The sequence below is a fragment of the Lathyrus oleraceus genome, chromosome 2 (genome assembly GCF_024323335.1).
Source record: "Lathyrus oleraceus cultivar Zhongwan6 chromosome 2, CAAS_Psat_ZW6_1.0, whole genome shotgun sequence".
Taxonomy (NCBI): domain Eukaryota; kingdom Viridiplantae; phylum Streptophyta; class Magnoliopsida; order Fabales; family Fabaceae; genus Lathyrus; species Lathyrus oleraceus.
This window is the reverse complement of record NC_066580.1, coordinates 60,878,954-60,951,042: the sequence shown is the minus strand read 5'-3', so window position 1 is coordinate 60,951,042 and position 72,089 is coordinate 60,878,954.

Below are 72,089 nucleotides of genomic sequence, written 5' to 3'. Positions count from 1 at the left end.
GGGTTTACTCATGGAAATGGGGTGTCAAAGGAAAAAAATATGGGCTTAAAACCCAAAAATCATAAAATAAAAACAAATCTGATATGAATTAAATAAGAAAATAAGTAATATAAAAATATAATAAAAAAAAATAAAAAAGCTGAAATGTGAGGTGGAACGGTACATTACTTTCAACCACCACCACACCCTCCACACGATCCCTAACCTTATCCTTCTGATACTCCACCAGCTCCTTATTCGAATCAACTTCCTCCAACTCCATTCTTTTTCGCTTGATTCTCACTTTAAACTGCATAAAAACAGTAGCAATCCAATCGAAGCATGCCTTGCTAACTCGAAATCTTACAAATCGAAGTTAAAGCGAGTGGCTTTGTTGTTGTTCGTTATCGTATTGCGCCACCGAGTTCGTCGGTTATGGTTGTTTCCGATTTTCATGGCGAGTGGCGGAGGCTGAAGGATATTTGAAAATAGATAAGCGGTTTGCAAAAGGGTTCACGGTGCTTGTCTGGAGGCGGTTTCCATTTCGACATTCTGTTTTGCGGCTGGTGTTTTTGGGTTCCGTTCCCGGTATTCACTGTTGACCTGGCTGGTGGCTTGCGGTTCCGAAAGATCCGTGCGTGATGCTGGCTCTGTGTTCTTGTTCTTAACAGTGGCACATTTTGTTTTTGTTGTGTTCGTGTGGAACTCAAAAGCAAAGTCTCTGCGGCTCATAGAGTAAGAAAAGTGGCAAGTGACCACAGTGTCACACCCCAAGCCAGGACCACTTTGCCACCATACTTATCCACCAATATTCCTGAGAGAATCAGATATCCCCACAGACGCGAAGACTGAATGATTCCAGAGAAAAGCACGCTCCAACCGTTGACAAGCGATAAAGGAACCATGGCTACGGACATGACTACACGATCGGTGTTGCAGAGAGCTGGAGCAAGAGCGAACATCACCATCACTTTGACCCACTCAGAAGTGATGAACCCAGTGAAACTCGGTTGTTTTTGGTTGTTGTTCTCGTGAGCTGAGTTGAACTGTGTGTCGTGGGAAGAAACGCGGTGGCGGAGAAGGAACGCAAAGAGGTTGAGCCATTGGGATATTGGATTCTCTTCTGAAATACTGAACGTGTGAGGTTGAGTTTGGGTGAGAGACGGTGTTTAGGAGAAGACAGCGAGCAGAGTGGGTTTGTGACGATGTTTTTTGGAGGAGTTCGAAGGTTATGGAGGCTTGTAAGGGTTGTTTCGGTGAAAGTTATCTTGAGCGGGGGAGGGAGTATGACGGTGGATGGTTCATGAGTTGGTTTACTGATATTGTGTTTTGTTTGTTAAAAAAAATGCAAGGAAGTGTTGATTTTGGTTAGAAAATCAAAAATTCGAAGAGATGAAGAAGTGTATTAATGATGTCCATTTTGTTTATGTGAGCCAAAGTATTTTTACTGAGTCCATATGTGAGTTTTTTTTTAAGTATATATGGTGTAATGTTTTCTGTAAAAGGAAAATGACATGCCTCTGAGTTTCTCTTTGAGAACAGTACTTGTATTTTTCTGAGACATGAGAGTTTTTAGTAGGCGCATGCTTTTTGGGATCCATGGTCTGAATGTGGTTTTCTCTTTTTTATGAACAAAGTGGCCTCTTGTTTAAGTGTGTAAGAAGATACCTCTAATTAGTGAAAAGGTCAAAGTTATTTTTTCATTGCCAATTCTTGTCTATTCCCTTTTTATGCTTCGTTGTATTCCATTGGTCGACAGAGAGATTCTCTGTGCTGCTGCAAAGTTTTCTTGTGGGTTGGCCTTTCCCAAAATCCATGCATGGCTTGTATGTGAGGTGCTTAGGGTTTATTAAGTTGGTATCTAAAGACCATAATGCCCTTAGTACTATATTTTGAAAAATAAAATGAATTTTGAGACTAAATTGAAAAATTAAAATAAAACATAAACAAAATCAAGTTGAATATATCATACATTCTAATTATTTTTATGAACTAAAAATAAAAATAAAAGACTCAAAAAGAATAAAAGTTGGACGCAAAAATGCTCAACAAACTAAAATGAATGCACCAAAATGATCCGTGCGAAATAAACTTCTCGGAAACATACAACGTTTGAGCCAATTTTGAAATAAAATCTGACCAGTTAAAAGGCTCAGATGGATCAAAATGTGATTGAATAATTAGTTGAAAAAATAAATCGAGCATACCAGATTAAACTATGCGAAACATAGATTAATAAAATTGATGTCTAGAAGCTTGATTTTAAAATTTTCGTCCACTGATTTGACGCTCATCCATTGATTAATTCAATCGGTTTGTCTGTAGATCCGAAAAAATTTATTTTGACTGATATTCTAGGCATTATGCGGTATGGAATGCATGGTATGCTATGTAGACATGCAATAGCTATGATGAATGTGATGAATCAGCGATTCAGGGTCAAAATTAAATAATAAAAAATGCAATGTACCGTAGTATTCTTTCTCCGTTCCATTCCACCTATTTTTCAGCTTAAAATCAATGGTACTCAAGAATTCAAGAGTAATGCCCGCAAAAGTTGGCGCTTCTAATTGCATGAATTCCAACATTCCTAAGGTGTTGAACATACGGTGAACCTCAGCTTGCAATCCCAATTCCTGCAAAGTGTCATTACACATGTACCTGGTGGGGGTTAATTTTCTTTTAAGATGAATCGCATACCTCTTTTGGTGCTCGAAGTTTTCGAACACAATGTCGTGCTCATTCGGGGTTCTTCTAGTTTGCAATGAGGTCAAAGTTTAGAAAACAGACACAAGCAAAGAAGATTTTAAAAGGAGGGAGAGATTTTGAAATTAAAGAAATGGGGAGAAGATGAAGAGACTCATCCTAAGCATAAATTTAAAAGTTGAGAGTTGAAAAGATCTGACCAATGGGCTGTAATCCAATAGACAAGAATGTCATATAGAAACCCGAATTTCCCTTGGACTTTAGAATCACACAACAATCAATACACAAACAACAAGTTAAAGAGCAAGGCATCAAATAAAGATATCCACATCTAAGCTTAACAACTCCATGATCTTCTTCAAGTTTTGCCCATGTAGCAGATGACTTCCCAAGATGGCATAAGTCACAGGTTCAAAATAACATCTTCGCAATGATCATGTTGCAGATGAACTTAAATGGGTCTTCAATGATGTATCAGATGACGTTTCAATTCACAAGCATTTGGTCTCATGAAAGTTGGCATTGGCCAAGTCCTTTGCATAGGGAATGTTACCTAAATTCTAAGTCCAATTGTCTCAGATTACACCAATAGTCCACATAACATATTTTTTAGGGTTTTTGTTCTTATTATGTACATTAAGGTCAAAAGACCACACAAACAATCACAATATACACAATCACACAATATGGTCCAAGTGGACAAAGTAAAAATGACATTAACATAAAAAATTTGAATGGTATGAATAATGGAAAAAGAATAAGGCTTAAAAATTAAAGTGCATTAAAAGTAAATGACTTGAAATTAAATGTTAGTTGTTAATGAGTTATAAGTTAGTATTGCTTTTGCTTTTGTTTTATTTAAGTCATTCTTTGGAGAACACTCAACCAACTTATCACAAGCATGGATCCTTGAACCAAGACATCTTCCAAAGGAAGGAAAAAAGGCCAAGTTTCCACACAATACCATGAAAGAGGGGAGACTTACAATATCACTAACTAGAATGTCATGCCTTTTTCTGTCACAAATTTAGCGCTATGTTAAGCAATCGTAATTGGACTTATGTAGAAGTCACAACTATTTGAGGCCGGGCAATGGAATTTTAGTGTTAATGCATGTTAGAGACATAGTATGATGAACTATGCTCATGAAACATACCACACAAAAAAAGAATATGCAAAGTGGGGGACCTAATCTCATCCATACTTATGTTAATTTTGCAATCAACTAGCCTTAGGATATAGAGACATCATAGGTCCATGATATGAATGCATGGGCATGAGATGAAGAGGGAGGGGGAACGGATCAAACACAAATTGGACAAAGGAAGACTTTTACCAAGTTAAGACCATTCATTCATTTTGGGAGATGGAATGTACATTCCATCACTCCCCTAAATCCCATAATCATAACCTAACAAAGTCAAATCAACCTTGACCAAGGCCTAACAACACAAGTCAAACTCACAAAGTCAATTAAAATGGCTCTACACAATTTATTTGGCATTTAATCAATTAAAAATATGAAAAATAATGCATTAAATTAAATATGGTTTGTCAAATTCCAAAAACCTCATCAAAATACCAAAGAAATGACCATGAGATTTATCATAGGTCAAACAAGGTCAAAGGACCTTGGAGAAATTTTTTCATAATTTTTGGAAACTTAAAAGCATTTTTAAACAATTAAAAATATTTCACAAAATCAATTAAATCATGAAAACTATTAATAATGACCCAAAAAATAATTTTAATTCAGAAAATGAAAGAGGATTTTAGTTAAATTTTTTTTATGAAACTCTCATATTTTTTGGATCAATATTAAATTTAATATGAATTAATTAAAATAAAAGGAATAAAATGAAAATCAATTAAATCAGAAAAACATGGACCACTTGATCTCCCTCATTAATTGAGAAGGCAGATCAAGTGGTGGAAAGTGTGCGTTCCATGATACGCTTGAGTCAGCGTGCCACACGTCTGGTATTCAAAATGAGCGTTCAAGATTAAAATGATTTGAATTGATCAGATGGCTCTGAACCACGCCGCCTCATTGCCGGAGCAAAGCGTCGGTCGTCTTCTTAGGCGACATTGGTCGGACTGGTCCACTCATCACCATCACATAAATGAAAAAATAGGACATGATCTTAAAGAAAAAATGGCGTAGATCACGAATATCACCTAAATTTAACATAACTCCAAGTATATTAAGAGATACATGAAGTTGAATTTTGAGGTGTATGAACTGAGTTGCTTCGATTTAACCTCAAAGTAACTCAATCTTCTTGCCTACATTGGTAGGACTTCAGACAACCAAGGATCCAAGAGAATTGATGAGAATTGAGTGAGAATCGAAGAAAAGAAAAATCTGGAAAAATAACTTCAATGTTGTGCAGAACTGGGTCTCTTTTGCTTCAGTTCGTACTTGATCTTGCTTATGGAGCTTGCAGAAGTAGATTAGGAATGGTACAAGGCTTTGGATCCTGGAGTTCTTGAATCTCCAAACAGTGAGATTCAAACTCAAATTTCAAGTGAAATTTATCAGGTTTTCCTTTGAATTGTTAGGGTTTTAATGGTTGGAGGCAAACCTGGCGCGCAAGGTCCTTCAAATTAATGCAAGGGACCTCTATTTATAGCAAAATGCAAGTGATATTTGCACACTTGAAAATGCTTCCAAAATTGGCAATGTGAAGTGCACGCTTGCATGGGCATGTACAAGCCCATGAAGCAACTCAATTAGGTCCAAATGCAAGTGAAATGAAGTATGAATGAGAATTGTGATGCAAGGAAAAGATGTATCGATGTTTGAAACGTGATTCTTGCCAACTGATATAGCCCTATTCAAGCCATGCGCATACCCCTCAAACTTTGTCCAAAATGAATGAATTTGGACTCTTTGGAAAGGTTAAATCAAGAGGAACAACACTTATGTTGAACACTTTTCCATTTGGAACTTGTATCATGGTGAATTTTGAGGTGGAAGTTTGGAAATTTCAACATGTCAAAATATTTTCTAAGTGTTAAGCCATATGTTCAATTATTCCAGCTTGGCTAACTCTTTATGTGAGCTCCAAATGAGAAAAGTGTATTCATAAAATTTGTAGCCCTTTAAAAAAACTTAAAATAGTCACCAATTTGACATTATTTTGATTTGGGATGAATGAGTTATGCATTTTTGAAGTTGAGGAAAATCACTTGTTCAATGGTATTGGTCCAAAATGACCTATAATGTATCCTCATATCACATGCTCATAAATGTTGATTTAGCTAATCCTCCAAACATCAAAGTTGAATTAGACACCTTGAATTTGATTGTGAAACTTGTAAATCTTTCATATCATAAAAATTGAGCAAGTTATGGCCTTGGGAAGTTGACTTTCAAATTAGGGTTTAGACAAAATGACCTATAATCTTTCAATATAACAAATGACTTTACAAGAAACTAGATCTAGAACTCAACATGAAAGTTGTTTGGAATTTAGAGTAACTTTGATCTTGGAATCATTTTCATATGATGAAAATTGTAGGAGATAAGGTCTAGGGAGACCCAGTTTTGATTAGATGAATTCATCTGGCCAACCACCATCAACCAACTTGCTAACTTGCAATTCTCTTTACTTTTTAGGCTCATGCGAGATCATATATGCATAAGATGATGTAATTTTAAGTGTCCCTTGATATATTTGATCAATGGGTGAAGAAGCTTGTTGAAGAAGTTACTCAAGATACCCAGATGAACTAGAGTTTTTAAGGCAAACCAACTCCAAACTCTTGAAGAATTATTGATCAAAATAACATGTAGAGATAATTGGGACTCATATATGATGCCTAGAACCATTGTGGCTCATTTCTTGGTTGATATTTTAGCAATGAGGGTCTTAAACCCTATATGTGAACTTGATAAATCAATGGTGATCATGCCCTACCTACAAAAGAGCTAGACAAATACAAAGACATATTTTTGGTATTTTGGTTAGTAAAGGATAAAATAAAAAGTATGATACAATCACTTGGTGCTTGGTTATCTCCCCCAAAACAAACCTAATGCATATGATGAGATAGCATGAGGGATCATAGGGTCAAAATTGGGGTCTTACACCAGTAATTGGTAATATTTTTTATTGGTATTGAGTACTTTACCTATGTTAATTTACCCAGTAATCGGTAAAAGGTAGTGTATTTTTTTTCTCCAGCGGATTAGTTTTTTATGTTTCCCTAGAGAGTTTATCCTTGATATGGTCATCTTAATCGATGACGGATATTCTTCCTGTTTGGTATTCTCTCCAGTAAAAAGGTAGTTGTGATTCCTTCTTTCCTCAGAGAGTCTATCTGTAGCGTTAAATTCATGACCATTAAGCTATGGATAAATGAAATTCTAGTTAACAGATTTTCAATGTCACACGGGATGTTACGACATCCAATTCTGCGCAGACAAGAATTATGCAGACTTTAAACAGTAAGTGCAGTAAATAACACAAGGAATTGTTGACCCAGTTCGGTGTCACACACACCTACGTCTGGGGGCTACCAAGCCACGGAGGAAATCCACTATTAGTAGTATTAATTCAGACCTTAAACAAATTGTTTAACCCTATCACTTAATACCTACCCAATGCAATTTCAATCTTACACTAAGATCAGAGTTCCTACTCACTCCCCCTCAATCACCTCAGTGATTACAACCTTTAATTAGATTAAAGTTAATGATGAAGTCACACTTCAAACAACTCTTGATTGTGCTTAACAATTTTAATCAAGATACACAACACTCACGCTTAAAAGCTTAGAGTGACACAACACTTACAACTCAATGAACACCCTAGTCCAATGTAATCATCTAGGTGATAATTGCTTGGCTCACAAGATACACCTAATACAAGACACACAAAAAATACAACAGTGAAGTATGATGGAACACTTGAATCATCACGCCTATAAAAATCCCCGAGTTCTGAATGAAGGATTACCATCCTTTTATATTGCAGCACTTGGGCCTTGTACTTGTATTTCCTGAAATTAAGGTCAAGCAAGTTAACCTAATTTCCACATATTAGGGTACTAACAAATAGGCTATTTGTTAGGTTCATTAATTGTAGCTTAGTTGTTAGTTTCCTGGATTTTAGCTCAGCTGTTGGATTCCTGAAGAATAGCCTAAGAAAAATGCTGAAACAAAAAAACTAACCAACCTACAATTTAGCATATGCTTTCAGGAATGAATGTCATAACATTCAGTTTGACGTCCAAAGCATAGACCATATGCTAATTCTGTTATTTTCCTTAAAAAGACTGTACAAAATTGTTGTACTATAGAGGACCAACCCGTTCATACTTCAGTATCAGCTTACATTAATAAATGTAAAAACTTCCAATTTGACATTTACACATAGAGCCTTATGCCATGGCCTGTTGTTCTCCTGAAGAGCAGACTGAGATACATACTGAAATGTAGCAGAAAACCAACCTGCCTATTATTCAGTATATGCTGTCAATGATGAATGTCATAACATCGAGTTTCACATTCAGACAGTAGGCCTTGTGCCAGGTCTGCTATTTCCTTGATAAACAGACTGAAAATAAATACTGAGTTATAACAGAACACCAACTGTTCTATTCCTCAGTATCTGCTGTCAGGGATGAATATCATAACATCTAGTTTGACATTCAGTAGATCCTGTATTAGCTAAACCTGCAGCATACTACTCAAGTATGTCATGACATCAGTCAAGACATCAGAGTACAGTTAGATGATCTAACACAAAATACAGCTAATTAAACATCTCCAAAGCAGGTCATGACATCAGTCAAGACATTAGAATCCAGCTAGTGTTTTAACATAAAATGCAGCCAATTAAACATCTACAATAAACTTAACGTCAATAAAACTAGAGTCACCACCGCGCTTTTATTGTTTCCAAAGGAAAAGGGAAAAGTACGAACAAAACCCAAAGATAATAAGTTTTCAAATCAAAACTAATAAAATGTCAGAGATTACATGTAACGGGGTTGGTTACACAAAGGGAAAGTGTTAGCACCCAAAGTGTCCTAGGTACTCCTAGGGAGCCCTTTTTTATGTGTGTATATGTTTTGGTATAAAATGATGTTTGCAATAAATAGAGTGGGGGGATGAGAAAAGAATTCATTAATTATATTTTTGTGTTTGACAAGACCTTCGGAATTGTGCCTACGTACCAACATAAAATAAAGGATCAAAACCTCGTAATTTGTGGTATCAATTTCAAAGTGAGGGAATTGCTTGTAATCAAAAAATTAAGTTTAAGAGAGGCACAAAAGGCCTAAAAGAGTTTGAATGAGTGTTAGTTCTTTTTGTTTTTTTGAAATTTTAAGTCAAGTATGGTTAAGTTCATTTACAAGTTTGAGTAAGAAAAAGAAGTTAAAAAAGTGCAATGGCATAAGGCCAAAGTTTCTAATTTGCAATAAAGTCTAAATTTAAAAATCACAAGCAAAGAAGATTTTGAAAGAGGGGAGAGATTTGGAATTTAAGAAGTGTGAAGAGATACACAAGTAGCAAGATGAAGAGCAAGGCATCAAATAAAGATAGCCACATCCAAGCTAGCAACTCCATAATCTTCTCCCCATGTATCAGATGACATACTCCTTGAATGGCTAAGAATAAGGCATTAGACACAGGTTCAAAGTCAAATTTGCATCAAGACCATGTAGCAGATGAACTCAAATGGGATCTCAATACTTGCATCAGAAAAATTGGCATTGGCCAAGTTCTTTTGCATAGGGAGTGTTGCCTAATTCTAAGTCCAAGTCTCAGGTTAAATCCAATAGTCCACACAAACATTTTTTAGGGTTTTTGTTGTTTATTATGTACTTTAAGGTCCTAAGACCACAAACACAAACAAAATACACAAACAAGTATATATAATCATAATATATTCACAATACATGGCTCAAGTGAGCAAAGTAAAAATGGCATTAAAATAAACAAGTTAAATGATATGAATAATGGAAAATGAAAAAGGGATTGAATTTAAAGTGTATAAGGTAAATGACTTGAAATTAAAAGTTAGTCAAATGTTAGTTGATTAGTGTAGCGGGGTATTCGTTACCATTAGAGATATTGACTAAATCTAACGTAAACCATACAAGTCGAGTCGCCACTGCACTTCTATTTATCCAAATGAATGGTTAGAAAGCGAACAAAAACCTAAAAGTTTTATCGAATTAAAAACTAGTAAAAATGTCAGAGATCAGGGTAAGGGGGTTGGTTATGCAATGGGAAGGTTTTAAGCACCCAAAACATCCTAGGTACTCCTAGGGAGACCTTTTCATACTTGTTGTAAGGTTGGTATTTTGTGAAAATTTGTTTGTGAACATGATTGAAGAGATGAGAAGAGAATATACAAGTTTATTTACATTTTGTGTTTGGATGGATAAACCCATTGCCTACGTACCATCTTAAAAAAGATTAGGATCAAAACCTCGTAGTTCGGGGTAAAAATCTCAAAACAAGTTGGTGAATTGATTGGTCCAAAATCCTTAAGGTCTTTTGTCATCAAAGGGAGAAAACTCAACCTAAAACCACAAATCCACCATGTGAGGATAGCTTCAACATGCTAGTGAGGGGTTAACCTTATAATAAGCATGGAAGACTCACTGTCCATCACTAAGGATATAGGTGAGTATTACATCTACCTCAAGGATAACTCAAACCTAATAGCTAAAGGTTATGAAAAAGTTTTGATAAGGAAGTGGCCATTGAAACCACAAAAGTATTTGAATGAGTTATATTTACCAATGGAAAGTATGTACAAAATATGGTCAAAGTTGATTTAAAAGTTCAATTCAAAATAAGTGTTATGAAAAGAAAGTTTGAAAATCAAAAGCATAAGGCTTAGGTTTCTAATGTTTGAAAATAAGTGTTAAATGTTTGCACAAAAGTTTTGGCTTGGGTTGGATTGGAGGGAAGAAGAAGAATGGCTAAGGTCCTAATCATACAAGAGGTGAGGAATAAGAAACAAGACCACAAATGGAGTTCCTCTCTTGAGATCATATTGATGATCCAAGTAGCTCCCATCCTTTGGAATTTGTAAGCAAAATAAGTGTAAGCTCAAGCAATCAACATAATCAAACAAGCTCTTAGAAGATCCCCAATGTCTCTTGTATCTTTCACTTTGGATAAACATGGAAATGGTTCTTCAATTTGAGCTCTCACAAGATCCCCTAGCACAAAAGCACACACATCAAACAGTTATATGAAGTAAATCAATAATGGACAAAAGTGAGTTTAGAGGTTTGGTCCTTCTAATCCATCTGCAACATTAAGGTCCTTTTACTCCAATTTTGCATAGGGAATGTCCTAGAAACTAAGTCCATTTGTCCATTTCTTTGCATTTGGTCCACAACAATCAAAACACAAGCACAATAATATATACACAATTATGTGCTCAAGTGAGCAAAAGGAAAATTGCATTAACATAAACATGTGCTCAAATGAGCAAAGGAAAAAGCAAATGAATAATATGTACAAGAATAGTAAATTGCATAAATGTAAAGTGCAAGAAGTAAATGTTAATGGTTAATGGTTAGTGTTAAAGTTAGTGTGCCATAAGGAAAATTTAGCGCTATGTTAAGCAATCGTAATTGGACTTATGTAGAAGTCACAACTATCTGAGGCCAGTCAATAATAATGTAGGCAACAACACAAGTTAGAGGTCTTGATTAGTGAATCAAACTCCAACAACTTGCCATGCCAAAAAGAAGATGAGAAATGATCTTGTATTGATTTAGGTTCTTTGCATGATTTAGGAAGCAATCTATCCTTAATGCAAAGCCATTCACTTGATCCATGATCAAGATGAATTAGATTTGAATCAAGGAAGATTAAACCTCCATGTATCAATGCTAACCACCAATCAACAAGCATTGACCAAAGAAAAAGAAGAAGATGAAGAATTAAAGTGCATTAATGGAAATGGTATGTATCAATCAACAAGCATTGACCCAAGATAGAGAAGATCAAGGTCAAACCATAGAAAACAGGAGCAAAATGAGAATGAGAAGTCAAGAAACAAATAAAATATTTTTGGCATTTTTTTAATATGAAAATAAAACTTGAATTAAAATCATAAAGAAAGGTCAAACTTCAAACTCACTTCAAATCAACTTTGAAAAGTCCAAGTGAATTATCCCAAGTTCAACAAGGTCAAACAAAGTTTGACAAAAAATTTCAGCATTTTTAAAATTCAGAAACTATTTTAAATCAATTAAAAATGCATAAAAATAACCTAATTGAACCAAAATCTCAAATCAATTAATAAATTGATGAGAATATTTTTCATAGATCTATCATCATTCAAAGAGGTTGGAGAAATATTTTGGCATTTTTTGAATATCAAAAACTATTTTAAATGAATTAAAAAGAACCAGAAAAGAGAAAATTACTAAAAAATATCAAATGATAAAATAAAAAATATTAAAAATCATTTTTCGAAAGTAGAAATTAAAAGGAGAAGAATGAAATTGGTCCCATAATTTTTGGACCAATAATGAGAGAGATATGAAATTTTGAAATGAAATGGAATTAAATTAATATAAGGAAAATAAAATAAAAAAAATGGAAAATATGAAAAAACGTGATACGTTGGATCCAGGCTCATTAATTGAGTTGGCACATCAGACTGTCCACATGCGCGCGTCCACCAAACACCAAGGTCAATGAGATACACACATCCTTTAAAAAAGTCATAACATTGGGTGGATGAGATTGAATCTAGAAACGTAAATGGACGCTCCTGATTGCATCTGGAGACCAGACGGTGGCCAGTGCCACCATCTTCTCCGACCAACTTCCGGCCACATCAAAAATTGCAGAAATTAAAATGGCAACCAAAATGCACGATGCATGCATCAATCGAGAGCTAGGGTGATGTACATCACCCCTGTACCACTCAATTTCATTCTAGATCTCTAAATTGAGAGAAATCAGAAGTGGAAATTATGTGGTGTTCATATGAACTTCATGATTTTCAAAAATTAAAAGCATAGCAATGTTGCCTCTATGCAGAGGACTTCAGATCACACAACAATAATGAAAATAGAGCATTATACAAGCTGATTCGCAGCAATTAACAGTTGAAGTAAACCTTTGAATTGCAAGGCTTTGAGTCACAATCTTTGGATGCTTTTGCTTACAGTAGACACTATGGATCAAGAAGAGAAGGTTTAGGAACTTTGAGATCTGAAGATTGATCAATGAAATCGAAATTCAGATATGAAAAATTTGAAGAGAAATGAATTAGTTCCTTTAGTGATGGCTAGGATTTGAGTTCAGCAGCAATTAGGGCGCCTTAAGGTTGAGAAATTATGAAGCCAAGGCATTGTATTTATAGCTGAGCAAGGCTGAGTTGCATGAACAAATCATGTGCATGGATGGAAAGGGCCTCCATGCATGGGCCTGTACAGGCGCATGGAGGGCACCAATCCCACTTGGACATTGAAAGCCAATGCATGATGTAAGTAGAATGGACGTGCAGATTGGACTATTTTAGCTCATGCATGGCAATTGAAATGATTTTCAAAAAATGCACTATTACATTCAAGTCTTTGAAAATGCCATGTTCAAACTTGAAATGCAACCTTACGAGTAATGGTTGGAAATCTTATTGCATAAGGAACAAATGTTATGTTGATCAAAACTCCATTTGGGCCTTGGAAATTAATGAAAATTGGACTTGAAGTGTAGGGTGCAAAACATGCATATGTGAGATTTTCAAAATTGGCCAAAGTTCAAGCCCTTCTGCCTCAATGATGCAAGCTTCAAATGACAAAATCTTAAACATGAAAGTTGTACATATTTTCAAGGAACTCAATTTGGACCTAAATTTTGCATCATTTCGATTTTTGATGAAGACATTATGGGCACTTGAAGTTGGACTTTTTCACATTTCAATGGCTTTGGTCCAAAGTGACCTATAATGTTTTGTATTATCACATGTGTTTATTTTAGGATTATGAAAATTTGTTCAACATAACAATTGAATTAGACATCTTAAGATTTCCAATGAATTTGGTTTCACTTCAAAATCATAAAAAATGAAGGAGTTATGTCCTTGGGAAGTTGACCCAAAATTAGGGTTTCAGTCAAAATGACCTATAATGTCTTGGAATGGATGATGACCTTCCAAGCTTCAAATCATTTTTTTTATGAACATGAAAGTTGTTCATATGGTTCTTAAGAACATTTTTTATCTTGGGGTCATATCCATTTGACAAACACATAAAATGTTAGGTCTCAGTGTACTTAAAAATAGTCAGATGAATTGACTGATCAACTTCTCAAGTCCAAACTTCATATCTTGATGAATTGATGATTGAGGACACTCAAATAAGTTCAAATATGCATGAAATGATGAATTAAAGAACTTCTCTTGATTGTATTTGAACATGGGTTGAGGTTGCTTCATGAGCAAGGCACAGTTGATACACAGATGAATTAGGGTTTCCTTGGTAAACAAACCTCAAACCCTTTGATTTGCTTTGATCAAAATGATGAATTGAGATACTTGGAAGGCATATTTGATGGATGAGAGCTTTGAGAACCATTGCCATGCTTGCTTTCATCTTCTCTTGTCCATATCAATGCACATAGGATCTCCAAAAGGCTTTAGACCTTGTGACTGCTCAGGCTACAAACAAAAGATGTTAGTGACATATTTTTGTGCTTTTGGTTAGTAAATCAAATGAGAAAAGCAATAATACAATTCAAGTATGCTTGGTGGTCTCAAACCACTCACAAGAGAGATCCCACCCTAAAGGTAAGGAGCTAAGATGCTTATGATCCTTGAGGCAATGCAAATGCAAATGTTATGATGCCATGAGGGATCTTAGGGTCAAAATTGGGGTCTTACAGATGCCCCTATTTAAGATCATTCTAGCCGGAGAAGTGAAGATTAAAATCTTCGTCTCAACGAGGTATAATGGGCTTAAATAATAACAAAGAGATGAATTTTGGTCCCTAAGAGACCTCATGATGCAAATGCATGTATGCAAAAGGTAATACTCTGTGGAGGTATGTGTCCACAAAGAGAAAAGAAATCAGGAGAAACTGATCATCCATATGAGTAATACACTAAATGGGACAGAGACTCTGGGGACTCTAATGGGGGTAAGAGAGGGAATAAAAATGTGTGAGCAGGTCACGACTTAGAACTTGTTGAGAGACAGGAGAAAACTTCCATGAAAATAAATCAATGGAAAGACTCGAGCTGACTCAAGGGTGCATGTATTAGGGAATATGCCAATACAGTAAAACTATCCATAAAGGAACTTCAGATGAAAAAATGGACACAGACGGGGAAAATCCACTAAGGGACTTCGCTGGGGAGTGTCCAAACAGGACTCATCTGAGGAAACAACGGGGTGAGGTATTACCGGTTACTGGGTAATAAGCTCAAGGAGACATGTGATTGAAACACCTGTATAAGGGTGAGAGAACAACACGCTCAGGGAGAACGAATATCTAAGACCGGTATAAGGGTGAGAGATATCAATCATCCAAAACATTTGAGGAAGACCTAAAAAGGTGTACTTCGACTCAAGAAATCTGACTCCATAGGGGACGAAAAGTCATAATAGGGAGCAGAAAAGGAAGGAACACCAGGGATACCGGTTACTGGGCATATAATAGGTGACCGACCAAAGCGTGAATTGGGGAATATTTCCAAGACACTCATCATCCAAAAGAGGGCTGAAAAGCAAACTCGATTACAGGATGGGCATTTGACTCCACAGAAAGGGGGTACGAATCTTACTCGACTGGGGAAGAACAAAAGACTTCGACCAAAGAGCGTATGAGATATATTATCTATTACCGTCAGAACATAGATAACATACTTGCATAGAAGATTATCCACAACCGGTTACTGGGTTAATAAAGGATAAATCGACCGAAAGAAAAGAGCATCGGGATACGAAATACTAGGTATAAAATGATGACCAATCAAAGGGAGAAATGATCATTGCCGACAAAAGGCAAATGAAAGATGACTCACTGGGGATACATTGACAAAGACAATGATCCTGGGAGATATATCACCGGTTACTGGGAGATATACTCAAAAAGGTGAAGGAATATCAATACCGAATATTGGATAAAGATAACCATCAAGGAGAGGATTACATCTACTGGGTACTGGGTAGAAAACCACGGAAGAGTAACCGTCATCGATTAAGATGAACAAAATAAGGTTAACTCTGCAAAAGGGGTAAAAACGGGGTTTAAAACTACCGATATGAGGATAGAAAACCATAGAAATAGGACTTATAACTACCGGTTATGAGGGTAAGAGCCGCAAACTCCGCGCGGGGAAAAAATGGACAATCACTCGTTACCGAGCAATCATTTATTTAAACCATGGGGAAGCGCAGGGAAAATCTCAAGAAGCCAATCTAGGAACAAACTAGATAGGCACGATGAAACAAAATTCATCCCTATGAGGATATAACTCAGGGGGAACTCCATCCTGATATATGTGTTGGGAGGAAACAGAAACAACAATCATCCACGAGGACATAACTCAGTGGGGAATATGGAAGGAAGGATAGACGCTTTCTGCTTATGGGGCTGACTCTACATGGGGAGATCAGACACAAACATCTGCTTGGTGAAATATGTACCACCGAATGGCAGGGGACAACAAACAAAGGTATTTGTGACAAATAATGCGACATGAATATTTGAATGTTAAAATCATGCATATATGCAATATGCGTGGTTTAAGTATGATGAATGCCGACAAAAGAGACATATTTAACACAAATAGGTCCAATCAAAACCATGGACAAACATCTGGTACTAGATCTCGAGAGAGAAAGCCAGGCCCACTGGAGAACATCCAATCTGATAGGGGCGAGAGATACCAGGAGCCAAAGATCTTGGGGAAATTATCAGAGTGGAAGGTGGACTTTATGCGGAACAAACACCAAACAGAAGTTTCCTAGGGTCACCATCATATGATGCACTACCAAAGAGGTCACATCTGCCGAGGAGGAAGTGACACCACTTCACTGAGGAAGGAAGGATAAACATATTCATCAACCACTCTGCTCGGGAGGGAACAACAAACAGGCTCTGAAGGAAGAGGATACAATCATGTCGGGAATATGAACAAATGTCTTACCCTGCTGGGCTCATACCATCATTGGGGGAGCACTGAAGACATCCCAAGTATCCTTTTGTCATTATGAATGTTCACTTTGTTTAAAAACAAGATATGAAAAAAATTATTTATTTAAAACAACGACATTTCTCAGTTAAAACATGCAAAACATTTGTTGAATAGGAACAAATAAGAGTGCAAAGAATTGGATAAAGGCTCAAATTTATTTGATGGGATGGTAGTCTGCAAATGGCGAGACTCCATAGATCTTTACAAATTTGAAATTGGTCATATATATTGGAAAAGGGCTACATTGAACATAATGACCATTTCTCCACCAACTCTGAATCCGATGTATTTGAAGCTTCAGTTGACGATGACTGAGCGAGAATCTTTGACAGATGACAGTTTGTAGAACAAAGTCTTGCCAAGATACAGTTACTTGCCAAATCCCGAATTTTTGCCTAGATTGCCCGAGGATGAGGTGCTCAATCTGGCGGGATACATATTCATTTTTTCATGTCTCTAACTTTTGCCTGGATCGCCCTTTCGGGTTTTCAATCCACCGAGACGCTCATTTTTGCCTAAGCCGCTCTCTCGGGTTTTAAACTTAGCGAGCTATTCTGTTTTTATTTTAGGCGAAGTATTTTGTTGACTGCATCTGAATTCACAGGACGAGTGAAATCCTCCCCATCCATAGTTGTGAGTATCAAAGCACCGCCTGAAAAGGCTCTCTTAACAACATATGGACCTTCATAGTTTGGAGTCCACTTGCCCCTGGAATCGGGCGCGAAAGACAAGACTTTCTTGAGCACGAGGTCATCTTCTCGGAACACACGAGGCTTGACCTTCTTATCAAAGGCTTTCTTCATCCTTTGTTGATATAATTGACCATGGCACATGGCAGTCAATCTCTTCTCTTCAATCAAATTTAGTTGGTCATAACGACTCTGAACCCATTCAGCATCAGCCAACTTGGCTTCCATCAAGACTCTCATTGATGGGATCTCCACCTCTACTGGGAGCACAACCTCCATGCTAGACAGAAGAGAGAAAGGGGTTGCCCCTGTTGAAGTGCGGACAGATGTACAATATCCATGCAAAGCAAATGGCAGCATCTCATGCCAATCTTTATACGTAACAACCATATTCTGGATAATATTCTTGATATTCTTATTAGCAGCTTCAACAACCCCATTCATCTTGGGTCTATAAGGGGAAGAATTATGATGTTATCTGGCACACCATAATGGCATATGAGTTGATTCTTGATAAACTTCACGACCACCTGCCTGGTCACGTTTGCATATGACGCCGCATCAACCCACTTGGTGAAGTAATCAATTGCTACGAGAATAAATTTGTGACCGTTCGACGCTTTCGGCTCTATCATGCCAATCATGTCAATTCCCCACATGGAAAAAGGCCATGGTGATGAAATCACATTCAGAAGTGTCAGGGGAATATGAATCTTATCCGCATAAATCTGACACTTATGGCATTTCTTCACATATTTGCAACAGTCAGACTACATTGTCAGTCAATAGTAGCCTGCTCTTAACATCTTTCTAGCCATGGCATGTCCATTGGAATGAGTACCAAACGAACCCTCATGTACCTCAGTCATTAACAGGTCTGCTTCGTGTCTATCCACGCATCTGAGCAAAACCATGTCAAAATTCCTCTTGTAAAGCACATCGCCATTGAGGTAGAAACTGCCTGATAATCTTCTCAAAGTCTTCCTATCTTTCACAGATGCCCCAGGTGGGTAAATCTGGCTATGCAGAAAGCACTTGATATCATAATACCATGGCTTGTCATCTTGCACCTCCTCTACTGCAAATACATGAGCTGGTCTGTCCAAGCGCATCACAGTGATATTGGGAACCTCATTCCAGAGTCTCACCATGATCATCGACGCAAGCGTAGCAAGAGCATCTGCCATCCGATTCTCATCTCAGAGAATATGATGGAAGTCAACTTCAGTAAAGAACGTTGCAATCCTCCTCGCATAATCTCTATATGGGATGAAGCCAAGATGATTCGTCTCTAATTCACCCTTAATCTGATTAACAACAAGGGCCGAATCACCATAAACATCAAGATGCTTGATCCTAAGATCAATACACTCTTCCAAACCCATAATACAGGCCTCACACTCCGCCATATTATTCGTGCATCTGAAAGTTAGCCTTGCTTTAAAAGGAAAATGTGTACCCTGAGGAGTACTAATCATTGCCCCAATACCATTTCCATATTGATTCACAACGCCATCAAACACCATGCTCCATCGGGAACCAGACTCTGGCCCTTCATCGAGCGTAGGCTCATCGCAATCTTTCATTTTCAAATACAGAATCTCTTCATCCAGGAAGTCATATTGAACTGACTGATAATCCTCAATCGGTTGATGTGCCAAGTGGTCAGTCAAGACACTACCCTTAATAGCTTTCTGAGCTCGATACTCAATATCATACTCAGACAACAGCATATGCCAACGGGTGATTCTCCTAGTTAAAGCAGGCTTCTCGAAGATATACTTGATTGGATCCATTTTGGATATCAACCAAGTCGTATGATTCAACATATACTGGCGTAAGCGCTTAGCAGCCCAAGCCAAAGCCACACATGTTTTCTCAAGCATCGAGTATCGAGACTCACAATCAGTGAACTTCTTACTCTGGTAGTATATAGCATATTCTTTCTTCCCTGATTCATCTTGATGACCAAGGACACAACCCATTGAGTCTTCAAGAACGGTTAGGTACATAATCAACGGTCTCCCTTCCACAGGTGGAGACAGAATCGGAGGCTCAAACAAATACTCTTTAATGTTGTCAAAGGCTTTTTGGCAATCCTTGGTCCAATCATGAGACTGATCTTTCCGGAGGAGCTTGAATATCGGCGCACATGTGGCAGTCTTGTGGGATATAAATCTGGAGATATAATTCAAGAGGCCAAGAAAACCTCGGACTTGCTTCTCAGTTTTGGGTGCAAGTATTTCTTGTATTGCTTTGACCTTTGCAGGATCAACTTGAATACCTCTTTCGCTGACAATAAAGCCCAATAACTTGCCGGAACGGACTCCAAATGTACACTTGTTAGGATTCAGACGAAGCTTAAACTTCCTCAAACGTTGAAAAAGCTTCAACAAGTGCTCTACATGTTCAGTCTTCGTTCTTGACTTCGCAATCATATCATCAACATACACCTCGATTTCCTTGTGCATCATATCTTGAAACAAGGTAGTCATAGCTCGTTGATACGTGGCTCCGGCGTTCTTCAAACCGAAGGGCATCACTCGATAACAGAATGTTCCCCAAGGTGTGATGAATGTTGTCTTCTCCATATCCTCGAGTGCCATCTTAATCTGATTATATCCGGAAAATCCGTCCATAAACGAGAAGACATTGAATTTAGTTGTATTATCCACCAACATATCAATATGTGGTAGAGGGAAATCATCTTTTGGACTAGCTTTATTCAAGTCTCTATAATCCACACACATTCGGACTTTTCCATCTTTCTTAGGCACAAGCACAATATTGGCCACCCATTGAGGATATGTAGAAGTCACTAGAAACCCCGCATCAATTTGCTTATGAACTTCCTCTTTGATCTTCACTGCCATATCAGGATGAGTTCTTCTGAGCTTCTACTTCACAGGCACCCACTCAGGCTTCAAAGGCAAGAAATGTTGCACGATATCACTATCCAGACCAGGCATGTATTCATACGACCAGGCAAAGACGTAGACGTATTCTCGTAGCAACTCAATCAACCCCTTCTTAACAGATTCTTCCAGAAGTGCCCCAATCTTCACTTCTCGCACACAGTCTTCAAACCCCAAGTTGACTGTTTCCAAATTCTCAAGATGCGGCTGAATGATCTTCTCTTCATGCTCAAGTAGACGGGTGATCTCGTCAGGGATCTCTTCAACATCATCTTCTTCTGCCTCAAATACAGGGAACTCAAAGTTGGGAGATGGTGTTGGATCATTATGTTCAATGGGTTTGATCAACCTGCATAATGATTTTGGATACAGCGAGATTTTAGAATTCAAACAAGGAAAATCATTATGCATATGAAAAGATTGATTTTATTCTTACTTTTAGGGTTTTATGTGATCACCAATTTCATGCAAAAGCGAAAAGGGAAAATAATTGGAAAAACAAACATTTAACATGAATTTATTGAATGAAAATATCATTGTATTTATGAGCCAACAATGTCATCACTCCTCATTTTGGCATGGGAGGAGGGTTTTTAAACACAATGAACATTACTTTGACTTATGGATAACTGTTGGAACATCAACAGCGACCCAATTATTGCAGACCCCTCCAGGGATGACAAAGTTGCCAGAATCTTCCTCCGCATCCTCGTCCACAATAGCAGCAGCTTCGTCATCTTGACCAGTGTGGATGAATCCACCACTCTTGAACAGCCCATGCTTATTGAAACCGCCGGAAGAAAACCCTATGCCAACCCGGGATTTGTTATCTTCCAAGTTTATCATTTGCTCCAATCCAGTAGTTGCGCCATGCTCAATGGCCAACTTAGCATCTTTATAGGACGCAAATGAAGAAGTTCCTTTCTTAGTAGGCTCAGCAATAGATAAAGCTTGGAACGGAGTTCCAACTTCATCCTCTGCATCTATATAAGAAAAGGAAGACAAATGGCTAACCAGGAGAGCCTTTTCTCCCCCTACCACCACCAGCTTCTTGTTTTTAACAAACTTCAATTTCTGGTGTAGGGTGGATGTCACAGCGCCTGCCTCGTGAATCCATGGTCTGCCTAATAGACAACTATACGATAAGTGAATATCCATGACCTGGAAGGTGATCAGGAAATCACTTGGTCCAATCTTGACTGGGAGCTCAACCTCTCCAATCACAGTTTTACGGGACCCATCAAAAGCTTTCACCACCACTCCACTCTACCTCATGGGAGGCCCCTTATATGAAAATTTTGCAAGAGTGGACTTTGGCAATACATTCAATGATGACCCAGTGTCCACCAGCACATTGGACATGGCATCATCTTTGCAGCTCATAGATATGTGTAATGCCAAGTTGTGGTCTCTTCCCTCCTCGGGGAGATCAGCATCACAAAAACTCAAGTTGTTACAAGTGGTGTTGTTTGCAACAATACTGTCAAATTGCTCTATTGTGATGTCATGATCCAGATACGCCACATCCAACACCTTCTGCAGAGCTTCTCGGTGTGGTTCTGAATTCATCAACAAAGACAATGCAGAGATCTTGGATGGCGTCTGTAGAAGCTGATCTACCATGTTGTACTCACTTCTTTTGATGAGCCTCAACATCTCATCGCAGTCTTCCTTCGCATTGCCATTCTGGCCAACAGAGACATAAGTTTTTACCACAGAGGCAGGTTTGGCAACAAGTGCCAGATTCGGAGCATTCACAGCAGTCCCAACCGGGTGTTCAGCATAGTTAGCAATATCGGCCCTTCGAACATCAGCTTGATGTTTCGGTGGAGCCGAGAAAACACGATCGCTACGGGTCAGGCCGCTGACATCGGCAATATTAACAATAGAAGTAGAGGGCAGGGGCACCTCCTTCCCATCCTCCAAATGCCACAGCATTATAGCGATAGGGAACCACTTTCTCGGAAGAGTATGGCACAGGGCCAGCCGGTTTAATGATCAAAGAAGGAGAAGCCTTTTGCTTGCTACCATCGTACTTTATGACAACAGGCTCAGGGATCCGAAATACTAGAGATATTACATTGACTTCATCAGCATCCTCATCAACATTTCGATTCTGAAGTATCTCAATGACTCCTTCATCCAGCATTTCTTGAATGTCTTTGAGGACTTGGCGACATCCTCTTTGATTGACAGTGCAAGCTCGACATTTGTCGTGGTCGTGGTCGTAATGACTGTACTCACACAACAGTCTATGCATCTCGACCAAAGATTGTCGAATATGGCTGACATATTTGACTTTGTATTTACCAGGGCAGCCCGGACCATGTTGACAGAGGATTTCCCATGCTCGGGCAATGGGTTTTTCTTCACATTAGGACCTACGTCCTCGAAACACAGAATACCACATCTCACAAGGTCTTGAACCTTGGTCTTCAATGGGTAGCAGTTTTCCACGTCATGTCCGGGAGCACCGGAATGATAAACACAGTGTAATTCAGGCTTATACCACCACTGAGGGTTGGTAGGTATAGCCGGCGGGTCTAGTGGAGTAATCAATTTCCTCTCTATCAAAGAGGGATAAAATTCAGTGTAGGTCATGGGAATAGGATCGAAGGTGACCCTCTTCCTCTCATAGCTTGTACTGGCTTGATTATTGTTTCGAGGCTCGTAGGCCTGCTGTTGAGGACGGTGTTGTTGTTGTTGATATTGCAGATGTTGTTGTTGTTGATTATTATTGTGATGCTGATACTGCTGATTATCTCTGAAAACAGGTGCCATGTGAGCCACCTGATGCTGGCAACCGGTAGGCAGCACGGTCTTCCTCCTCACTGAGGGTCTTCTTGGTTTAACATGGGAGGTCACAGCATATGCCTCGCCATCTTTCTTCTTTCCAAACGTCCCATACCGTTTGGTAGAAGAGCCTTCTTCTCTGGTCAGGCGCCCCTCCATGACTCCTTCTTCCAGACGCATCCCCATGTTCACCATCTCGGTGAAGTCAGAAGGAGTGCTGGCAATCATCCGCTCGTAATAAAAAGAACTCAAGGTCTTCAAAAAGATCTTGGTCATTTCTTTCTCCTCTAGCGGGGGCACAATCTGTGCTGCTAACTCTCGCCACCTCTGGGCGTACTCTTTAAAAGTTTCCTTGTCCTTCTGGGATATGGCCCTCAATTGATCCCTATCGGGAGCCATATCCACGTTATATTTGTATTGCTTGACGAAGGCCTCGGCAAGGTCATTGAAGGATCGGATTTTCGCACTGCCCAAGCCCATATACCATCTTAGGGCATCACCGAATAAACTATCCTGGAAGTAGTGGATGAGCAGTTGATCGTTGTCGGTCTGAGTCGACATCTTCCTGGCATACATGACTAGGTGGCTGAGAGGGCAAGTATTTCCCTTGTACTTTTCAAAGTCATCTACCTTAAACTTTACAGGGATTTTGACATTAGGGACCAAACAGAGTTCAACAGCAGACTTGCCGAAAAGGTCTTTTCCTCGGAGAGTTTTCAATTCCTTGCGGAGCTCAAGAAACTGATCATTCATAGCATCCATCTTTTCATAGACATTTGGGCCCTCAGACGGCTCAGAATGATAGATGGTGTCGTCTACTCTAGGCATAGTATGCACGACAGGAGGAGGAGCGACTAGGATCGGGCTAGATGCTGGCAGAGAAGCAAAGGTGGGTGTAGGACCCTCATGAATGAAGTTGGGAGGCATCCCCCATGGAAACCCGACTGGCATGATTGTTGGTGCGAAGTGGGCACTGGCCGCAGGCACGGTTGATGAGACAATTTCGGAGATGACTGTCCTCTAGGGAGGAGTTGAAGGTGTCGGAGACGATTGGCTTTGGACAGCCATGAATGACTCCACCAGGGCAGTCAATCGGGTTACTTCCTCCTTAAGCTCACAGTTCTCTTGCTCCAAATGATCCATTAGTCTTGATGCGTTGGCTCGGGTGTAGTACCGGTGAGTCAGCTTGTCTTCAAAATAAATGAAGAACACAGAAGTAGACCATAGAACAAGAAGCCTGGAGCAAAACCTACTTATGCACATGATGCATGCAATGCTTGTGCATATGATTTATTATTTTTTAATCAGAGGAACTTTAGAGTCCTATTTGCAAATATTGAAAATATTAATTATTTAGACATTTATGGAAACATTATATCAATAATATCTGGAAAATATTTTTACACCAAAGAAGTACAATTTTGGTAACCAAATACAATACAAGAGAGAAGGAAAATAAACATCCTATGGAACCCTAGAAGCAATCATCTAAAGCTCTGGAGACTGGAAGATAAGATGCACGAAGCCTCTTCACCTCCCTCTCATAGGCTGCCTCCACATCTGCCTTCTCTTTGGCGAGTCGATCATACTTCCTTTTCCAAAACTTGGAAGACTGAGGAAGTAGAGAAGTCAATGCGTCATCAGGCTCATCAATAACCTGGTGCTAGAGGAACTCTATCAAAGCATCCTTCTCCTTGATCTGCTGAAGCAACTCCTCTCGTTCATAGATCCAAGCACGCGAACGGTCTTCGTCTCTCAACTCCTCTACTCCTTGGTTAGGGAGGGTTGAAGGCCCAACCACAACCAAAGGTGTAGGTCTTGGATACTCTTAAGGCATGAGGTACTCGGAAGCTCTCCTCATAACACAAGAAGTATAAGACTCCAAAGCGATACAGTTCTTCGGTCCTAGCTCCTTTCTTCCCTTCCTATGGATCTTGCGCCAAGCGCTGACCATCCTACTCTTCAGGCCTTGGGGATCTTTACCCTCCTGAAAGAACACACCTTCTAACAGAATGTTTTTAGGTTTATCCTTTAAGGGGAACCCAAGCTGACGACGTGCCAAAATAGGGTTGTAGTTAATCCCACAACATGTACCAAGAAGAGGCACATTGGAGAATTCACCACAAGAGTCGATAATCTGCACACTATCATACACACGGTTGTACCAAAAGATATCATCATTAGTGAGAGACATAAGTCTCGTGGACCACCGTAGACATCCTTTGTTCTCCTTGAAGGCGACCGTCTATGGCAAGTGTGAAATAAACCACTTGTACAATAGAGGCATACAGCACACAATGGTACCACCACCCTTTGCATTCCTCGTATGCAAAGAAAAGTAAGTGTCACCCAACAGAGTCGGAACATGATTAAGAGTAGAGAAAATCCTAATAGCGTTCACATCCACAAACTTGTCGATGTTGGGGAATAACACTAGCCCATAGATGAGAAGTACAAATATGGCCTCAAATGTGTCCTCACTCATGGCCTTCCCATACATAGTAGCTTGAGCAATGAGGAACTCAGAATGGAGACCTTGAATTCCACCTTTGGTAGTCATATGAGCACCAACCGGATATTCATCTATATGCAACATATCAGCTATCTCTTGAGAAGTAGGAACACTCTCTAAGCCACTGAACGGAAACTGGTCTAGGATAGGTGTACCCACAAGGTGGGCATATTCCTCAAGCGTGGGCAAAAGCTGGAAATCCATAAATGTGAAACAACGGTACAAGGGATCATAGAACTGCACCAATACACTCATCAAACCTTCGTCCACCTGAGTAGCCAGAATAGATAGAAGCTTCCCATGACGAGCCTTGAAATCCAAGGGATCTAATACATAGGATGTCAAATTCCTTAGCTCTTTCAAGTCGGGTTGTCTGAAACTGTACTTCTTTGTATTCCTTCTTTGTCTTTCCATGTCTGAAATTTGCAAATAGACCTCTTAAGTTCCTTGAAAATTTTCTTATTTTCGATGATATGGATGCAAATGGGTGCATGAATGCATGAATGCAACAATCACACTCAAGGATCAAGCAAAGCACACCAAACAAAGGTTATGGGATGGATCATGTCATCCTTAATATCAATCATCCATTTTGGTGGATTACGGTTTACACCTTATCAACACCCAAGTTCCATTGATATTAAGGATACAAGAACGGATCAACCATGAATCAAGGGTTTGTTGCAAGTCACGAGCATGGAGTCTCGGTTAAGAACCACCCAAAGGGAGTGTACTAGGGTTTTAACCTGCCAAACATGTTCTACAAGAGGTTCCCATAGTCATCATCCCATCTTTCGAATATTACCGGATAAACGGCTACTCGTATTCCAAAAATATTCTCAAGAGAGACTCTCATGAGTGTAGTATCCCGTAACAATCGTATCAAGTCTTACACCTGAACGACTTTCGCACTATATCCTAAGAATAGGCCAAGGTGGGCTTGGTAAACTAAGGTCCTTGGCTTCTAAGGTCTATATTGGAAAGAGTTATGTCTAACCACAACTACTAGTGTGACATTATTGATCCCAACATGACCTTCACCAAGTGAATGGGCTTTCAAGCCAACTTGCTAAGGAATAACTCCACACAAATCAACAAGACTATGCCATTCTCCTATCCTAAGTGCTCTCGAGTTCTGGTATAGAACTCATCTCACAAAGATCACCAAGCATACAAGGAGTTAATATTCAAGAAACTCAATCATTATATACAATACAGTAATCCCAAATTGCACAAAAATATGTCACCAAAATATTATGCACAAAAATACAACAAAGTATGAAAAGTAGGCAAAACCCACTAGGCAAATCTGGTCCCCAGCAGAGTCGCCACTTTTCTGTAGCGGGGTATTCATTACCATTAGAGATATTGACTAAATCTAAGGTAAACCATACAAGTCGAGTCGCCACTGCACTTCTATTTATCCAAAGGAATGGTTAGAAAGCGAATAAAAACCTCAAAGTTTTATCGAATCAAAAACTTTTAAAAATGTCAGAGATCGGGGTAAGGGGGTTGGTTATGCAATAAGGTTTAAGCACCCAAAATATCCTAGGTACTCCTAGGGAGCCCTTTTCATACTTGTTGTAAGGTTGGTATTTTGTGAAAATTTGTTTGTGCAAACATGATTGAAGAGATGAGAAGAGAATATACAAGTTTATTTACATTTTGTGTTTGGATGGATAAACCCATTGCCTACGTACCATCTTAAAAAATATTAGGATCAAAACCTCGTAGTTCGGGGTAAAAATCTTAAAACAAGTTGGTGAATTGATTGGTCCAAAAGCCTTAAGGTCTTTTGTTATCAAAGGGAGAAAACTCAACCTAAAACCACAAATCCACCATGTGAGGATAACTTCAACATGCTAGTGAGGGGTTAACCCTATAATAAGCATGGAAGACTCATTGTCCATCACTAAGGATATAAGTGAGTATTACATCTACCTCAAGGATAACACAAACCTAATAGCTAAAGGTTATGAAAAAGTTTTGATAAGGAAGTGGCCATTGAAACCACAAAAGTATTTGAATGAGTTATATTTACCAATGGAAAGTATGTACAAAATATGGTCAAAGTTGATTTAAAAGTTCAATTCAAAATAAGTGTTATGAAAAGAAAGTTTGAAAATCAAAAGCATAAGGCTTAGGTTTCTAATGTTTGAAAAAAAGTGTTAAATGTTTGCACAAAAGTTTTGGCTTGGGTTAGATTGGAGGGAAGAAGAAGAATGGCTAAGGTCCTAATCATACAAGAGGTGAGGGATAAGAAACAAGACCACAAATGGAGTTCCTCTCTTGAGATCATATTTATGATCCAAGTAGCTCCCATCCTTTGGAATATGCAAGCAAAATAAGTGTAAGCTCAACCAATTAACATAATCACACAAGCTCTTAGATGATCCCCAATGTCTCTTGTATCTTTCACTTTGGATGAACATGGCAATGGTTCTTCAATTTGAGCTCTCATAAGATCCCCTAGCACAAAAACACACACATCAAAAAGTTCTATGAAGTAAATCAAGAATGGACAAGAGTGAGTTTAGAGGTTTGGTCCTTCTAATCTATCTTCAACATTAAGGTCCTTTTACTCCAATTTTGCATAGGGAATGTCCTAGAAACTAAGTCCATTTGTCCATTTCTTTGCATTTGGTCCACAACAACCAAAACACAAGCACAATAATATATACACAATTATTTGCTCAAGTGAGCAAAAGGCAAATTGCATTAACATAAACATGTGCTCAAATGAGCAAAGGAAAAAGCAAATGAATAATATGTACAAGAATAGTAAATTGCATAAATGTAAAGTGCAAGAAGTAAATGTTAATGGTTAATGGTTAGTGTTAAAGTTAGTGTGCCATAAGGCAAATTTAGCGCTACGTTAAGCAATCGTAATTGGACTTATGTAGAAGTCACAACTATCTGAGGCCGGTCAATAAGAATATAGGCAACAACACAAGTTAGAGGTCTTGATTAGTGAATCAAACTCCAACAACTTGCCATGCCAAAAAGAAGATGAGAAATGATCTTGTATTGATTTAGGTTCTTTGCATGATTTAGGAAGCAACCTATCCTTAATGCAAAGCCATTCACTTGATCCTTGATCAAGATGAATTAGATTTGAATCAAGGAAGATTAAACCTCCATGTATCAATGCTAACCACCATTAATAAATCTCAAATCCATCTCAAATAAATCTCAAATCAATTAATAAATTGATGAGAATATTTTTCATAAATCTATCATCATTCAAAGAGGTTGGAGAAATATTTTTGAATTTTTTGAATATCAAAAATTATTTTAAATGAATTAAAAATAACCAGAAAAGAGAAAATTACTAAAAAATATCAAATGATAAAATAAAAAATATTAAAAATCATTTTTAGAAAGTAGAAATTAAAAGGAGAAGAATGAAATTGGTCTCATGATTTTTGGACCAATAATGAGAGAGATATGAATTTTTGAAATGAAATGGAATTAAATTCACAAAAGGAAAATAAAATCAAAAAATGGAAAATATGAAAAAACGTGGTACGTTGGATCTAGGCTCATTAATTGAGCTGGCACATCAGCCTATCCACATGCGCGCGTCCACCAAACACCAAGGTTAATGAGATACACACATACTTTAAATAAGTCATAACATTGGGTGGATGAGATTGAATTTGGAACCGTAAATGGACGCTCCTGATTGAATCTGGAGACCAGACGGTGGCCAACGTCACCGCCTTCTCCGGCCAAGTTCCGACCACATCAAAAATTGCAGAAATTAAAATGGAAACCAAAATGCACGATCCAGGCATCAATCGAGAGCTGCGGTGATGTACATCACCCCTTGTCGCAACCTGAAAAATACAGTGCGCGAAAAAACAACCGGCGAAAGAAAATGACAGAAGAGTCGCCACCGTGCGTTATTCATCCCAAAGGAGGGAAAGGAAACGCTCGAAGTAAACCTGAAAAAGGAAAGGACAAGACGGGGTCTCGCAACCAAATCTTGGGTTCGGGAGTCGGTTATGCGAAGGGAAGGTATTAGCACCCCTACGCATCCGTAGTACTCTACGGGATCCACTTTTGTAGTTCTTGTCTAAAGGGTGTGGGTTTATCTTGTGCTGTTTGCCAAAAAAAAAGGGTTAAATGAAAATGACTCGCGCGGATGTCGTATCCACTGCATACGTATCTCATCTGAATATGAGAATCAGAGTCTTCGTAGCTCGGCTACCTATGGGTTGGGGGGATGTGTGCTCGCTAAGACATCGCGTCTTATGCCTACGTATCTCATCTGGCCTGAGAATCAGAGCAAAACGTAGTTCGGCTAACTATGGGGTTATGGATTGGGTTTTGGACGAACGACGTCACTACGCAATCTACCGGATGCTCGACCTTTGGATACTTACTCGCCTGTAGTAGAAGGAGTTAACGTGTTGCTTTGGGTTTTAGGGTTTGGGATGCTCAAGGGCAAAAAGGCAGCCCTTGATGATGGAACCGGGCTACCTGCAGGGATACGAACACATACAAAACAAACATGTATAAAGTAAATGTGCCAACAAGGGGCTCAGAAGTAAATAAACAAAAGAAAACAAATGCCTCCTATCGAGGTCTTCCAGCTAAGAAAGCGATAAAATGCGGAAAAGAGGTAAAAGTACCACACGGATAAAGATCCGAAGTAACAGCAATTAAAGGAGTAAGAAATCCAGGGATCTCCCATGCTAATGCCATCAAAGAAAGGTGAGTCAGTACAGGTAATCGGAATGAACCTCCAGGGGGTATCCCACAAATAAAGTGGGAAAACCACGTAAACCATCTCTGCAAGAGTCTGTGAGCCCTCACAAAAACTCAACAAAAGGGTTAGTGAAACACCATAAGCATTTTTTTCATGGATAACAGTATGGTTTCAGAAACGTCAAACCCTGTGGCATACACTTCAGAAATTAAACGATTAAGCATTCAAGGAATTGTTTATACATTCATATATAATTATGAACCCGTGGGCAAAAACCTAATGAAATTCATCCATCATACCTCAAACATTCAGAGTATTCAACTTCAAAGCAAAAGGTAATGGGAATAAAGGCAAACCTGATTGGAGAGCTTGATTGAAATTGAGTTGCACCCGTGAGGTTTACAAAACAATCTTTAGGGTTTATGTGAGGCAGAGGTGGTTCTGTGCAGTTGAGTTCCCTTCAGGGTTTGGAGGCTGCTCTGAACTCTGTTAGCTCTTCTCTCACTATCTTTTTCCTCAGGGTTTTGTTTCAAGGAAACCTCAGAGTATTTTGCTTCTCTTCCTTTTTCTCAAGTGAAGCCTTGGTATTTATAGACTGAATTTCATGGTTTTGTGGGCTCAAATGAGAGAGACCCAAGTCCAAAAAATTTTATTATATTTTATTTATTTTTTATTATTATTTTTATTTATTTACTTTTTTTTGTAAAAAAATATTTATTTATTTTTTTTTCGTTTTTTTTTTTTCATTTTTTTTTTCATTTTTTTTCGGATCTAATTCTGATTGACATGATGAAATGCAATATGAAATGAATGCATGAATGAGGAGGGCAAATTTTGGGGTGTTACAGCTGCCCTTATTCAATCATCAGCTAAACCGAGTAGGATGAAAGCGAATAACTTATCAGACAAACGGGGTGAGCTGTGATTGAATACCAAAGATAGACCGAAAATTTGCGCTCCGAGAACACCACAAAAACACGGAAATACACCGTGCTGTTTATTTTTCTTCCGATCCTCTGGCTTAATCTGGAGTTTCGATCCTCTGGCTGGATATTAATTTTGATCCTCGGGCTGGATACGATTTTGATCTTCTGGCTAGATCTTCTTCGATCTTCTGGCTAGATCTCCTTCGTTTCGATTCTCTGGCTGAATCTATTTCCTTTGATTCTCTGGCTGAATCTACTTCGATCTTCGGGCTAGATCTGAATTGTTTCGATTCTCTGGCTGAATCTATTTCCGGTCTTCGGGCTAGACCTGACTTCGATCTTCTGGCTAGATCTTCTTCGATCTTCTGGCTAGATCTCCTTTGTTTCGATTCTCTGGCTGAATCTATTTCCTTTGATTCTCTGGCTGAATCTACTTCGATCTTCTGGCTAGATCTGAATTGTTTCGATTCTCTGGCTGAATCTATTTCGATCTTCTGGCTAGATCTGGATTATTTTGATGATAAATTCACATCATTAGGATCCCGCATCTGAGGCATGCGCTGGTTGACCCTCTTTCGAAATCTACACCCAACCTTCATATTAGATATGCAGCTTCGAGCATATTCCACTTTTGGGCTTCGTACATATTCTTCGGGCTAGAACATGTTGTAACGACTCCTCAATTAGACTTGCTGGGGAAATAGAGCTTGTAGGCGACTTCACTGGGGAATCTTCGAAATGACCCTCAGGCTGGATCACTGGAACACGATTCTCAGGCTGAATCTTCGAAATGACCCTCAGGCTGGATCACTGGAACACGATTCTCAAGCTGAATCTTCGAAATGACCCTCAGGCTGGATCACTCACGCTTGATCCTCTGGCTGGATCTCATGACCTTGGTTGTAGAGTAATTCTTCAGTCTACTTGGAAGTACCTGTTTATCAGCTTATGTGTATGCTTGATATGATATGCATGCAAATGCAAATGTTATGCATGGTGTAAAAAGAAATCTGCTTGGGGAAGCAAACTCCGGTAGGGAACAGATCGCTGTATCAATCCTTGAATGCTCTGTGGGGAATGATCCGTCTGCCGGGACCAATGAGCCACCAAAAATAAATTGGCTGCTTGAAAAGTTGACCTTGCGGGGGGAGTATCAACTATGGAAACTTTTCTCGGCGAGGCTCTGTGAGGAGAGTCTGTGGGGAAAACACTTCCTGGGGAAATGTCGTAGGAAATGACCTTTGCTGGGGATATGAACTTGCTAATCGTCCTCAAGCTGGGGATTAGAACAAATCTGTTAGAAATAATCTGCTGGGGATGAGATGAACACTGGGAACACCACCCTCTTGTCCGTTGGGTATGCAACCACTCCGCTGTTGCTAGGAAGATACAGTCTGACACTGTCAACTCCGCTGGGGATATATAGTCTGGATACTGTCAACTCTACTGGGGATAGACAGTCTGGATACTGTCAACTCTGTTGGGGAACATGCTCTGCTGAGGAGAGACTTTGTCAACCGCTTGGGGATGAGGATTCATGACTTGGCATCCGGTTCCTGTGACCTGCAACCAAAAATACACGTATGCCTCGGGGGAATTACTCGGTTTGAATTCACCGTTCGGGATTAAGCACATTCAAAGCAATTTTAAATGTTTTCCTGTGCAAATCATCTGCAAAAGCCACCATTATGTTCATATGCAATATGTTTTATCAAAAATTCGGACATTTTTGCAAACAAACTGATAAATGAAAAGTAAAGAGGCTCTTTAACTGAATTATTCGACTCTTAATGGGGAGAAATATTGTGCCAGGAATAGGCGAGGGTATCAGGAAGCTGATCCCTGAAAAGAGGTGATCGCTATAAAAAGAGAACTATCCTAATGGCAATGGGGATACGGGGTCCCACTGAGTTTCGACTCTGATATGGCTCGTATGTCCTCAAGACGCTCTGCTCATCTTGCTTTCTGAAGTGGACGATTAGTCGATCTTTAACCTTCGAAGATTGCCGGATTGAATGAAACGGTGATATAACACTGATGAACTCAAATCACAGTCATTCGCTTATTCCCTAACTTTTGCCTGGATCGCCCCCTTTTCGGGTTTTCAATCCATCGGGATACCCATTTTTGCCTGAGCCGCCCTTTTGGGTTTTCGACTCACCGGGTGTACTCTTTTTTTATATCCCTAATTTTTGCCCGAACCTCTTTATTCTTTTTTTTTGGTTCGTCGAGATGCCCTTTTTTTGCCTGGACTATTCTTTTTATCGTCCAGCGGGTCTATTTTATGCGAAGTATTTTTTTTTAACTGCGTCTGAGTTAATAGGGGACGGGAATCCTTCGCCATCCATGGTTGTTAGCATCAAAGCTCCGCTAGAGAAAACTCTTTTAACCACGTATGGACCCTCGTTGTTCGGTGTCCATTTGCCCTTGTGATCTGTGTTGGGAGGAAGAAATCTTTTGAGTACCAATTCACCGACTTGATACCCCCGAGGGCGCACTTTCTGACCAAATGCTTTCTTCATTCGTCTCTGACCGAGATACGTCAATTCTGGGTACGTAGTTCTAGCATAGCACCTTAATCATCGAAGACAAGGTAAACAAAGCATCAGCAAATTGGTTTTCTTCAAAAGAAAGTTAACAATCTTCTCGTGTAGTCTCTGTAAGGAACCAGATGAGGCTGAGGTGTATACCATTTCCCGTTGGTTTGATTGATGACCAAAGCTGAATCCCCGTATACATCCAGGGTTTTAATCTGTATATTGACGGCTTCCTTAAGTCTTAGGATACAAGCTTCGTATTCGGCTTCATTGTTGGTGCAGGGAAAAGTTATTCTGGCACCAAATGGCATATGAACCCCCTTCCGGTGTGATCAACACTACACCAACTCCGTGACCATTGACGTGGACCGCCCCATCAAACATCATAACCCATTTGGATTCAGGGTCAGGCCCCTCCTCCGGGAGTGGTTCCTCTCAATCTTTCGATTTGAGAAACATGATGTCCTCATCAGGAAAGTCAAACCTCATAGGTTGGTAATCATCAATCGGTTGCTCTGCAAGATAGTCTGACAAGACACTTCCCTTGATGGCTTTTTGTGAAGTGTATTGGATGTCATACTCTGTCAGTATCATTTGTCACTTAGTAACCTTTCCGGTAAGTGCTGGCTTTTCAAAAATATACTTGACTGGATTCATTTTTGATATCAATAGAGTCGTGTGAGTCAACATATATTGTCTTAGTCGGCGAGCAGCCCATGCCAAAGCGCGGCAAGTTTTCTCGAGCAATGAGTATCTTTGTTCACAGTCGGTAAACTTTTGCTAAGGTAGTATATTGCATGCTCTTTTCGACCTGACTCGTCATGCTGACCGAGCACAAAACCCATTGACCTTTCTAACACAGTCAAGTACATGATCAACGGTTTTTTTCTCTCGGCCTGTAGACTGGCCTCGATATTGATTTCTTTCTTGTCGTCTGCGGTACCGATGTTGACGGTCTCAATCACCTCCTGATAAGGTGTAATAGCTTGGTCCTCCTGTTTCAACAATTTGGATAACCCTTCAGGCAATTCACAATCTTCCTCAGCCCCTTCTTCGGCTTGATAGATAGGATTGTCGAAGTCATACTTGGCCATAGCAGTGTCGTTAGCAGTGAGATCCGAGTGGTCGGCTCTGCATGATGGAGGATCATGCTTTACCTTAGAATGGGAGATTTTTTTTTTTGAAAGAAAGGAAAAACGAAAAAAGAAACATTGCCATTTTTTTTTGTAAAAAGTAAAAAAAAGCTGAAAGAAAGAGAACACAAAATTGTTTGCAAAAGCCGTCCTTTATTGATGATAAAAATAATTGCGAAACGTAACTAAATGGATGGCCCTACAAATGAGTCGTTACACCTTGGGCAAAGTGTAAGACTTTATTATGCATGTAATAAAGGAAAACAATAAAAATAACTCTTTCATTAGAGTAACCCGGACGGTTTTTTCAGACGACCAATTGTCGAGCTTTTCTCCCGGGACACACGGGCGAATCCAGCTATCTAAGTCACAATCGCTGTCAGCCTTGTCTTCATCTGCAGCATTGACGATGTGGGGGGAAACCAAACCCCCGCTGGAGAGAGTACCGGTTTCATTCTTCTGAGATCCCGGAGCATACCCCAATCCAAACTTGTCTTCTTTGATGACTGGCTCCACAAATTTGCCCCAGCCTTGGGCATTACCAGCTTTAACCACTTCGACAGCTTGCTTGTATGAAGAGATAGAAGTCCCGACCTTCTCAAACTCAGGTGAAAAGACAGCTTCGGGCGCGACCTCATTGATGTTTGTAGTTTCGAAGCCCTGACACAGCATCTCATGTATCTCGCCGTCCATCTCTACATACTTAAATGTAGACAGGTGGCTAACAAAAATATCATATTCACCACATACAGTGACGATCTGACCTTCTAGTTCATATTTGAGCTTCTGGTGGAGGGTAGAAGTAACAACACTGGCAGCATGAATCCAAGGCCGACCTAGCAGACAGCTGTAGGCAGGCTGGATATCCATCACATAAAAGGTGCTCTTGAACACCTGCGGTCCAATCTTAACTGGAAACTCAACTTCGCCAAAGACAACTCTCTTAGAGCCATCAAAAGCCCTCACAACTAAGTTACTTGGCCTCAGGATGATGCCATCGCAATCCAACTTCATTAAGGCTTTCTTTGGAAGAACATTCAGAGAAGAGCCTGTATCAACCAAAACATGGGAAAGCATCACCCCTTTGCACTCCATTGTGATATGCAAGGCTTTGTTGTGATTTCTGCCCTCAGACGTCAGGTCATTATCGGTGAAACCTAGCCCCCGGCTAACGTTTACATTGGAAACTACCGACTCCAGCTGGTTAACAGTTATCTCCGGTGGAACATAGGCCATATTCAGTACTTTCAACAAGGCTGCTCTGTGCGCCTCAGAGCACAGCAATAGTGAGAGAATGGAGACCTTTGAGGGTGTCTGATTTAGCTGGTCGACTACCTTGTAGTCACTTTTCTTGATAATCCTCATAAACTCATCCACTTCCTTCTCGAATGCGGTCTTAGGAGGATATTCCTCAGTAGTAACCTCTTCGGTGGATACCTGTTTCCCTTTAGCCTTGGCAGCTGCCTCGGCTTCAGTATTCGCGCGTAATGTTGATGGTGCAAATAGGCGTCCACTGCGAGTGAAGCCACCAACCCCTCCAACATTGTCTACAGCGGAGCTACCAATGTCAATGTCTTCTTCGTTAACTTTCTGCCCCTGGCAGTAGATATCAACCCCATAGTGCCACGGGATAGCACTGTCTTTCTCATACGGAACAGGTCCTGGTACCGTGATGGTGATTGGACCAACCAAAGTCGGTTGAGGGTTGTCAGAGTAAATTGCGACTGGTGCTGAACTTTCGATGTTCACCGCTGCTGGTTCTGTACTTTCTGGGAAATATATTATTGTCGGAGCGAGTCTCTCGGGAACATATATTTCTTCAGGAGTGAAATAAAACGTCACCGTCGATACATCATTCTTCACCGGACGGGCCTGATCGAACTGAAGACAACCTTCATCTATCAGCTGCTGAATACCCCTTCTCAAACTGTCACATCCGTTTTCGGCAGCTTGACAATTTCTACATTCTTCCCCACAACCCGGGAAAATCTGTCCTTTCAGAAGTCGGTCTTTAACCACCGATAGCGAAGTCTTCACCTTAGTCACATCAGAAACCAAATTCAATGTTTCCCCACTATCAACAGCATTAATCCTCTGCCCGCCATGAGCCGGCATCGGGGTCTGGATAACATTAGGTACCGGAGCAAAATTGATAGCCTGGGCATCTCTCAAGTCTTGTACCTTTAACTGGAGAGCCTTGCAATTATCTGTAGAATGGCCAGGTGCGTTGGAGTGAAAAGCACATCTGGCGTTGACATCATAACCTCTAGGCAAATTATTGGGATCGATTGGTGGGGCCAGAGTTCTCAACGTAACCAGATTCATGTCAATCAGCTTGGGAAGTAATACTGAATAAGGCATTGGGATTGGCTCGATGACCCGGTCCGTCTGCCTTGGACGTTGTTGATAGTGTCTCTGCTGACCCGGATTACCTCCTTGTTGTTGATTGTTGTACCTGGGTTGTTGTTGCGGATGATATTGCGGTTGAGGAACAGGTGTTGGAATAGTGACTGCGGCCACTTGATCTTGATAATAATTAGGGCGTCCTCTACCCCTGCCTCTGCCGGCATACACAACGCTTGCCTCGCCTTCTTTTCTTTGCTGACCGTTACCAGCAAACGGTCTCTTGGGACCTGATGGGTTGGAAACACTATTGTCTTGAATTCGGCCCATCTTCAACAGACTCTCGATTCTTTCTCCAGCAATTACTATCTCTGCAAAGCTGATTGACGGGCAAGCAGCCAATCTCTCAATATAATTGTCTTGAAGAGTGTTCATGAACATGTCCGCCATCTCCCTTTCAGACATAGGGGGTTGGACGGACGCAGCAATCTGTCTCCAACGCTGAGCATATTCTCTAAAGGTCTCCTTGGCAGTCTGGGACATACCTTGCAACAAGGTCCGATTCGGAGCCATGTCCAAGTTGTATTGATATTGCTTGACAAAAGCCTCTGCCAAGTCTTTCCAGCTCTTGATGGTAGTACGAGACAAATGAGAATACCATTCACGAGAAGCTCCAGTTAGACTGTCTTCAAAATAGTACATCCACAGCTTTTCATCTTCCGTGTGAGCTCCCAACCTTCCCAAATAAGATTAGAGATGAGTGCGTGGGCAAGAAGCCCCGTTGTATTTCTCAAAAGTAGGGGGTTTGAACTTGTGAGGAATCCTTACTCCCTGAACCAGACCAAGATTTGTGACATCAAAGCCTAAGGAATTCTGAGACTCCAAAGATTTGAGCTTCTCAGCAAGCTCATCCATACGGCGAGTGGTCTCGAGGGCCTCGTCGTGCAAAGAAAATTGATCACACTGATAATCTTCAGTAACGGGGCGCCCGTTAATCCGAATTCCTTGATTCACATCGTACCTTCCGCCAATACCATTCCCAACATTCCCTGTGTTGCCAACATTACCCGGGTTTCCATCAACATTTGCGTTACCCGCGTTACCAGTGTTCACAGGGTTATCAGCGTTCCCAGGGTTACCAGGGTTTCCCTCAGCATTTGGTATCTCCACCTCCGGATCGGGTCTCGGTTGCTCAACCAATTCCCTCAGCTTCGCTTGGCCTTCTTCCATACCAGTCATCAATGTCATGAACTGATCCATCCTTTCACGCATATCAGCCAGCTCTTTCTAATACAGGGAACAAACATTAGACACTGCGGTGACACCTGCAAAACAGACAAGGGTTAATATGCATGGTATGCGATGCACTGCTTGTTCAGTTTTAAGGCACCCCCATTTTGAAAGGGAATACCCTGCAAATGAATAAGCATGAGATGTTGGATGCAAATATGCAGATGATGTTATGCAATGCAAAGGCATGTCAATCAGAATTGATGGATCCGCTTGAACATCTGTCAGGTTGCACTTCCTGGAGAGAAATTCACTGAGGAATATAATACAAGACCAAAACTCTGCTCCAGAAAACCGGGTTGGTTGGAGGTTAAGGTTTCCTGAATTTAGCCCACCCCTCACTGGTAGGTTCTAAGAACAGAAGTTCGTCAGCTTCAGCCCTTCAGTCGCGAATAATACGTTTACCACTGAAGGTTTGGCATTATTACGGGATAAAAGACCTCCACTGACTCCCCTCAACAGGACATCCTAAAGCAAGTTCCCAGTCTCGGGGTCCTCGGATTGATCAGCGAGAATGCGCCCACAGAGCTAACATAATCACGTCTCGGAGGAGAGGCCTCGACTGAGTTCTCGGGAAATGGTCACCAGAGTCGATGATTTCTAAAGGAACACCATGTCGTTACGGAACATCCGTAGGACATAATATATCCAAAAGAAACCTCGTCTGGGTGTGGTTCTTCACGAACGACTTAACGTAGCAACATGCCACGCAAGCCTCATGATCATCCACTCTAAAACCTGTATGTACACTCAAGCCTGGGTAATGGGCTTATCTCTCATAGAACATCCCATCCCAACAAACAAACAAACAGATCCAATAGATACAACAGATGCATGCAAGCAGGTAAGCAAATAAATGTACAAAAGCATGAACACCCAATAAACAAGAAATCACACAAGCTAAAAGGGACTCGCTTAGGGAAGATGGACCAGCAAGAGGTCAACTTCTTAGTCCCCAGCAGAGTCGCCAGCTGTCGCAACCTGAAAAATACAGTGCGCAAAAAAACAACCGGCGAAAGAAAATGACAGAAGAGTCGCCACCGTGCGTTATTCATCCCAAAGGAGGGAAAGGAAACGCTCGAAGTAAACCTGAAAAAGGAAAGGACAAGACGGGGTCTCGCAACCAAATCTTGGGTTCGAGAGTCGGTTATGCGAAGGGAAGGTATTAGCACCCCTACGCATCTGTAGTACTCTATGGGATCCACTTTTGTAGTTCTTGTCTAAAGGGTGTGGGTTTATCTTGTGCTGTTTGCCAAAAAAAAAGGGTTAAATGAAAATGACTCGCGCGGATGTCGCATCCACTGCATACGTATCTCATCTGAATATGAGAATCAGAGTCTTCGTAGCTCGGCTACCTATGGGTTGGGGGGATGTGTGCTCGCTAAGACATCGCGTCTTATGCCTACGTATCTCATCTGGCCTGAGAATCAGAGCAAAACGTAGTTCGGCTAACTATGGGGTTATGGATTGGGTTTTGGACGAACGACGTCACTACGCAATCTACCGGATGCTCGACCTTTGGATTACTCGCCTGTAGTAGAAGGAGTTAACGTGTTGCTTTGGGTTTTAGGGTTTGGGATGCTCAAGGGCAAAAAGGCAGCCCTTGATGAAGGAACCACGGTACCTGCGGGGATACGAACACATACAAAACAAACATGTATAAAGTAAATGTGCCAACAAGGGGCTCAAAAGTAAATAAACAAAAGAAAACAAATGCCTCCTATCGAGGTCTTCCAGCTAAGAAAGCGATAAAATGCGGAAAAGAGGTAAAAGTACCACACGGATAAAGATCCGAAGTAACAACAATTAAAGGAGTAAGAAATCCAGGGATCTCCCATGCTAATGCCATCAAAGAAAGGTGAGTCAGTACAGGTAATCAGAATGAACCTCCAGGGGGTATCCCACAAATAAAGTGGGAAAACCACGCAAACCATCTCTGCAAGAGTCTGTGAGCCCTCACAAAAACTCAACAAAAGGGTTAGTGAAACACCATAAGCATTTTTTTCATGGATAACAGTATGGTTTCAGAAACCTCAAACCCTGTGGCATACACTTCAGAAATTAAACGATTAAGCATTCAAGGCATTGTTTATACATTCATATATAATTATGAACCTGTGGGCAAAAACCTAATGAAATTCATCCATCATACCTCAAATATTCAGAGTATTCAACTTCAAAGCAAAAGGTAATGGGAATAAAGGCAAACCTGATTGGAGAGCTTGATTGAAATTGAGTTGCACCCGTGAGGTTTACAAAACAATCTTTAGGGTTTATGTGAGGCAGAGGTGATTCTGTGCAGTTGAGTTCCCTTCAGGGTTTGGAGGCTGCTCTGAACTCTGTTAGCTCTTCTCTCACTATCTTTTTCCTTAGGGTTTTGTTTCAAGGAAACCTCAGAGTATTTTGCTTCTCTTCCTTTTTCTCAAGTGAAGCCTTGGTATTTATAGACTGAATTTCATGGTTTTGTGGGCTCAAATGAGAGAGACCCAAGTCCAAAATTTTTTATTATATTTTATTTATTTTTTATTATTATTTTTATTTATTTTATTTTTTTGTAAATTTTTTTTTTTCGTTTTTTTTTTTTCGGATCTAATTCTGATTGACATGATGAAATGCAATATGAAATGAATGCATGAATGAGGAGGGCAAATTTTTGGGTGTTACACCCCTGTACCACTCAATTCCATTCTAGATCTCTAGATTGAGAGAAATCAGAAGTGGAAATTATGTGGTGTTCATATGAACTTCATGATTTTCAAAAATTTAAAGCATAGCAATGTTGCCTCTATGCAGAGGACTTCAGATCACACAACAATAATGAAAATAGAGCACTATACAAGCTGATTCGAAGCAATTAACAGTTGAAGTAAATCTTTGAATTGCAAGGCTTTGAGTCACAATCTTTGGATGCTTTTGCTTATAGTAGACACTATGGATCAAGAAGAGAAGGTTTAGGAACTTTGAGATCTGAAGATGGATCAATGAAATTGAAATTCAGATCTGAAAAATTTAAAGAGAAATGAATTAGTTCCTTTAGTGATGGCTAGGATTTCAGTTCAGCGGCAATTAGGGCGCCTTAAGGTTGAGAAATTCTGAAGCCAAGGCATTGTATTTATAGCTGAGCAAGGCTGAGTTGCATGAACAAATCATGTGCATGGATGGAAAGGGCCTTCATGCATGGGCCTGTATAGGTGCATGGAGGGCCAATTCCACTTGTAAATGAAAGCCAATGCATGATGTAAGTAGAATGGACATGCAGATTGGACTGTTTTAGCTCATGCATGGCAATTGAAATGATTTTCAAAAAATGCACTATTACATTTAAGTCTTCGAAAATGCCATGTCAAAACTTGAAATGCAACCTTATGAGTAATGGTTGGAAAGCTTATTGCTTAAGGAAGAAATGTTATGTTGATCAAAACTCCGTTTGGGCCTTAGAAATTAATGAAAATTGGACTTGAAGTGTAGGGTGCAAAACATGCATATGTGAGATTTTCAAAATTGGCCAAAGTTCAAGCCCTTCTGTCTTAATGATGCAAGCTCCAACTGACAAAATCTTCAACATGAAAGTTGTAGATCTTTTAAAGGCACTCAATTTGGACCTAACTTTTGTATCATTTCGATTTTCGATGAAGAAGTTATGGACACTTGAAGTTGGAATTTTTCACATTTCAATGCATTTGGTCCAAAGTGACCTATAATATTTTGCATTATCACATGTATTTATTTTTAGATTTTGAAATTTTTCTACACATAACATTTGAAGTATACATCTTAATATTTCCAATGAATTTGGTTTCACTTCAAAATCATAAAAAATGAAGGAGTTATGTCCTTGGGAAGTTGACCCAAAATTAGGGTTTCAATCAAAATGACCTATAATGTCTTGGAATGGATGATGACCTTAAAGCTTCAAATAAATTTTTGATGAAAATGAAAGTTGTTCATATGGTTCTTAGGAACATTGTTTCTCTTGGGGTCATCTCCATTTGACAAACACATAAAATGTTAGGTCTCAGTGTACTTCAAAAAGTCAGATGAATTGACTGGTCAACTTCTCAAGTCCAAACTTCATATCTTGATGAATTGATGATTGAGGACACTCAAATAAGTTCAAATAAGAATTAAGTGATGAATTAAATAACTTCTCTTGATTGTATTTGACCATGGGTTGAGGTTGCTTCAATAGCAAGGCACAGTTGATACACAAATGAATTAGGGTTTCCTTGGGAAACAAACCTCAAACCCTTTGATTTGCTTTGATCAAAATGATGAATTGAGATACTTGGAAGGCATATTTGATGGATTAGAGATTTGGGAACCATTTCCATGCTTGCTTTCATCTTCTCTTGGCCATATCAATGCACATATGATCTCCTAGAGGCTTTAGACCTTGTGACTGCTCAGGCTACAAACAAAAGGTGTTAGTGACATATTTTTGTGCTTTTGGTTAGTAAATCAAATGAGAAAAGCAATAATACAATTCAAGTATGCTTGGTGGTCTCAAACCACTCACAAGAGGGATCCCACCCTAAAGGTAAGGAGCTAAGATGCTTATGATCCTTGAGGCAATGCAAATGCAAATGTTATGATGCCATGAGGGATCTTAGGGTCAAAATTGGGGTCTCACAATTAGATGTTAGTATTATTTTTGCTTTTCAATTGTTTAAGTCATTCTTTGGAGAACACTCAACCCTCTATTCACAAGCATGGATCCTTGAACCAAGACATCTTCCAAAGGAAGGAAAAAAGGCCAAGTTTCCATACAATACCATGAAAGGGGGGAGACATACAATCTCACTTACTAGAATGATATGCTTTTGGGTCAAAATTTAGCGCTATGTTAAGCAATCGTAATTGGACTTATGTAGAAGTCACAACTATCTGAGGTCGGGCAATAAATTTTTTAGTGTTAATGCATGTTAGAGATATGGTATAATGAACCATACTCCTAAAACATACCACACTTAAAAAGTAAATGGCAAAAGGATGGACTTAATCTCATCCATACTTGTGTTGGTTTATGAACCAATTAGCCTTAGGATATAGAGATATCATTGGTCAATGGAATGGATTGGATAGAATGGGATTGAATATGAAGAGGGAGGGGAAATGAGACAAACACAAATTGGTCATGGGAGGAATTTCATCAAATTAAAATCATTCATTCATTTTGGGAGATGAAATGTTCATTTCATCAATCCCCTAAATGCAATGATTTTAATCCAACAAAAGTCAAATCAACCTTGACCAAGGCCCAAATACTATAGTCAAACTTCACAAGTCAATAAAAATGGCTCAACACAATTTATTAACAATTAAAAAATTAAAAATGCATTAAATTAAATTATGTTTGATCAAAAACCTAAAACCTTTTCAAAACACCAAATAAAGGGCCAAGAGATTTATCATAGGTCAAACAAGGTCAAAGGACCTTGGAGAAAAAATTCAGAATTTTTGGAAAGTCAAAAGTACTTTTAAACAATTAAAAATATGCACAAAAACAATTAAATCATGAAAAATATCAATATTGATCCAAAAAATAATTTTAATTCAGAAAATGAAAGAGAAAAATATTTGAAATTTTTTGGTGAAAGTCCCATATTTTTTTGGATAAATATTAAAATTAATATGAATTAATGAAAATAATGCAAGTAAAATGAAAATCAGAAAATAAAAAAAACATGGACCATCTGATCTCCCTCATTAATTGAGGTGGCAGATCAAATGGTCCAAAGCGCGCATTCCATGTAGTCATCAGTCAACGGTGTAGCACGCGTGGTAATCACAACCAATGCTCAAGATTAAAACATTTTGAATGGATCGTGTGGTTCAGAAGCTTGCCAACACATCGCCGGAGTCAGAGCTCCGGTCTTCTTCTCCGGTGGACCTCACCGGACTGGTCCACCTTCAACCATCACCAAAATGAAAAAGCAAGACATGGATTTAAAGAAAAAATGCTCAGGAGCTCGAATTTGGTCTCAATTTTGTCTAACTCCAAGTATATAGGAAGATACAGGGAGTTGAATTTTGAGGATCATGATCTGAGTTGCTTCGATTTAACCTCTAAGCAATTCAATCTTGTTGCCTACATTGGTAGGACTTCAAACAACCAGAAATCAACAAGAATAATGGAGAAATAAGAGAGAATCGAAGAGTGAAAAAATATGGAAAATCACCTTCAATGGAGCTTCAGATTGGCACGATCTTGCTCTTAATTATGCTTGGCCTTGCTTTGGATGCTCGATGGAATAGAAATGGATCTAGTAAAGGGGTGGACTCTTGGAGTTTCAATCTCAAAACAATTGGAGATTTGAAACTTGATTTTCAAAGAAAATCTTCAAGATTATCCTTTAATAGTTAGGGTTTAGGGTTGCTGAATCAAAGCTTACGCATGAGGTCCCTATTTCTGAGAAAGAGAGCTTCTATTTATAGGCCAATGAGACTGATATTTGCACACTTTCAATTTTGGCAAAACTTGAAAATCTCTCTTGCATGCTTGCATGGGCGTGTGATAGGCCCATCAAGTTATGCACTTAGGTCCAAAATTGAGTGTAAGCCATGCTGAAATCAGGTTGTCAAGCCATGCATTCGTGTATGAAAAGTGGAACTTGAAATTATCCAAATGGTTCTTCAACTTTAACCCATGAGCAAGTCATTCATCCTTTGTCCAAATGAGATGATTCTGTACTTTTTGGAAAGGTTAGATCAATTGGAACAACTTTCATGTTGAACACTTTTTCATTTGAAGCTTGGATCATGATTAATTTTGAGGTGGAAGTTTGAAAAATCAAACATATCAAACAAATTTCTAAGTACCAAGCCATATGTTCACTTTTTCCACCTTGAATAACGTTTTCTATGGGCTTTAAATGAGAAAAGTTCCTTCATCAAAGTTGTAGCTATTTCAAACCCCTTCAATTTTGTCACAAATATGACCTCACTTGGATTTGGGATGAAGGGGTTATGCATTTTAGAAGTTGAGGAAAATCACTTGTTCAATGGTATTGGCCCAAAATGACCTATAATGTTTCCTCTTGGCACATGCATTTGCAAGTTGAATTTACACTTCCTCCAAACATAAAAGTTGAAGTACACATCTTTTATTTGATCAATCAATTTCAATGACTTTCATATCATACAAAATGAGCAAGTTATGATCTTGGGAAATTGATCTCTAAATTAGGGTTTAGACATAATGACCTATAATCATTCACCATAAAAAATGAATTTCCAAGCAAAACTAGCTCTAGAACTCAACATGAAAGTTGTTTGGAATGTCAGTTATAGTATCTTTTCTCTTTGAATAATTTTCATATGATAAAAATTGTAGGAGATAGGGTCTAGGGAACCACCATGAACCAACTTTCTAGCTTGATATTCTCTTGACTTTTGGGACTCATGGAGGATCATATATGTAGAAGATAATGTATTGTGAAGTATCCCTTGAAATATTTGATCAATTGGTGAAGAAACTTGTTGAAGAAGTCACATAAGATACCCAGATGAATTAAGGTTTCCAAGGCAAGCAAACTCCAAACTCTTGGTGATTTCTTGATCAAAATAACATATGAAGATCATGGGGATCCATATATGATACTTAGAGCCATAGTAAACCATTTCTTGATTGAGCTCTTTGCATTGAGGGTCTTAAACCATATATATGAGCCTGATAGATCAAAGGTGAGCATACGTACTACCTACAAAAGCAGTTGAACTATACAATGACATATTTTTGGTATTTTAGTTAGTAAATAAAGAAAAATGAAGTATGATACAATCAAATGTGCTTGGTGATCTCTCCTAATGCAAACCCAATGAATGAGTGGTAAAGAGGATGCCAAGGTGTGATCCCAATGTTAATGCATATGATGAGAATAGCATGAGGGATCTTAGGGTCAAAATTGGGGTCTTACAGCTGCCCCTATTTAAGGACGTTCTAGCTAAGGAGATGAAGGTTAAAATATTCGCATCGACTCAGTATAATGGGCTTAAATAACAACATAGAAACAAATTTTGGTCCCTAAGAGACCTCATGATGCATATGATATAAATGTTAAAATAATCTTTGTGGGGAAAATGTTGCCACAAAGGAAAAGAAGCTGGAGAGACCGAAAGTCCGCAGGAGTATAATGTATTCTATAAGGAAAACTCACTAGGGAGCCAGAGAATCTGGGAAATAAAATATTGTGCGTAGGCTAGGCTACGACTTTAAAACTGTTGGGGCACTCGAGGGATTCCACGAAAATAAATCAATGGAAAGACTCAGTAGGGGAATAAAAGGAACATCTGCAGAGGAAACAGGTAGATCAGAACAAAGCTGAAATGCTCGAACCAAGCAGAGAACACGACCTCACTGGGAAATACGCACTCAAACTCAACTAGGGAAGAAATGATCTTCAACACAAGAGTAACAGAAGTATATTGTCCACTACTGGTTACTAGGTAAAGGGATAACATAATCTGTCAGAGAGGACATCCGTTACCGGTTAGGGTAAACATATCAAGGATGACCCATTGAGGAAAGAACCAAATAAAATAGGATTTACAACTACCGGGGTTGGGCAGAAGACCACAAAGAAAGAGAATATTCGTCACTGGCTAAGGTGAACATATCAAGGATAGACTCAAAGGGAAGAATATTCGTCATCGGTTAATATGAACCTATCAAGGATAGACTCACCTGGGGACATTAGGAAGAATATCCATTACTAGTTAGGGTAAACATATCAAGGATAAACTTCCTAAAAAAGTAGGAATTATATCTATCGGCTACTAGATAGAATACCGAAAAGAGAATATCTGTCATCAGTTAAGATGAACATATCAAGGATAGACTCCGAGGGGAGAAATAGGAATTACATCTATCAGTTACTGGATAGAATACCATAAAGAGAATATCTGCCACTGGTTAAAGTGAACATATCAAGGATAGACTCTACAGGGAGAAGCAAGATTTACAACTATCGGTTAGGATGAATATATCAAGGATTAACCTTCTGGGGAATAAAATAGGGGTTACAACCACCCTTTTACTGGGTAGAATACCAAAACGAGAATATTCGTCATTGGTCAAGATGAACATATCAAGGATAAACTCAGAAGGGAAAGAGTATCTGTCATTGGTTAAGATGAACATATCAAGGATAAACTTCCTGGGAGACATGAAAACGAATTCGCTGGGGAGAAAAAGGTTACTTTTGTCGGGTATTGGGGGAGAAGTGAAATACTTGCAAATTGAGAAGAATATTACCAGTTACTGGGTAACAGAGTCTCAGGGGATCAAAAGCATCTATCTAGGTATCATCTAGAAAGAAACGATCAATCAAAGACTAAACCCAATGAGGATATAACTCAGGGGAAGTGATTCCATCTAGATGATCAACTGGGGAGGAAACTTAAATAATGATCATCCATGAGGAAGTAACTCAGTGGGGAATGAGAAAGGTTAAATTCTTTCTGCTTAAGGGGATGACACTCTATAATTGAAAGGGGACAGACACACCAAATCTGCGTGGGGAAAGGATACCATCGTGGCAGAGGATTAGAGAAATAGTGAATCACAAAGTGCATTATTAATGCAATGATGAAATCTATGAATGTATATGTATATGTATATGTATATGCATATATGATGATTATGCTGACAAAACGATCACAAAGGATACAAATGTCACTAGTTTGCATCACCAATACAATACTCATCCAATCCTCACAGGAGGGAAGCATCTGCTGGAGAGAAAAGGTTGCAGAGGACGAACGGAAATCATCTATCTCAAAGGCTCAACCCTGGTCGGGGAAAGGAAAAGTTTTGCCGAAAATCTGCACCATCAACTCTGCGGGGAATTTTAGTTTAACACCATATCAAATGGGAGACAACCTTGCAGAGGATCGAAAATACTACTCAGGAATTAGGGCTAATCGAAGACAGGGACAACTCCGCTAGCGACTTGAGGGGAAACAAAATTTGCTGAATCTATGCAACCTGTTGCGATAATGCACCTACAACTCGAGGGAGGCAATTACAAACTCAGCTGGGGAAACTAACAAAATTCGGCTGGAGATTGAAAAGTTGTTGGGGAAGAAATAGAGATCACACCAACTGCTTGGGGATAAAACCAACAATGCTTCGCTTTTTAGGGCTTACCTATCCTCAAACCGCTGTGGATATTCCTTAAATGAAATTGATTGCTCTTTAAAAAGTAATTGCTTTTGTTATTTAGGAAAACATGATTTTTTTATTTTAAAACTTTAATTTCAAAATGATCACAATAAAATTTAATTCCATTTAGCTGAATAAATAAGAGTAGAAACAATTTGATAAAAAGCTCAACTTTATTTAATAGGACGGTAGTCTGTAAATGACAAGACTCCGTAGATCTTTACAAAAGTTGAAAAATGGTAATTTACATGGAAAAGGGCTACATTGAATGCAATGATCACTAATCCTTCTACCGCCTTCAATATCCATTGTGCTCTTGGCTTTGGTTGAAGATGAATCATAACCAAATGTTGTGCTAAAGAATGTCTTCAAGACTGGAGATCAATAGCTTGCAGTTACTTGCCATAATCCCTAATTTTTGCATAAATTGCCCTAAGGTGGGGTACTCAATTTATCGAGATAATTTTTATATTTTATGTCTCCAACTTTTGCCTGGATCACCCTTTCGGGTTTTCAATCCACCGAGACGCTCATTTTTGCCTAAGTCGCCCTTTCGGATTTTCAACTTAGCGAGTTGTTCTTTTCTTTTTAGGCGAAGTATTTCTTGACTGCATCGGCATTCACAGGACGCGTGAACTCTTCACCATCCATAGTTATAAGAATCAAATCACCGCCTGAAAAGGCTCTCTTAACAACATATGGGCCTTCATAATTAGAAGTCCATTTGCCCCTAGAGTCTGGTTTGAAAGATAGAATCTTCTTGAGCACAAGGTCACCTTCTCTGAATACACGAGGCCTGACCTTGTTATCGAAAGCTTTCTTCATTCTCTGTTGATATAACTGACAATGAGACATGGCAGTTAGCCTCTTCTCTTCAATTAAATTCAGCTGGTCATACCTGGTCTGACACCATTCAACTTCAGTCAACTTGTCTTCCATCAGCACACGCGATGATGGGATCTCAACCTTTACCGGGAGCACAGTTTCCATGCCATAAACAAGTTATAAAGGGGTTGCCCCTGTTGAAGTGCGGATGGATGTATGATACCCATGCAAAGCAAATGGGAGCATCTCATGCCAATCTCTGTATGTCACAACCATCTTCTGGATGATCTTCTTGATGTTCTTGTTTGCAGCTTCAACAACACCATTCATCTTAGGTCTATAGGGAGAAGAATTATGGTGTGCAATCTTGAAGTCTTTGCAAAGAGTTTCCACCATATTATTATTCAAGTTAGATCCATTATAAATAATGATCTTACTTGGCACACCATACCGACATATAGTTTTATTCTTGATAAACCTTACAACAACTTGCTTGGTTACATTCGCATATGATGCCGCTTCGACCCACTTTGTGAAGTAGTCAATAGCCACCAAGATGAAACGATATCCGTTCGAAGCTTTGGGCTCAATCATGCCAATCATATCAATTCCCCACATGGAGAAGGGCCATGGGGAGGAAATGACATTCAATAGTGTCGGAGGAACATGAATATTATCCGCATAGATTTGACACTTGTGGCATTTCTTCACAAACTTGCAATAGTCAGATTCGATTGTCAGCCAATAGTAACTTGCTCTCAACATATTCTTAGCCAAAGCATGTCCATTGGAGTGAGTACCAAAGGAACCTTCATGGACTTCTGTCACCAATAAGTCTGCTTCGTGTCCATCCACGCATCTGAGCATATCCATAGCATGTCCATTGGAGTGCGTACCAAAGGAACCTTCATGGACTTCTGTCATCAATACAGCACATAACCATTCAGGTAGAAATTGCTAGCTAATCTCCTCAAAGTCTTCTTATCTTTTAAAGATGCCCTAGACGGGTAAATCTGACTTTGGAGAAAACACTTGATATCAAAATACCACGGCTTCTCATTCTTAATCTCTACAACAGCAAACACATGCCTTGGCCTATCAAGACGCATCATCGTAAGATTGGGAACTTCATTCCAAAACTTCACTATGATCATTGAAGCCAACGTTGCAAGAGCATCTGCCATCCGGTTTTCATCTCGAGGGATATGATAAAATTCAACCTTTGTAAAGAAAGTTGAAATCCTCCTCGCATAGTCTTTATATGGTATCAAACCGGGCTGATTCGTCTCCCATTCACCTTCGATTTGATTCAAAACCAAAGTTGAATCTCCATAGACGTCTAAATACTTGATTCTGAGATCAATGGCCTCTTCAAGCCCCATAATGTAAGCTTCATACTCAGCCATATTGTTTGTACACTTGAAAGACAATCTAGCTGTAAATGGAAAATGAGTGCCTTGAGGAGTAATAATCACTGCCCCAATGCCATTACCATACTGATTAGCAGCTCCATCAAATACCATGCCCCACCGGGAACCATGTTCTGGCCCTTCTTCAAGCAATGGTTCATCACAATCCTTCATTTTCAAGTACAAGATCTCTTCATCAGGAAAATCATACTCACTGACTGGTAATCTTCAATTGGTTGGTGAGCCAAATGGTCAGCCAAGACACTACCTTTAATTGCTTTCTGAGAATGGTATTCAATATCATACCCTGATAACAACATCTGCCAACGGGTAATTCTCCCAGTTAAAGCAGGCTTCTCAAAAATATACTTGATTGGGTCCATTTTGGATATCAACCATGTGGTATGATTCAACATATATTGACGCAGACGCTTAGCAGCCCAAGCCAATGCGTAACAAGTCTTTTCCAGCATAGAATACCGAGTCTCACAATTGGTGAATTTCTTGCTGAGGTAGTAAATAGCATATTCTTTCTTTCCAGTTTCATCTTGCTGACCAAGAAAACAACCCATACTTTCATCAAGCACAGTCAGATACATGATCAACTATCTTCCTTCCATAGGTGGAGATAGAAACGAAGGCTCAAGCAGATACTTTTTGATATTGTCAATAGCTTTCTGGCAATCTTCGGTCCAATCACAAGACTGATCTTTCCGAAGAAGCTTGAATATAGGCGCACATGTGGCAGTCATATGCAAAATGAATCTTGAGATATAATTCAAGCGGCATGTAGCGGTAAATTCATGACCATCAAGTTATGGATAAGCTAGACGTCAATAAAACCAGAGTCGCCACCGCGATTTTATTGTTTCCAAGGGAAAGGGGAAAAGTACGAACAAAACCCAAAAATAAGAAGTTTTCAAATCAAAACTAATAAAATACCAGAGATTACAGGTAAGGGGTTGGTTACACAGAGGGAAGGTGTTAGCACCCAAAGTGTCCTAGGTATTCCTACGGAGCCCTTTCTTGTGTATGTATGTGTTTTTGTACAAAGTGACGTTTTCAATAAATAGAGTGGGGGGATGAGAAAATAATTCATTTATTATATTTTTGTGTTTGACAAGACCTTCGGACTTGTGCCTACGTACCAACATAAAAATGAGGGATCAAAATCTCGTATTTCGTGGTATCAATTTCAAGGTGAGTGGATTACTTTTAACAAAATTTAAGTTTAACAAAAAGCACAAGAGGCCTAAAAATGGTTTGAATGAGTGTTAGTTCTTTTTGGCTTTTGAAATTTTAAGTCAATTATAGTTAAGTTCATTTATAAGTTTGATTAAGAAAAGAGTTTTTGAAATGCAATGGCATAAGGCCAAACTTTCTAATCTGCAATATGGTCTATGTTTAGAAAACAAACACAAGCAAAGAAGATTTTGAAAGGAGGGAGAGATTTGAAAATAAATAAATGGGGGAGAGATGAAGAGACTAATCCTAAGTACAAATTTAAAAGTTAAGAGTTGAAAAGATCTGACCAATGGGCTGCAATCCAATAGACAAGAATGTCATATAGAAATCCAAATTTCCCTTGGACTTTAGAATAAAGCAATATCAACACACCAATAGCAAGATGAAAGCAAGGAATCACGTAAAGATAGCCACATCCAAGCTTAGCATCTCCATGATCTTCTTCAAAATTCCCCATGCATCAGATGACTTACAAATGTAGGCATTATACACAGGTTCAAAATAACAGCTCCAATATGATCATGTTGCAGATGAACTCAAATGGATCTTCAACATTGTATCAGATGGATGTTCACTTCGCAAGTACTTGGTTTCATGAAAGTTGGCATTGGCCAAGTCCTTTTGCATAGGGAGTGTTGCAGAATTCTAAGTCCATTGTCTCAGATCAAATCCAATAGTCCACACAAAATATCTTTTAGGGTTTTTGTTCTTATTATTTACACTAAGGTCCAGAGACCACAAAAACAAAGAAGTATATACAAACATAATATATCACAAATTATGGCCCAAGTGGGCAAAGTGAAAATGGCATTAAAGTAAAAAAATTGAATGGTATGAATAATGTCAAACGAATAGAGGTTGAAATTAAAGTACATAAAAGTAAATGGATTGAAATTAAATGTTAATTGTTAGTTGATTAGAAGTTAGTATTGCTTTTGCTTTGTATTGTTTAAGTCATTCTTGGAGAACACTCAACCCACTATTCACAAGCATGGATTCTTGAACCAAGACATCTTCCAAAGGAAGGAAAAAAGGTCAATTTTCCACACAATACCATGAAAAAGGGGAGACTTACAATCTCACTTACTAGAATGCTATGTCTTTTGTGTCACAAATTTAGCGCTATGTTAATCAATCGTAATTGGACTTATGTAGAAGTCACAACTATTTGAGGCCGGACAGTAGAATTTTGGTGTTAATGCATGTTAGAGACATAGTATAATGGACTATGCTCATGAAACATACCACACACAAAAAGAATATGCAAAAGTGTGGTGGACCTAATCTCATCCATACTCATGTTAATATTGCAATCAACTAGCCTTAGGATAAAGATATATCATAGGTCCAATGACATGAATGAATAAAGAAGAGGAATGAGATGAAGAGGGAGGGGGAATGGAATCAACACAAATTGGTCAATGGAGGACTTTTACCAAATTAAGATCATTCATTCATTTTGGGAGATGAAATGTACATTTCATCAATCCCCTAAATCCAATGATCTTAACTTAACAAATTCAAATCAACATTGACCAAGGACTAACAACACAAGTCAAACTCAACAAGCCAATAATAGAAGCTCAACAAAATTTATTTGACATTTAATCAATTAAAATCAACTATAAAATGCATTAAATTAAATTATGGTTGGTAAATTTCCTAAAACCTCATCAAAACACCAAATAAATGGTCATGAGATTTACCATAAGTCAAACAAGGTCAAAGGACCATGGAGAAAAAATTTCTTAATTTTTGGAAACTTAAAACTATTTTTAAACAATTAAAAATATTCACAAAATAAATTAAATCATGAAAAATATTAATAATGATTCAAAAAATAATTTTAATTCAGAAAATGAAAGAGGAATTTATTTAAATTTTTTTGGTGAAACTCTCATATTTTTTGGATCAATATTAAAATTAATATGAATTAATGAAAATAACACAAATAAAATGAAAATCAAATAATCAGAAAAAACGTGGACCACTTGATCTCCCTCATTAATTGAGGTGGCAGATCAAGTGGCCACAAGCGCGCAATCCATTGTGGACTCTAGTCAGCGGGCCACAAACTTGGTAATTCAAACCAACGCTCGTGATTAAAACAAATCAAACAGATCATGTGGCTATGGACCTTGCCAAGTCACCACCGGAGCAAATATCCTATCTCCTTCTCAGACGAGCCTTGCCGGACTGGTCCAATCATAACCATCACAAAAATAAAAAAGAACGAAATGATTTTAAAGTAAAAATGGCACTGAGCACGAATCTGACCTCAATTTATCCTAACTCCAAGTATATTGAGAGATACAAGGAGTTGAAATTTGAGGTGCATGATCTAAGTTGCTTCGATTTGATTTTAAAGCAACTCAATCTTGTTGCCTCCATTGGTAGGACTTCAGACAACCAAGGATCCAAAAGAATTACGGAGAATTGAGTGAGAATCGAAGAGATGGATTTTTTGGAAAATACCTTTAATGTAGGTCTGGATTCACTTGTTCTTGCTTTGGCTCAGGCTTGATCTTGCTCAAGATGCTTGCAGAAGTAGATTAGAATGCACAAAAGGTCTTGGATCCCATGAGTTTTGAATCTCAAAACAGTGAGATTCAAACTTAATTTACAAAGGAAATTCTCAGGATTATCCTCTCAAATGGAAGGGTTTGGTATTTGGGATTAAAGCTGGCGCGAAGGAGTCCCTAATTTTGAGCATAGGGGCCTCTATTTATAGCTGAATAACATGATATTTGCACCTTACAATTGAGTTTCCAAAATTGGGAATGAGTGATGCATGTGTGCATGGGCGTGTACAGGCCCATGAGATCATTCCATTTGATCCACAATTGAGTGTGAACAAGTCTGAAATCAAATTGGAGTGCTAGGCAATTGTATATGGAAGTTTGGAATTTGATTTTTGCCAAATGATGATGCAATGTTCAAGCCATGAGAAGCCCATTCAAATCTTGTCCAAAATGGATGAAATTTGACTTTTTGGAAATGTTAGATCAAGAGGAACAACTTTCATGTTGAACACTTTTCCATTTGAAGCTTGTATCATGATGAATTTAGAGGTGGAAGTTTTGAAATTTTAACATATCAAAAAAATTTCTAAGTGTCAAGCCATATGTTCACTTATTCCGCCTTGGCTAACTTTTTGTGTGAGCTTCAAATGAGAAATGTTCCTTCATAAAAGTTGTATCTCTTTCAAATTCCTTCAAAATGGTCACAAATTTGACCTTATTTGGATTTGATATGAAGGAGGTGTGCATTTTTGAAGTTGAGGAAAATCATTTGTTCAATGGTATTGGCCCAAAATGACCTATAAAAGTTGAATTAGTTCTTCCTCCAAACATAAAAGTTGAAGTATACACCTTGAATTTGATTGTGCAACTTGGAAATATTTCATTTAATAAAATTTGAACAAGTTATGACCTTGGGAAGTTGACCTCCAAATTAGGGTTTAGACAAAATGACCTATAATCTTTCATCATAAAAAATAACTTTCCAAGAAAAACTAGCTCTAGACCTCAACATGAAAGATGTTTCGAATGTCATTTAGCGCAACCTTGAACTTGGAATAATTTTCATATGACAAATATTGTAGAAGATAGGGTCTAGGGGACCCCAGATTTGATTAGATGAATTCCTCTGGTCAACCCCCATCAACCAACTTGCTAGCTTGCAATTCTCTTGACTTTTGGGACTCATCGGATATAATATATGCATAAGATGATGAAATTTGAAGTATCCCTTTAAATGTTTGATCAATTGTTGAATAAGCTTGATGACGAAGTTACACAAGATACCCAGATGAACTAGGGTTTCCAAGGCAAACGAATTCCAAACTTTTGATGAATTTTTGACCAAAATAACATGTGATGCTCATGGGGATCCATATATGATGCTTAGAGCTATAGTAAACAAATTCTTGATTGAACTCCTTGCACTGAGGGTCTTAAACCCTATATATGAACTTGATAGATCACAGGTGATCATGTGCCCTACCTACAAAAGAGTTAGACAAATGCAAAGACATATTTTTTGGTATTTTGGTTAGTAAAGATGATAAAATACAAAATATGATATAATCAAATGGTGATTGGTAATCTCTCCCAATGCAAACCCAATGAATAAGGGGGAAGGAGGATGTTAAGGTGTGATCCCAATGCTAATGCATATGATGGTATAGCATGAGGGATCTTAGGGTCAAAATTGGGGTCTTATAGCTACTCCTATTTAAGAACATTCTAACTGAGGAGATGAAGGTTAAAATCTTTGTATCGACTCAGTAGAATAGGTATAAATAACAATATATATAAACAAATTTTGGTCGCTAAGATACCTCATGATGCATATGATATGAATGTTAAAATAAATCTTTATGGGGAAACGTTTCCACAAAGGAAAAGAATCTAGAGAGACTGAAAGTCCATAGGAGTATAATCCATTTCCATAAGGAAAACTCACTGGGGAGACAGAGACTCTAGGGGAAAAGGGTTGTGCATAGGCCAGGCTACGACTTAAAACAACTGGGGATCAGAGGAATTCCATGAAAGAAAAATCAATGGAAAGACTCAGTCGGGGAATAAAAGGGAACTCTGCAAGGGAAACGGGTAAATCAGAACAAAACTGAAATACTCGAACCAAGAAGGAACAACAATTTCACTAAGGAAAAACGCACTCAAACTCAACTGGAGAAGAAAAGATCTTTAACACAGGAGGAAAAGAAATATATTATCCACTACCGGTTACTGGGTACGGGGATAACAAAATCTGACAGGGACGACATCCGTTACCGGTTAGGGCCAACATATTAAGGATGACTCGCTGAGGGCCGCCAGGAGGTGTAATCATTACCGGTTACTGGGTAAGAATAGACTTTTTGGGGAGAAAGTCGGATTTACAACTACCGGTTACTGTGACACCCCGATAATAATATGGTAATTATTTAAATTAAGTTAATAATATATTTATTAATTTAATTAGATAATTGGATTATTATTATTATTATTTTGGAATTATTGAATTATTATTATTATTGGAATAATAATTATTTGAAAATATATATAAGCTGGAATAAGTAAAAAGAGTTCATTTTGGAAAATAAGGTTTTCACGTGAAACTCAGAGAAGCGGCTGAAAGAGGCAGAGCAAGAGGAAGTGCTAGAGAGCAAGGGTTGGAGAACGGAAAAGCTTGAAAGCTCAAAGTTGCCGGATTAACTCAGGTAAGGGGGGTTTATCGTCGTTTAATGGGTATTATGGGTTAGCATGTAATGGGTAGTGATAAACCGTTGAATTGACCCTAATTGGGATTGTTGAATGCTGAAAATTGTGATGGATATGTTGTGTTGAATCTGAAATTGAATCCGTAATTGTGTGAGTCGTGTTTTCCCGAACGTCTAGTTTTCTACGGAATTGGAATCGGAGGTCCGGAAGTCCTCTAACGGCGGAAAATGCGGAGAATTCTGCATTCTACTTTGTGTTAGCGCAGGAACTGCTGTTTTGTCTGCGTTAACCGGTTAACCCAGGGTGTTAACCGGTTAACACTGTTGCAGTATGGAAAAATTGTTAATTTAAATGTTGTGTACATAATCGATGTTTGGCCTATAGTGGCGTATGATGTAATAAGGATTAATTCCCGCTATTTTGAGCAGTATAGGTATTTGTAGAGTGTGCTAATACTGTGTTCAATTATTTGAGATGATATGATGTTTTGACAAATGTGTTGAGGATGTATGATGATATGCATAATGTTGTGAATGTATATATTATGCATGTATTTGTGAATGGGCTGTTGTATGGCTTAGAGTGTGAGCATGTGTCCATTGTGAATTGTTGTTGATGTTGCATTGCTAGATGATTAGCATGTATAGCATAGCCCTTGGGGTTGTAGCTAATTCCCATGGTGAGGAATTAGTGAGTGAATTATTGTGGATTTGTTGTTGATGTTTGCATGCTAGGTGATTAGTGTGCATAGCATAGCCTTTGGGGCTGTAGCTAATTCCCATGGTGAGGAATTAGTGAGTGAGTCACTAGATCTCAAATGAGTGGGACTAGTGAGCTTAGTAGCCGTATCTGGATTTGATCGGTGAGCTTGAACTATATGTTCAAGAATAGTCGGTACCGCATGTGTGGAGTCTCATTGCATAATGTATGTATGGCGTATAATATGAATGGATGTATTCCAATATTATATGTGTGGTTGTGTTGACATTGAGTATGAGTATGATTGAATTGATATTGCCGTTGCTGAATGTGTAATCTGATTTGGGTGATGAAATGTGTTATTTACTTAACATGACATGATAATTTATAATACTTATTATATCGATTGAGGAACTCACCCTTACAACTATTTTTCAGGTAACGAACAATGAGTTGAGTAGAAGCTAATGCGTGGAGTCTAGTGTAGTCTCCTTAGTGGGTCGTGCTCTGATAGATGTAACATCGGGACGGGATGTTTTTATTTTTTGAATAATTTCACATGTAATATGTTACATGTTTTACATGATTGATGAGATTTCTATCCGCTGCGTTTTATGCAAATGCTTATGTTTTGAATCAATAAAGAGCATGACCGTTATATTGGTGAATGGTGTACAGTGTTTGTGTGTGACACCCTTAACTTCATAATTACTCTGAGTTTTATATGTTGTTTTAATTAAATATTGGGGTATTTTAGAAGGGCGTTACAGTTACTGGGTAGAAGACCAAAAGGAGAGAATACCTGTCACCAGTTAGGGTGAACATATCAAGGATAGACTTAAAGGGAAGAAAATTTGTCATCGATTAAGATGAACATATCAAGGATAGACTTGCCTGGGGATGTTGAGGAGGATACCCGTCATCAGTTAGGATGAACATATCAAGGATAAACTGCTTGAACAAAATGTAGGAATTACATCTATCAAAAGCTGGATAGAATACCAGAAAGAGAATATTCGTCACCGGTTAGGATGAACATATCAAGGATAGACTTCGAGGGGAAGAATAGGAATTATATCTATCAGTTACTGGATAGAAAACCACAAAGAGGATATCTGTCACCGGTTAGGATGAACTAATAACAATAAAATCTGCAGAGGGGAGAAAAGAAGGATTTACAACTATCGGCTACTGGGCAGAAGACCGCAAAGAGAAGGAAACCCGTCATCGATTAAGATGAACATATCAAGGATTTACTCTCTGGGAAACAAAATAGGGATTACAAGTACCTTTTTACTGGGTAGAATACCAAGGAAGAGAATATCCGTCACCGGTTAGGATGAACATATCAAGGATAAACTCAAAGCAGGGGAAGAAAATATCTGTCATCGGTTTGGATGAACATATCAAGGATAAACTTCTTGGGAAACGTGAAAACGAATCCGCTGGGAAAAAAGGGGTTACTTTTGTCGGGTATTGGGCAAGAAGTAACAAACTGCAAACTAAGAAGAATACTACCAGTTACTGGGTAATAAACTCTTAGGAGACCAAAAGCGTCTATCTAGGTAAGATCTAGAAAGAAACGATCAATGAAGACTTAACCCAATGAGGATGTAGCTCAAGGGGAGTGATCCCATCTAGATACTCAACTGGGGAGGAAACTGAAATAATAATCATCCACGAGGAAATAACTCAGTGGCAAAGGGAGAAAGGTTAAAGTCTTTCTACTTAGGGGGCTGACACTCTACAATTGAAGGAGGACAGGCACATTGAACCTGTATGGGGATAAAGTACCACCATAGCAGAGGATTAAAATCACAAAATGTAATAATGCGATAATGCAAGTTATATGAGTGTATATGTATATATGATTATTATGATGATAAAACAATCACAAAGGATACAAAATGTCGTTGGTTCGAATCATCGATACAATTCCTAGCCAATCCACAAAAGAGGGAAATAACTGCTGGAGAAAAGATCAAACACCTCGAAGGTTCGACCCTATCTTGGGGGGGGGGGAAGAAGGAGATCTGTTGAGGAAACTGCTATCAATTCCGCGGGGAATTTTAGGTCAACACCATATTAAATGGGGGACAACCCTGCGGGGGATCAACACAAATAGCTGCTTAGAAACCAGGAGGAAACTCTGATTGGGGACGAATCTAGTGGCGACTTATGGGGAACCAAAGTTATGCCGAAACCAAACAAACTGTTATAATGAAATGCTTAAAACCCGAGTGAGGCTAATCACAAACTCAGTTGGAGATGCCAACGAACTTGGCTGGGAAAATCAACAAACAACAGATACTGACATGCTGTTGGGGATGAAAGAATAGTTACGCCAACTGCTTGGGGAAAACCAATAATGCTCTGCCCTTAGGGCTTACCGCTTTCAAACCAATGTTGATATTCCTCTCAATGAAATCGATTGTTTTAATGTTTTTATTTGTTTAAGAAAATATGATTTTGCTTAAAATTTTAATTTAAAAAATGATCATAATAAAATTTAAATCTATTTGGCTGAATTAAACAAGAGTAGAAACAATTGGATAAAACCTCAACTTTATTTAATGGAATGGTAGTCTGTAAATGACAAGACTCCATAGATCTTTACAAAAGTTTGAAAAATGGTAATTTACATGGAAAAGGGATACATTAAATACAATGAACACTAATCCTTCTACCAACTCTTGATATCCACTGTGCTCTTGACTGCTACTGGGGATCAGAATCCGACAATGTGCTCAAGAAAGTTTTCAAAAACTAAAGATCAACAGGCTGCAGTTACTTTCCATAATCCTTAATTTTTGCATAAATTGCCCCAATATGGGGTACTCAATTTATCAGGATAATTCTTTCTGTTTTTATGTCTCTAATTTTTTCCTGGATCGCCCTTTCAGGTTTTCAATCCACCGAGATGCTCATTTTTTCGTAAGTCGCCCTTTCGGGTTTTCAACTTAGCGAGCTGTTCTTTTCCTTTTAGGTGAAGTATTTCTTGACTGCATCTGCATTCATAGGACGAGTAAACTTTTCACCATCCATAGTTGTAAGAATCAATGCACCGCCTGAAAAGGCTCTCTTAACAACATATGGGCCTTCATAATTAGGAGTCCATTTGCCCCTAGAATCTAGTTTGAGATACAGAATCTTCTTGAGCACAAGGTCACCTTCTCTGAACACACGAGGTCTGACCTTCTTATCAAATGCCTTCTTCATCCTTTGCTGATATAACTAACCATGACACATGGCAGTTAACCTCTTCTCTTCAATCAAATTCAGTTGATCACACCTGGTCTGACACCATTCAACCTCAGTCAACTTTGCTTCCATCAAGACACGCGATGATGGGATCTCAAACTCTACTGGGAGCACAGCTTCCATGCCATAAACAAGTGAGAAAGGGGTTGCCCCTGTTGAAGTGTATACGAATGTAAGGTATCCATGCAAGGCAAACGGGAGCATCTCATGCCAATCCTTATACCTCACAACCATCTTCTGAATGATCTTCTTGATGTTCTTGTTTGTAGCTTCAACAACCTCATTCATCTTAGGTCTGTAGGGAGAAGAATTCTGATGTGAAATCTTGAAGTCTTTGCAAAGAGCTTACAACATATTATTGTTCAAGTTCGGTCCATTATCAGTGGTGATCTTACTTGTAACACCATATCGGCATATAATTTGATTCTTGATAAACCTTACAACAACTTTCTTGGTTACATTTGCATACGATGCCGCTTCAACCCATTTTGTGAAGTAGTCAATCGCCACCAAAATGAAACGATGTCCATTCGACGCTTTGGGCTCAATCATGCCAATCATATTGATTCCCCACATGGAGAAGGGCCATGGAGAGGAAATGAAATTTAACAGTGTCAGGGGAACATGAATATTATCTGCATAGATTTGACACTTGTGGCATTTCTTCACAAACTTGCCACAATCAGATTCCATTATCAGCCAATAGTAACTTGCTCGCAACATCTTCTTTGCCATCGCATGTCCATTGGAATGAGTACCAAAGGAACCTTCATGGACTTCAGTCATCAATAATTTTATTTCGTGTCTATCCAAGCATCTGAGCAGAACCATATCGAAGTTCCTCTTGTAAAGCACATCACCATTTAGGTAGAAATTGTCGGCTAATCTTCTCAAAGTCTTCTTGTCTTTAAAAGATGCCCCGGGTGGGTAAATCTGACTTTGGATGAAACATTTAATATAAAAATACCATGGCTTCTCATCTTTGGCTTCTTCAACAGCAAACACATGAGTTGGCCTATCAAGACGCATCACATTCAAATTAGGAACTTCATTCGAATACTTCACCACAATCATTGAAGCCAACGGTGCAAGAGCATCTGCCATCCGGTTTTCATCTAGAGGGATATGATGAAACTCAACCTTTGTAAAGAAAGTTGAAATCCTCCTCGCATAATCTCTATAGGGTATCAAACAGGGTTAATTCGTCTCCCATTCACCTTTGATCTGATTCACAACCAAAGTTGAATCTCCATAGACGTCCAAATATTTGATTCTGAGATCTCTGGTCTTTTCAAGCCCCATAATGCAAGCTTCACACTCAGCCATATTATTTGTACATTTGAAAGTCAATCTAGCTGTCAATGGAAAATGAGTGCCTTGAGGAGTAATAATCACTGCCCCAATGCCATTACCATATTGATTAACGGCTCCATCAAATACCATGCCCCAACAGGAACCAGGTTCTGGCCCTTCTTCAAGCAATGGTTCATCACAAACTTTCATTTTCAAGTACAAGATCTCTTCATCAGGGAAATCATATTGTACTGACTGGTAATCTTCAATTGGTTGGTGAGCCAAGTGGTCAACCAAGACACTACCTTTGATTGCTTTTTGAGATCGGTATTCAATATCATACTCTGATAACAACATATGCCAACGGGAAATCCTCCCAGTTAAAGCAGGCTTTTCAAAAATATACTTGATTGGATCCATTTTGGATATCAACCAAGAGGTATGATTCAACATATATTGACGCAGACGCTTAGCAGCTCAAGCCAATGCGCAACAAGTCTTTTTAAGCATAGAATACCGAGTCTCACAGTCGGTGAATTTCTTACTGAGGTAGTAGATTGCATATTCTTTCTTTCCAGTCTCATCTTGCTGACCAAGAACATAACCCATACTCTCTTCAAGCACAATCAAATACATGATCAATGGTCTTCCTTCAATACACGGAGACAGAATCGGAGGCGTAAGTAGATATTCTTTGATATTGTCAAAAGCTTTTTGGCAATCCTAGGTCCAATCACAAGACTGATATTTCCGAAAAAGCTTGAATATAGGCGCACATGTGGAAGTCATGTGTGAAATAAATCTAGAGATGTAATTTAAGCGGCCGAGAAAACCTCTAACTTGCTTCTCAGTTTTTGGCGCATGCATCTCTTGTATTGCTTTGACCTTGGCAAGATCAACTTCAATACCTTTCTCGCTGATAATAAAGTCGAACAACTTACCAGAATAAACACCAAAAGTACACTTATTGGGATTCAAGCGGAGTTTGTACTTCCTCAAACGCTGGAATAACTTCAAAAGATGCTCAACATGTTCTTCTTCATTACTGGATTTAGCAATCATATCATCAACATAGACTTCAATCTCTTTATGCATCATATCATGAAAAAGAGTAGTAATTACTCTTTGGTAAGTTGCACCAGCATTCTTTAAACCGAAAGGCATCACTCTATAACAGAATGTTCCCCAGGGTGTAATGAATGTGGTCTTCTCCATATCCTAGGATGCAATCTTGATCTGATTATAACCGGAAAATCTCTCCATAAATGAAAAGACTTTGAACTTAGCTGTATTGTCTACCAACATATCAATGTGTGGAAGAGGAAAATCATCTTTCAGATTGGCTTTATTCAAATCTCTAAAATCAACGCACATATGGACTTTTCCATCCTTCTTTGGAACAGGCACAATATTGGTCATCCACTGTGGATATTCAGCAGTACCAAGGAAACCGACATCAATCTACTTTTGCACTTCTTCTTTGATCTTCATTGCCATATCAGGATGAGTTCTCCTCAACTTCTGCTTGACTGGCGACATTTTGGCTTCAACGAAAATCTATACTCCACAATCTGAGAATCCAACCCAAGCATGTCTTGATAGGACCAAGCAAACACATCTGAATATTCTCGGAGAAGATCAATCAACCCCTTCTTAACTTCCTTCACATCATCCTCGGAACCCAAGTTGACTAGCTCAATTTGCTCTTCGAATGGCTGAATGGCTTTTTCCTCATGCTCAAGTAGACGAGACAATTCATCAGATACTTCTTCATCACTTTCCTCCTCAGCCTCAAACACAGGGAATTCAAAATTTGGAGAAGGAGAAGGATCATTGTATTCAATGGGTTTAGAAACCAACCTGCATAATGATTTGATATTTTGATTTTAGAGAAGTGAATTGTGACCAAATATTATGTAGATGGACAAATTATTATTTATTTATGTTTTTTGTGATTATCATTTTTTCAGAATAAAGCAAAAAGTAAAAACAAAAACATCATAGATGTGGATGAATAGAATTATATTTTATTGATGATCAAATTTGAAAATGCCCAAACAATGTTCACTTCTCCCTTAGGCATAGGAGAAGGATTTTCAAAAACAAATAAAAGCAATTACTTAGATCGATGCACAATAATAGGAACATCAACAGCAGTCCAATTGTTTCAAGCTTTTCCATGCGTCACAAAATTGGTGCAGTCTTCGTCTTCATCACCCTCGATCATAGAAGCTAAGTGTTGTTCATTACCATGAATGAACCCTCCGCTACGGAAACTGGGTTGCACATCTTCAACTCTAGTCATAGATGACCCTTGTTGGAATCCCAAACCGGCTCTGCTCTTGTTGTCGGAGACCTCTACCATTTGTCCCCACTGGTCAGACTTACCATCTTCAACAATCCTTTGTGCATATTTAAATGAGGACGTGGGTGCCCCAAATCTCTTTTCCTCAGTAATAGACAAGGCTTAGAATGGAGTTCTAACCTCATCCTCAGCTTCTACATAAGAGAAAGATGACAGGTGGCTTACCAAAAAAGCCTTCTCCCCACCAAAAATGACAAGTTTACCATTCTTGACAAACTTCAGCTTCTGGTGCAACATTGAAGTAACAGCTCATGCCTCATGTATCCATGGCCTCCCTAACAAATAGCTATAGACCGGGTGGATATCCATTACTTGTAAAGTAATCTGGAAATCACTCGAACCTATCTTCACTGGAAGGTCCACTTCACTGATCACAGTTTTGCAAGAACCATCAAATGCTTTTATGATTACGCCACTCTATCTCATAGGAGCTCCTTGGTGTGACAGCCTTGACAGATTTGATTTCGGAAGTACGTTCAATGAAGAACCAGTGTCAACCAACACATTTGACAAAGCGTCCTCTTTGCAATTCATCGATATGTGCAGAGCCAGGTTATGATTTCTACCCTCCTCGGGGAGTTCTTCATCACAAAAGCTGAGGTTATTGCAGGAAGTGATGTTAGCCACAATATGATCAAACTGATCCACCGTAACATCGTGTTCCATATAAGCTTGCTCTAACACCTTTTGTAGTGCTTCTTTGTGCGCTTCTGAATTCATTAGCAAAGACAATACCGAAATCTTGGAGGGACTCTGGAGCAGCTGCTCCACCACATTAAACTCGCTCCTCTTGATTAATCTGAGTAGCTCATCATCATCGTTAGGCTTCAAACCGCTGGATTCACCAGACTGACACTTTGGAGTGCTAACAGGATCTACTACAGGCACCTCAACCTTCTTATTAACAGATATATCCTCCACATTCTTAGGGAACACCGGCCCAAAGACACAACCCATGTGGGTCACCTTAGTAACATCAGTTATACTCACAACAAAACTGGTCGTTCATAAAAGAACCTCTTGACCATTCTCTAACATGGTAGCATTGTAATGATATGGGACAACCTTATCGGATGCATACGGGACGGGGGTCGCTAACCGTATAACCAACGGAGAAATCGATCTATTGCTGACACTCTTACTGCTGCTGCTATCATACTGGATCACCACTCTTTCAGGAGTTTTGAAAACGGGGACTATAACATTCACATCATTATCCACGTGATGGGACTGGAGAATCTGAATCATACCTTCATCCATCAACCTCTGGATGTCTCTCTTCACAACCATACAACCTCTAGGATTGACATCGCAAATTGCACAACCATCATGGTCATGCTCACAATCGCTAACCAAACAAATATCCTTGTGCATCCTCACCAAGGACCTTCTAATGAAGCATACATCAAATACTTTGAATTCCCCAGGACAGTCGTCCACCATATTAACAGATGAATTTCCATGGGCAGGTAGTGGGTTAGCTTTGACATTTGGCGCACGGTCCTCAAAGGACACCATTCCACTTTTAACCAGCTTTTGGACTTCGTACTTCAGGGGCTAACAATTCTTAATATCATGACTGGGAGCTCCTTCATGAAAGGCACAACGGAGTTCCGATTTGTACCACCATGGAAGTGGTTTAGGAATTTGAGGTGGGTTTCTTGGTTGCAAAAATTTCTTGAGAAATAACGATGGATACAATTCAGCATAAGTCATAGGAATCAGGTCAAAAGAGACCTTCTTCCTCTCAAAGTTTTGTTGTTGTTAATGATTGTTGGTATTGTTGTTGTTGTAGGTATTTGTTCGTTGTTGCGGCGGTTGTTAATGTTGTTGTTGAATTGGTGTTGATTGACTGTTCGAAAATACTGGAATGACATATGATACTTGATGATGATGTTGATGGGGTGGTTGACTTCTTCTCACGTTAGACCTCCTCTGCCTCTCCATAGATACTGCATTGGAATCGTTCTCTTTCTTCTTAGAAAAACTGTTATCATACCTCTTGTTGGACGAAGCTTCCTCTTTAGATAATCGTCCCTCTCGGACACCTTCCTCTAGTCTTATCCCCATGTTTACCATCTTGGTAAAATCACTAGGGGCACTGGAAATCATCCGCTCATAGTAAAATGAGCTCAGCGTCTTGAGGAAAATCTTGGTCATCTCCTTTTCTGCCAAAGGAGAGGTAATCTGAGCGGCAAGTTCTCTCCATCGTTGAGCGTACTCCTTGAACGTCTCCTTATCCTTATGAGATAATGACCTTAACTGGTCCCTATCCGGCGCCATGTCCACATTATACTTGTACTACTTTACGAATGCCTCACCCAAATCATTGAACGTGCGGATGCTCATACTATCTAAACCCATGTAACACCTCAAAGCGGCACCAGTCAGACTGTCTTGAAAGTAATGAATCAATAACTAATCATTATCAGTTTACGTCGACATCTTTCTAGCATAGATGATGAGATGACTGAGCGGACAAGTATTCCCCTTATACTTTTCAAAGTCAGGGACTTTGAACTTCATCGGGATTTTAACATTAGGAACCAAGCAAAGTTCCGCAACACTCTTACCAAACAGATCTTTACCCCTCAAAGTTTTCAACTTCTTTCCCAGCTCGAGGAATTGGTCTTTCATTTTGTCTATCTTCTCATAAACATCTGGATCCTCAGATGGCTCGGAATGATAGATGGTGTCTTCAACACGGGGTAACGTATGCACAACTGGTGGTGGCACAGACATGACCGGGCTAGATGTCGGCATGGAAGAAAATATAGGCGTGAAACCTTCGGGCACAAAGTTGGGCGACATTCCCCATGGGAATCTGGCAGGCATGGTAGGCGCAAAGTGAGCAGCGGTAGCAGGAATGGTAGAGGTAGAAACCTCGGAAATGACAGTCCTCTAAGGAGGAGGAGTTGTGGGTGTTAGAGAAGATTGGCTATGAGAGGCTAACACTAACTCCATCATGGCATTCAAGCGGGCAATCTCATCCATCAAATCTTTGTTCTCTTGCTCTAGATGTTCCATGATCCTTGGGTGATTGGCACGAGTATTATATCGATGAGTCAGCTTGGCTGAAGCATATAAAAAATACCAATAAGACATCTGGAGAAAGAGAAACCTGCTTATGCAAATGATGCATGAAATGCAATGCTTGATTGTTTTTATTTTTCAAGGAACTTACTATATTATTTACAAATATATATGATAATAATGATTGCAACAATTTGATTGACCATAAAAATCTCTTTTATTTATATAATTGGAAGGATTACACTGAGTACAATATCAGAAACCAAAAGTACAAAATACAAGAGAAAAGGAAACTAGTCATCCTAAGGATCCCTAATAACAACATCAGAAGATCTAACTCTAGGCGCGTACTTCTTTCGAATGCGTCGAATCTCAGACTCAAAAGAAGTCTTCATCTGAGCCTTCTCAAGGACAAGCTGATCAACAATCTTCTTCCAAGCAATGGAAGGCTGAGGCATACTAGAGGAAGATGGACCCTCTGGTTCTCTCTGTCTCTTTGTTACTCGATCTTCAAGAAGCTCAATAAGTGCATCTTTTTCCTTAGACTCAATCTACAACTCCTCATGCTTTTTGCTAAAAGCATGAAAACACTCTTCCCACATGTCCTTCTCTTGCTTCATCTTGGGAAGCGCGTCTTCCAACTCCTCTAAATCTTGGTTAGGGAGAGTTAATGGCTCAACCACAACCATAGACATAGGTCTTTCACAAGCATAAGGCATCTTCAAATCCAAAGCTCTCTTCTTCACCCAAAGAGTGTAAGCTTCCAAAGCTACACAATTACACGGACCAAGCTCGGATATTCCTTTCTTATGCACATTATGCCAAGCATGCACAATCTTCTGCTTCAAACATTGGGGATCTTTACCCTCTTGATAGAAAAGACCTACTAACAAAGTTTTATTAGGTTTGTCTCTCAAGGGGAACCCAAGTTGACGACGAGGCAAAGTAGGGTTGTAGTTGATTCCTCCTTGTGTACCAATGAGAGGCACATTAGAGAATTCACCACAACTGTCAGTAATCTCCAATCTACCCAATGAGGAATCATACCAAACTATATCATCATTAGTGAGAGAGATATGTCTCTGAGACCACCGTAGACATTGTTTGTTCTACACAAAAGTAGGCGTCTGAGGCAAGTGAAAAATAAACCACTTGTATATAAGAGGAAAACGACACACAATTGTTCCACCACCTTTAGAATTCCTTATATGCAAAGAGAAGTACATATCTTCTAACAGATTAGGCACAGGATTCCCAATCAAGAATATTATAATGGCGTTAATATCGACAAAACTGTCAATGTTAGGGAACAAAGCTAAACCATAGATGAGCAACACAAAGATGGCTTCGAACGCATCTATAATACCGGCTTGAGCAAAGGCATTAGCTTCCTTGATCAGGAACTCAGAAGTCAACCCAAATAATCCTCCTTTCTTCACCCAATGAGCCTCTATCTCAGACTTCTTCAAGTGAAGAGCTTCCGCTATAATATGAGATCTGGGAATCTCCTTCAATCCACTAAATGGCACTTTGCTAGAAACAGGTATTCCCAAGAGATGGGCATACTCCTCTAACGTAGGCACAAGCTGATAATCAGGAAAAGTGAAGCAATGGTAGAGAGGATCATAGAACTGAACCAACACACTCAAAAGTCCTTCAACCACATCAGCAGACAAAATAGATAGAAGCTTCCCATGATGTTGCTTGAAGTCCAAGGGATCTAACACAAAAGATGATAGCTTCCTTAACTCTTTCAAGTCTGGACATCTGAAACTGTACTTCTTAGTGTTCCTTCGTCCATAATCCATGGTCTGAAAATATTTGCAAATAAGACCTCAGTTCCTTGGAATTATTTTTGGTGTGACGAATGTTATGGTGCGCATGAATGCATGAATATAACAATCACACACAAGGAAGCCAAACAAAGGTCAAGGGATGAATAAAGTCATTGTCAAGATCAATCATCAATTTTGGTCGATCATGGTTTTCACCTTATCAACACCCAAGTTCCATTGATATTGACAAGACTTGATTGGATCAACCAAGAATCAAGGGTTTGTTGTGAGTCACGAGCATGGAGTCTGGGTAAGACTCATCCCAAAGGAGTGAACTAAGGATAAAAACCTGTAGATCATGTTCTAAAAAGTTCCCAAAGTCTTAATTCCATCTATTAAATATTACAGGTTAGGATGACTGACTCATCAACCCATAATATTCTCAAGAGAAACTCGTCTGAGTGTAGTATCCCGTAACAACTCTTATCAAGTCTACACTTGAATAGTCTCCACACAATGTCCTAAATAGGCCAAGAGGGGTTAAATGTTCTACGGTCCTCAGCTTCTCGGACCCCAAATCAGAGGAAGTAATGCCTAACCACAAATAACTTATGTGACATTCATAACTCCAACAGGGTCTCCACTGAGTAGATAAGTCTCATGCCAACTTGTTAAGGACTACTCCACACAAGTCGAACATGACTATACCATCCTCCTATCTTAATTACACTCAAGTTCGGGTTAGAACTTATCTCACCACTCAGAGAACACCAAGTAATACAAGCAGATTATATCATACAAACAAATATGCATACATTAAAATATACAATTATATACACACAAAAAAGTAGGTTAAACCCACTGGAAACTACTCCCCAGCAGAGTCGCCACTTAACTCCTGTAGCGGTACGTTCATGACCATCAAGCTATGGATAAGTTAGACGTCAATAAAACCAGAGTCGTCACTGCGCTTTTATTGTTTCCAAAGGAAAAGGGAAAAGTATGAAAAAAACCCAAAAATAATAAGTTTTGAAATCAAAACTAATAAAATGCCAGAGATTACAGGTAAGGGGTTGGTTACACAGAGGGAAAGTGTTAGCACCCCTAGGTACTCCTAGGGAGCCCTTTCTTGTGTGCATATGTGTTTTTGTACAAAATGATGTTTGCAATAAATAGAGTGGGGGCATGATAAAAGAATTCATTAATTATATTTTTTTGTTTGACAAGACCTTCAGACTTGTGCCTACGTATCAATATAAAAATAAGGGATCAAAACCTCGTAGTTCGTGGTGTCAATTTCAAAGTGAGTGGATTACTTTTAATAAAATTTAAGTTTAACAAAAAGCACAAGAGGCCTAAAAATGGTTTGAATGAGTGTTAGTTATTTTTGGCTTTTGAAATTTGAAGTCAAGTATAGTTAAGTTCATTTACAAGTTTGATTAAGAAAAGATTTTTTTAAATTCAATGGCATAAGGCCAAAGTTTCTAATTTGCAATATGGTCTAAGTTTAGAAAACAAACACAAGCAAATAAGATTTTGAAAGGAAATAGAGATTTGAAATTAAAGAAATGGGGGAGAGATGAAGAGACTAATCCTAAGCATAAATTTAAAAGTTAAGAGTTGAAAAGATCTGACCAATGGGTTGCAATCCAATAGACAAGAATGTCATATAGAAACCCAAACTTCCCTTAGACTTTAGAATCAAGAAATATCAATACACCAATAGCAAGATGAAAGCAAGGCATCAAAAAATATAGCCACATCCAAGCTTAGCAACTCCATAATCTTCTTCAAAATTCCCTATGCATCAGATGACTTCCAAATGTAGGCATTAGACACAGGTTCAAAATAACAGCTCAAATATGATCATGTTGCAGATGAACTCAAATGGATCTTCAACATTATATCAGATGAATGTTCACTTCACAAGCACTTGGTTTCATGAAAGTTGGCATTGGCCAAGTCCTTTTGCATAGGGAGTGTTGCCTAATTCTAAGTTCATTGTCTCAGATCAAATCCAACAGTCCACACAAAATGTCTTTTAGGGTTTTTGTTCTTATTATGT